This window comes from Helianthus annuus, chromosome 5, assembly GCF_002127325.2.
Source record: "Helianthus annuus cultivar XRQ/B chromosome 5, HanXRQr2.0-SUNRISE, whole genome shotgun sequence".
Taxonomy (NCBI): Eukaryota; Viridiplantae; Streptophyta; class Magnoliopsida; order Asterales; family Asteraceae; genus Helianthus; species Helianthus annuus.
This window is the reverse complement of record NC_035437.2, coordinates 138588101-138660189: the sequence shown is the minus strand read 5'-3', so window position 1 is coordinate 138660189 and position 72089 is coordinate 138588101. Positions and strand designations below refer to the sequence as shown.

Here is a 72089-nt window from a genome sequence, read left to right as displayed (position 1 = left end):
GATTAAAAGTAATTTGAATAGGAAACTCTATCGCATTCGCATCAGTCGCAATCAAAATCGAAATATCAAAAATCGTCGCACCGAACGCCCGATTCAGGCCGCTGATCGATCAGGCTACCAGCCGATCAAACAGCCAGCCGATCGGACTGCTGTCCGATCGGACAGGCTGTCCGATCGTGCTGACCAACCGATCGGCCAGCCTTTACCCCATTTGGCATCCTATAAATACCCCTGTCATTGTCAAACTTTCTACTTTTGGAAACCTCTGTCTGACCAGCACGCTCAGCTCACCTTTTCTCAGATTTCTCTCGATTCCGGTAAGATCTTGTACTTTCTTGATCTACACGCACTCCTACACCTTTCTATCTTTCAAATCTTAACTTCTAACCGTGAAATCATCAAGATTCAAGTGTTCTAGGATGATGTCATCATGAGTTCTTGAAGAACTTCATGTTTTGGCCTCAATCCACCAAGAATAACTTGGATCTAACCGATTTCCACATAAACAAACAAAGATCCTTCACGGATCTAAACATATTCATGGTAAAAAGGGATTGAAAGATGGTTTTCCAACTTTCTTTCAACTCTTTTACACTCAATGCCTTCAAACCGATAGAGACGAAGCTTGTGCCGACTTACTAATCATCCTAGTAGTTGTGCGGTTCAAGATCCGGGTTTTATCCACGAGGTTCACTGATTTCGGGTTAAACGTTAAACAACCGTCCCGAACAGTTCACTGACCGGGTTTGGGTGATTCCTGTCCGATCAGGAGAACCAAGTAAAGACGAGTTTTCTGTTGTTTGACTCGTTCTCAAAATACCTCGATAAAAGGACAAACAATCAGAACAACCAAGTGTTAGACGAATAGGCTGATCAGGTCAGGGTGTTGTCCGAATGGACAGCCAGCCGATCGGACAGTCAGCCGATCGACTGGCCAGTCGATCGGCTAGCACATGGTCCCACACTTAATCAATTTATCCTCTTGAAGTTGAGTATTGAATGAACTGCTGTTCGATCGGACTACCGTCCGATTGGATTACTCTTCGGATCATGAGATACTGTACTTCAACACTTAATCGATTTTTCAACATGTTCCACGCACTAGGAGTGCCACCCGATCGAACAGCCGTCCGACCAGGTGACACCCTGCTGAGAACTCGTTTTGATAAAATACCTAGCCGATCGGGTTGCTGTTCGATCGAACAACCGTTCGATCGACCGACCTAAACGGTAAAGATACTTCAAGGTTTTCAAATGCTACAACGAAAACTTCAAAAGTCAACCATCACACACAAACACATCCTACTCAAAGGAAGAAATAATCCACTCGAACAGCCATCCGATCGGACTCCCGTCTGACCGGACAACTGTCCAAACGGACTGTCAACCGAATGGTCAGCCGTCCGATCGGACTACCGTCCGATCGACCAGCTGTCCGATCCTTCAACACTTGTTTCCGTTTTACGCGTTGCTTATCGTTATGCTATCTGTAGGATCGTGTGATGACCCAAACGAGTCGTTCAGAGGAGTTTTAATCTGTTTCAGAGGCGGAAACTAAGAAACAGATGTAGAAACAGCTTGCAATTCTCTTTAAACAACTTTTTGATTGATATAACAACGAGTACATTCACTGACCGGCAGCACCTCGGTATCCAAATTCACAACCAACTACTTGATTTCGCTTGAACTAGCCTATTTATAGGGCTTGGGGTTCCGCTTGAAAGACACAAGAAACATTTCAAGCGGAATCATATAGATATGATTTCGCTTGAAACTGTCACAAACCATTTCAAGCGGAATCTCACAAAATAAACACCTATACCACCTATTTTCTCGTACAACGTGCCCTGATCTAACATATCTAGAACAAGACTCGATACAAGACGAAGACGACAGATGTATGCACTAACAGACTCCCCATCAGATGTTGACGAGTCTTAAGTGTCGAGTCTTTGCATCTTCAGTCTTTATCAGTCTTCGGGCTTCCAGAACTTCCTCTCTTCCAGAATCTTGACCTGGCTCTTCCTCATTCAACTCCAGCAGATTCCTCCCCTTGAATACTAATAACTTCTAGGATCTGAGTCTGGCTCTTGAGCTTTCTAATTCTCTTGATCAGATCTCTTGATTCCTTAAGTTCATCAGCATCATCTGTTTCAGAATCGTTACCTGGCTCAAACTTTATCCACAGAGTCCTCAGGTATCGGAAACCTGGCTCTTCTCAAATTTCAAATTCTATTTGATGTTGTTCCAAGATCGTGACCTGGTTCTTATCTAGCTCAGGTTATCTGCACATTCTTTACCTCAAAGTAAATTTCATAGCAATTTAATATTAAAATGTATGCACCAGCACAGACTTCTCCTTTTCAAAACAACCAGAAACTCTGTGATCACTTGCAAAGATAAAATATTCAACCATTTTTAGAATTAATAAACTCCCCCTTAAAATATGCTCATCATGTCTAGCACTAGGAATATTGAAAATCAGCTCTCCAACATCAGTTGTCGAAAATCTTTTTGATTTTTTTTTTCAAAATTTATGCTAAAACACACTGAAAATCTTTTTAGATTTTTCATATGAAATGCAGTAAAGAAATATTTACAGACACTATTTTTGTGAGTTTGTGTAAGAGGATCATATCAGTTTATGAGACAAATCACCAACACCGTTAAGCTTCATTTCACTTTAAGTTTTAAATAATTCACTTAGATTGTCAGTATACCGGTCCATTTAAATTTTCACACAAAGTTCAACTGTTTCGAGATACGATATTAATGTCTTAAGCACTTAAACTTATTCGAGTGTCCCACCACTTGAATATACTCCCGTATCCAGATCCCAATATTCAGTCTTACAGGTGAGTATACCACAGATGATATATGTAAAGGGGTTAGATGCGAAACCGTGAGAGCTTAGGTCAGAACTTCCGTTCAGCAGAGAGATGACGGTTTGACTTTTGGTGTGTCCCCTTTAGAGGATCTTTTCTTCAACAGCACATGATTAGCATTTTTCAATGTTTCATCATTTTTTATGCTGGGGGCAGTGCTATATTTCAAGCATTTGCAGAAAGTATTATATGGGGACTAGGTCAGAATTTCCATTCAGCAGAAGTCCCGGGATAATACCCCAGATATCACTGAGTATAAAGACCTAGTATCTCAGAAAGAGGGACCTTTCAAACAAGATTTCGGGGGTTACCCGTATATCCAAGAAATGTTCCCCACGATATAAGCAAGTTTGAATTTAGGTTTATATCTCGTCACAATTTACTAAATGTGCAAAAACCTACTGGCATATCATCAGTGAGATTGTTTATCACATTTAACTTTTCATTTCTTTAGCATGTTGTGACAGTCCACTGATGTACTATCATTTCCTCTTTTATACAACAAAAACCCATTTTGAATTTTATCATGTTTTTGATTTTTTTCAAATTTTCTAATGTTTTTGGATTTTCTTTTTCTGAAATTTTTACTCCCCCTAAAATGCAAACACATTTAAAAAAATTTGAAAAACAAATTATACAGAGAATTGACAACCGATATCGAATCACTTCAAATTGCCATCCTCTAGGCATAAACAATCAGAACTCCCCCTTTCAACAAACTATTTTCCCATTTAGATTTCAAAACACTTAAGTTTGTTTTAATCAAAATGGTTTTTCCGGAAAATAAGTTTTGTTTTAACCAATTGTAGGTTCGGGGTTCATCACATTGTCCTTTTATATGAGAATTACATCAAGTTCAAATTAATGACCTTGACGAATCACTTTGTCAGATCCAACCTCTTACCACTTCTAAGCAAACACATGTAAGAAAATCAAGTACAACTTAATCTCCCTGATTTGCCACTTGTAGGAATCTCACATCTACACAAAATCATTTTACCAGTAAAGATGCCGATTCCTGCTTCACACTTACCAACCTGGAAGCTCCGGCAAGTCACAACCTGTAAAAATTTAAACATTTTAAACTCTGTCACACAATCTATTTTAACATGAATGATGCCGATTCCTGATCCACGATTACAAACTTGGGATCTCCGGCAAGTTCGATTTTTACATATTAAACACAGTCATCCAAGCCTCAGCAAGCTTGGATGTTAGATTATCAAGTTCACTTTCCGTCAGGGTGTATGTTGCCTTCTTCATTTCATAAAACTCTTTTCACCCCTTTCACTTTACCATCAACCATTTTTCCAAAAATCTTTTTCACATTACCATTAAACGCTTTATCAATATCAAATTCTTTCTTTTCAGAATAGAATTGATTTGATATCTCAACATTACCAACTTTTGATTTAAAATTCTCAGCCCTCAATGGTGGAAAATTAACATCATTCATTGGAGGCACTGAGTTCTCTTCTTTTACCTCAACCTGTGGCTCCTCTGATTTTGTGGAATCAGGTTCATTGCTGACTTTCTCATCAGACCTTTTAACAACCCACATTTGGTTGTCCTTGGCTCTCTTTTTGAAAAAAAATTTCTTTGAACACTCACCAACTTCATAAGTTGAATTTTCAAAAATTTTGAATTTCTCAGTTGGTGGTTCAACATCGACAACTTTTTCTTTAAGTTTTTCAGAGACTCCCTGTTTTGTTTTTGTAGCTTGAGAGCAGTTCCATGCAATGTGACCAACTTCATTGCATTTGAAACAAGTTCTAGTCTCTTTTTCGTGAAAAACTCCAGTTCCTTTCCTCTCAGCAAGAAACTCCTGGTTTGATTGTTTCCAGAAAGGTTTCTTTTGTCCTTCTTCAGCACTTCCTCCTTAAACAAATTCTGTTTTTGTTTTAGAATTTTTCTCATTTTTATAATTTTCAGATGGAATAAAACCTAGACCTTTCTTTTTGAAATTACCATTATGGTTTGGTTTCTTTTGAAAACCAGAACCAGAATTGTAACCCTTTTTCTTGTTTAATCGCTGTTGAACTCTTGAAGTGTATTTTTTTAGGTTTTCCAGTAAGATTTAAATCTTTTATTTCAAAAATATTAATTTCTGTCATTTTGAAAACCTTTTTGATCATTTCAAATAGAGATGAGATCGGTATGATACCGGTACCGTACCGGTATCGATACCGTAAATACCGTTACCGAAATTGAGGTAATGTGGATACCGATTACCGTACCGTAATTATAGATTCGGTACCGGTACGGTACCGGTTTTTCGGTACTTTACCACATTGGTACTGTTTTGGTGTCATCCATTGTTTTACCTAAAAAGTATCATGTATGAAACCTTATTATTAGAATAAAACTTTACCTAAAAAAATCTTCAAAATAGTATAAACTGAACAAGAACAAACTGTATATTAGAATAAGACTTTGCCAAGATCACAATGGAACATGAGTATGAAAGCATATAAATATATTATGTAAATGATATTAGAGATAATAACAAAGAAGGTTACACTCCAAAGAAATAATTCAAAATTCAAATTATGTTCGTATTTTTGGATAGTATTTTAATAGGTTTATTGTAGCTTATTTGTAGTGATAGAATTCCAGATTTTTCATCTCTTATTTTTTCTATATATATTTGTTAGTATGTCAATGAATAAATCAAGTTTATATACTAGCCGTTCAAAAAAAAAATCAAGTTTATATACTAGACACAAAACTTTTAGCATGTATATAGAAAGCTAAATCTATATTAACGTGAATGCATAATGATAAATCTTGATACATAAAGTTATTTTAAATTCGGTATTAATACCAGTATTTACCGAAAAATACCGGTACCGATACCGTTATTTACTGATACCGAATTTCGAAAAATCTATTACCGATACCGGTACCGTTTATGATCGGTACGGTACGGCATCGATACGGTACTGGTATGGTACCGGTACGGTACCGGTATTTCGGTAAAAAATCTCATCCCTAATTTCAAATCTAACACTTCTTATTGGAAACTCTTTGTCAGAGTATAATTTGTCAGAATCACTCAAAGTATATGTTACTTCGAATGTTTCATCATTCAAATTTGCTTTTGATAACAAAAACTCTTTACTGTAAGCCCGTTTAACCGACGGTTTTGGACTATTGACTGACGAACTTGAACCTCCAGACTCAGACTTTGACTCAGACTCCTCATCTGTATCCAACACCTGATCGACCACCTTTTTTATTAACTCAGACTCATGATCAGTGTCAGACGATGTGAAAGTGATGTCAATGTTTTCTGGTAATTCATCAGTTATATCAGACTTCAGTTTTATGTTGACTGCCTTTTGAACTTGCTCCTCATTTGGTTTTCTGGGAGAATAACCTTCCTAGATCGAAGGCGGACACTTGTTATAGCTAACACTTGGTTTCTTACCAGTATCCTTCTTCTTTAGCTTCTCATCCTGAAATGCTTCAAAACCTGCAACAGTTGGATAAATTCGATCAATAAGATAATCAGAACTAGAATAACTTTGTAACAAACGTTTGATTCTCTCATTCTCAATTTTCTCAGTCTCCAACTCTTGTTTCAGCTTGGCACATTCCTCAATATAATGATTTATAGCTTTTTGTTTTGTCATCATCCCAGCATTCATCATGGTTAATGCCATTTCTCTTTCAGAATTCGTCTTTTGAAGACCAGTTACTGTTCTATTCAATACATCATAAGATTCCTTCACGTAATTGAGATTGAACAGTAATTGTTCCTTCATCTTCTCAAGCTCATCCAACTTCTCGTCTTTTGCTGCACATTCCTTGCAAGATTCTAGACACTTTGAGCAAGGCTTGATGACTTCCACAATCTTTTCTACTTCAATAATCTTTTCTGATTCAACAACTTTTTCAGCTTCAGTCACCTTTTCTGTTTCAACAATCTCCTCAGCAACACTTTTAACTTCTTCATTTTGAACAGTCTCATCTTTTTGAGCAACACTTTCAGACTTCATTTGCCTTTGTTCTTTTGCTGCTCGTCTCTCCTTCAGATTCTCCAAGCGATCTGCAAAATAAAAATGAAAGCTTTCAGGAGATAAATGAGTTTTTGCAACATTAATGTGTCTTTCTTCCTCATCATCACCACTGTCATCAGTTGGTGATTGATCAAAATCTATTGACTTATCAGAACTGTCGTCTGAAGAAGTAGTATCAGATGGTTTTAGATCAAAAACAGTTTCTCTTTCTAAACTTTCATCTGAACTTTGTGAGCTTTCATCTGATGAAACAGACTCTTCTTCTTCATTCTTCACACTAACACCAATAGCTTTCATCCACTAGGTAAACATATCTGGTTCTTTCACAATTTTAGCAATGAAAGCTTTGAAATCCCCTTTCTCATCCACAAACATATCCCAGCTAAAACCTTCAGGTAACCTTTCATCATCTTGATTGATTATGCATGCTTTGCTGTCGGATGAAATATATTTGTTCCAGCTAAAATTTTCTTGATTAACTAAACATGCTCTCTTTGAATCCTCTATCACTTTTCTACCATGAGCCACTTGTGGTTCTTGTTGTTGTTGTTGACCAACTTGTTGATATATGGCTTTCCGGTAGTAGTCATCTTTTCTAAATAGATTCTTTGCTTCACTCGCCTCCCTATTCTTGCATTCCCTCTTGAAATGACCTTTCTCTCTGCATCGAAAATAAGTAACTTTAGATTTATCAAAACCTAAAGTAGAAACATGTGCATCAAGAAATTCATTTCTTCCAGTAATCAATTTGAACTTTTCTGCTCTTCTTAGGACACTAGCTAGACACCATTTGATGTCCATGAGTTCCATCTCTTCAGCATCTATTTGATCGTAATCCTCTTTTGTTAGCATAGGATTCCCGATTCTCCCTGCAACCAAGCCTTCATAGGATTGTAGCACCATTGCAAGTAATGACATGTGATCTTTTGCAATTTCTTCGGAAAAGCTTTGACCATCTGGAAGATTCAATGCAATGTTGCACTGTATCAAACAACCATTTCCAGTTTTTGAGCTTTAAGAGTGAAAACTTGATGTTGAACTCTTTGGATTTACACTTGGGTATGAAGAGAAGCCATTGCTGCTATTTGGACTTTGTTCACCATTTTCAGATGAGTTTCCAGCACTAAATGCAGTTTGTATTTTTGGGCTTCTTTCAATCTCTTGAACACTACCTTTGTAGTACATTTTCACATCTTGTTGACCACTCGGATTATTCATCCTCGCAATCTTTTGCTATTCAAGATCTTGACCCTCAATCTTCTCAATGAACTGAGAAATCGTCAAACCATCATATTCTCCGGTGTTTTTCAAGATCATCAAATATGTACCCCACTCTTTTTGAGGTAAAGCGTCAGCTGGCTTGTCAACCCATTCCTCTCGATCTTTGGTTATACTCAGCATTGACATAGACCTCACTAAGTGGCAATATCTTTCTATCAATTTCTTTGTATCTTCTCCCGGTAAACTTGTGAATAGATCAAATTCTTTCTTAAGCAACGCCTTTTTACTCTTGATCATCTTTTCACTTCCTTCAAACTTAATTCTAAGAGCATCTCAAATTGATTTTGAAGTTTTGTCATGTTGAAGCAACACAAAAATGTCTTCTTTAATGGCTTGCTGAAGTAGACTAATCATCATCTTTTCAGCTTTGTACATATCCCGTTCTTGGTCACTGAATTCAGAAATCGTTTTTTCAACTTGCAAATCAGTGCGTGGTAGAACATACTTTTTCAAAATACATTCCCATGATCTTAGATGATTAGCTTGAACCCAGTTTTCAAATCGATCTTTCCATCCGTAATACTCCTTAATGCTCATTAGTTTCGGGGGTTTTTGTAATGTTCCGGTTTCGTTTTCCAAATTCATGTTCTGAGCAATGGAAGCCGAAGTAGTTGGGGATGTGGCGAATGCGTTGTAAAATTCTTCACTCATGATTCGATAACAAGTTTTTCAAAAACAACACACTTCAAGTGAAATCACCTGCAATAACCACTTCAAGCGAAATTACAACAAACAGTTTCAAGCGGAATCACTGAAATTGTTTGAAACTTTTCAAGCGAAATATCAACTGAAGCGAAATCACTGATTTCGCTTGAAAATTTTCAAGTGGAATAACAACTATCTCAAGCGGAATAACAGATTTCGCTTGAAATCTCAAGCGGAATATCAAACTCGAGCGGAATCACTGATGTTCGTTCGAGCGGAATCACAACTTTGGTAAATTTTAGTCATTTTTAGGCCTAATTTTCTGCTGAAACTCTCAAGGGTTTGTTAAAATGCAGTTTTACAGTATCTGTGAGAAAATGAGCCAATTTTAACCATAAAAACTTGTTAATTTTGAAAAGAAAAGTGTAGAAAACAGAAATTGTGAGCTGAATCGGTAAGAACTCCTCCTCCTGAGCTCTGATACCACTTGTAGGACCGTGTTATGACCCGAACGAGTCGTTCAGAGGAGTTCTAATCTGTTTCAGAGGCGAAAACTAAGAAACAGATGTAGAAACAGCTTGTAATTCTCTTTAAACAACTTTCTGATTGATATAACAACGAGTACATTCACTGGAAAAACCAGAAGCACCTCGGTATCCAAATTCACAACCAACTACTTGATTTCGCTTGAACTAGCCTATTTATAGGGCTTGGGGTTCCGCTTGAAAGACACAAGAAACATTTCAAGCGGAATCATATACCATTTCAAGCGGAATCACCACTTTCAAGCGGAATCTCACAAAATAAACACCTATACCACCTATTTTCTCGTACAACGTGCCCTGATCTAACATATCTAGAACAAGACTCGATACAAGACGAAGATGACAGATGTATGCACTAACACTATCGAACTATTCAGGCTAATCTTACTCTCAAGCGCTCCCTTCAATCCATCAACCGCTGTGAGTATACTCGATCCCTTTTTGCTTTATGCACTTTTGGGTGTTATATACGTTACATATACGAAATCACATCGAACACACTACGCAATATTTTAAAACGCTAACCGTTACCGCATGTATTACGTGACTTAATGAATGCTTGTTTGTTATGTTTACACATGGATTGTTGTCTACCTGCCTTAACGACGATAGTACTATAGTTTGGACTCAGCACCCGTTCACACGGGGGTTGTTAAGGACAATTACTTGCATGGATTACGGTGGTAATCATGTATTGCGAACTGCCTCGGGCGGTCAACCCGCAGTCATTGGTATCGATAGATCCGTGTCGATAATTAACATGCTTCGTTTTCCTCTGTGTACGTGTTGGTTATGCGTAAACTATTTCGAACTCTATATGCTATTATCAAACTTGTATGCTCACCTTTACATTTTATGTATTGACTTTATTTTAACGTATGTGATAGGTGTTTAAGATGCTTATCTGCTAGGAAAGTGAGGCTAGAATAAAGCAATAGAGCCCAACAAATAGTTGTCTGTAGTGGTCAAATTATGGGTCTCTAGAAGCAGATAAACAATTGTTGTACTTAAAATCTGAGTTGTCGGAACAGAAACATTTGCCTGGATTTTGTCTGTAATAATTTGTTTACTGTTTGAGATACGGTATGGGACGTATTATTTAAATTGAATAGTAATGATAATTGTTATAGAAACTTCTAGACAATCTGTTTCGCTCAGTGCCGCGCCCCGATGATTCCGCCATCGGTTGGGGTGTGACACCATACTTGATACATGAGGTGCTAGGAAAGGGGGCATACAAGCTGCGCACACTGGATGGATACATCATCTCGCACACATGGAACGCAACAATTGCGCAAGTGTTACATATGACTGCTCTCAGCCATGCGCCTTTATCCACTTATGTTGGCCACGCGCCTTTTTTAGTTTCCTATGTCGGCTGTACGCCCTTTGTTTTATTTCCATGATGTAAGTTGGCCTAAGCGCCTGTTTCCTAGCTAATGAAAGCATTGTTTATGCCTTATGTTTTTATCATCATGACTTCTACGTTACAAATGCATGTTAAACTTTTGATTAGCACGAAAACACTTCAGTAAATTACGAACTCTTGAGCTATTCCTCCAAGGTCCTCCACGAACATAGCGCGAGATCGGGCAGTTACGCTCATACAAGAGCCACACTTACATTTTTTCGCGCTAACTTAACCAAAGTTTCTAACAACAATGCAATAATTGTAACTTGGCAAACAGAGCAAACATAAGCATTATATTCAAAAAAGCGCGATGGCGCAATGATTACATAATAAGGTAGCAAAGCATCATCAGTTCGATTCAAAATAAGCGCGACCGCATGATGGGTTACATTTAACATCTAAAAAGAAAATTACAAGGCACAGCCTATCTACTCATAACCTCACCACCGTTGTAACAACCCGCACGTTCGTGCGTTGTTACTACTCGTTATACTCGTTACGCCTAGCACCAGAGATTCGGATCATAATGTAACTATATCGAATACATCGCTACTTCGCAGTATTTTCACATATTACGCGTACTTTATCGCTATAACACATCACATCGCACATACTAACACTCACGATGACGTTGAGTGAGGACCTATTCTACCATCCTCGATAGCGGTGATGTGTCGCAACGCAACGCATATTCGAAACGCGCAACTCGATTATCGCAACGCAGGCTTTGAAATATGGATATTCATACGACCCTTTGTGACTAATTATAATAAATATATGAATATGGGTATGTTAATACGTAACCAAACTATCGCGAAGCTTAACGAAAGAAACGAAACATCGAAACGCAACACGCCGAAGACCACCGATCGAGTGACTGATCGATCGAGTGGCCACCGGATCGGATTGCCACCCGATCGGACAGCCACCCGATCGGATTGCCACCCTATCCATGGCGCACCATCTCCTTCACTCCACTTCACCTATAAATAGCACTTGTCACATCACTTGAACAGTGATGTGACAGCTCTCGTTCGACCAGCGCCCTTTTGGCTCTATTTCTCTTGATTCTTGTAAGTTTCTACCTCAAATCTTGTATTTCTATGATCTACACGCACTTCTTCATCATTTTCTCTTTCAAATCTTAACTTTTAACCGTGAAATCACCGGATTTGAGGTGTTCTAGGATGATGTCATCACAGAGTTCTTATGAACTTCAAGTGTTGGCCTCATTCCACCAAGAACAACTTAGATCTGAACGATTTCGACATGAATAAACAAAGATTTTGCATAGATATGAACTTCAAGTGTTGGCCTCTTTCTTAGTGGTGTGTTGGTTCTTGAGATAAAGTACGATAAATGTGCAAGGGTCAAATTAATCACGGGTGCACACGGGATTACTGTGATCAGTGCACGGAGATCGCAATGAGTTTCAATGATGCCATAACGTTAAAAGCATGGTAGAGCGTGGTGGATACACCGCTGGTACTTCCTATATATAAACGTCTTGACCATGTCAACACAATGTGGCACCTATCCACGAGGCAGAGGCGTGTGGTTGAAGCATGGTGGATACGCCGCTGGTACTTCCTATATATAAGTGCTTCGCCATGCCAACCAATGATTTGCGAAGAAAGTGCCATACAAATTGAACGTTATTAGACCAAGTATACTATTAACTCTATTTTCAACACACTACACTACATCGCAAGGCGTAACAATCTCAATCGCAACTCAAAGCGTGTAATCGCTAGACTTTTCGTAAGTCAACACGCTCGCAATCGCAGTATCGCTAAAATCTACCTCGCAGTCGCTATCGCTTATTATGGGAATTTCGTAATCTCAATCGCTTATTATGTGCATCGCGCTATCGCATGTCGTGGGTATCGCTCTATCGCTTGTGTATCGCTCTATCGCTGGTGCATTGCTCCAGTCGCTCATCGGGTATCGCCTAATGTTTATCGCCATTGCTATCGCTTACCGTTATTTCTGTTATCTGTGTTATGTTAGCATACATGACCTCACTTCACGAGACGAAACTGATAGGGTTAAAACCTGGGGGATACGCCGCTGGTACTTCCTATATAAAAGTGTTTTAGCCGTATCACCAGATTTTCGTGGAAAAAGGCCATGTGGGGCTTAATGTCAGTTAAAACTTGTGGTGTCGTTTAATCTAATCAAATCGCATATTCCCATCGCTTGCAATGCATCGATCGTCGCCTATCGCTCGACGGTTGTCGCTTATCGCTCATCGCTTTTTGTTTGTCGCCGTCATCTTCGCTTGTTATGTTGTGTTGTGCTATCGAATTTTCGCGTACCGCTTATCGCACTCGCTCGTGTCACTAAACTGAGTTCGAAAACGACTTCATCACTCAGTTTGCCTTTCAAGAATTGATCCAACACTTTCTCGTTTGGACCGAGTCATCGCAAATCTGTCGGTACTATGTCGACACGAATGACACTGCCTCACGAGACGGAAGCCATATTACTAAAACATGGTGGATACGCCACTGGTACTTCCTATATATAAGTGTTTTAACCATATTGTCGAACTTTCGTGGAAAGGTGCCACGCGGGGCCGACCTTAAATTTAAATTTTTGGTATTATTAAAAGGCTTTATTTACACAAATTTTAAACTGGTCTTTTCTTACAAAACTTTTTCTAAAAATTTGATCAAAACATTTGTACAAAATGAGATTATCTTATCACGTTGGAGTGACAATCGACTCAAGTTACTGCCGCGTGACGAGAAAATTTCGTAAAACGAGTTTTAATCACTTTAAATTCTTTTAGTAACCTAACAAAACCCTTCTCATAACGCTGGCATGAACATCGCTACAATTAACGCCGCATCGTGAGAAGATTTTCATAAACAAGTTTTCCCCAATTAATCGACTTTCCAAAAATTTACAACGCTTTGTAATCGCTTTTTGTGTGTGTTATCTGATAGAGAGTGTGAAACCCGAGTGTTAACGTGCTTATTTTGTGTGATTTATTGTCGTTCATGTGATTATACGCTTTAAATGTGATAACTACAAGTGTTCATGTGTTTTACAGGTAAATCGCTTAATTCGGTTAAATTGGAATGCTTAGTGATGAAGCGGGACGTCCGAAGGTAATAAATAAGGAGTTGGTTCGGGCCAAGATATATTTTGAAAATGCAACAAGCAGAAGAGATTGGAGTCCAGGGTCATTGGGTAACTAAATGAAAGTTGTATTCAGCAAAACAAGTGTGTAGCAGCAAGAATATGTGGCCTACGGTGTATAATACGTAACCTACGGTTGGGAAATAAAAAAAAAAGAGAAACAGCAAGTAAATAACATAAGCTACGGTCTTACTCCGTAACCTACGACAATTATAATACGGCTGCGCATTGGAGGGGTGTTTGGAAAATAAAAGAACATTATATACAAATGATGACATCAAGGGAGCATTAATTGAAAATGGCATCATCACATCAACAAAAAGAATCACGTGAACTTGGCAGGGAATTCATTCAAGAAGTCAACATCTCTCATCATATACTTATTCTCAATATTACACAAATATATTCAAGCACCATGTGCACAAGAAGGTTTTGACTTTGAATGATTTCTTATCATACACACATTGACGGCAGTTTTGAGAAGAGAGACAAGTGGGCCGCATATTATGAATTGTGTGGGCCGCAATTATCATATATGTGGACTTCTTGTGGGAATATACAAAGATCAGTGGGCACCGATTGGAAACAAAGGCAAATACATCATCAATTGGGCCGCATAAGATTGAAGTCAACAAGCACATCATCACGTGGGGTATTAATTAGAACATCACATCATCCATTTATGGTTTTGACTTGGAGACTGTGGGTGAGTTAGCTTTTGACGGCAGTTGGACAAGTGTTGAGGGGATGATATTTTCAATATAACAAAAATCACTCATCACCAATATCATCACATCGTGGGCCACCATATTCCTAAGAGAACATCACGTGGGCCGGTATCTTTGACAGTGGGCCGAATAGAGGAGTGGACACTTGGGCCGAGAGATGAACATATGTTTTTGAGGGTTTGGATTTTGAAAGGGGGGATCATAACATCATCGATAGAAAAATCTTCGACGGCAGTTAGGGGGAGGCAATGAAGATCAATTTTACCAACATGAGCGGCTAGTCTTTTAATGGTTTCCTCTGGATGGAGGGTTTTTGTAAGTTGGATTGATTTTATGTGTTTGTGGCAATCGTATAACTTGGTGATCTAAGCATTCGATGCTTTTCACCTTTGATTTGATTAATCAATTGTAACCGGTTGCATTTTATTTAACTTTAATCTTTGATCATTCAGTCCCCGAGAGTTCTAGTAATTGGGATATATTTGCTATGGGATTAGGGTTTGTAAATTGTAATTGATAATCATTCGATAACCTCCCGTTATGTATTGACCGGAGTACTTAGTCGTTGGTTATCACAATTGATGAATTAGGTTTAAACACTTATGTCTATGTGAGTGTTTCGATTAAACACATAATTGAATCTAGCTATAATACCTGAAATCTGGAGGAACCATTGTGCTTTCTATTGATTTAAATCTCACATTTAGTTTGTAATTTTTAGTTAATCCACAAATCAAACAATCATCAGTTTATTTTTTATAGTTGTTAATAAATACTTAACATTACACACTTTCCACAATCCTCCTCTGGTTCGATATCCGACTTACTCTAGCTACTAGTTTATATAGGTTTTTGCATGTCCTTAACGACAGACATCAAAATGGCGCCGTTGCCGGGGAGGCGTGCGCAAAGTGTTTAGTGTTAAGTTTTTAGTAAAATAGATAAAAAAAATTTCAAAAAATCTAAAAATAGTATCTTATTCGTCACATATTCCACTGTTTGCTTTTACCTTTGGTATACTAGTTTTGTCTGTGCAGATTTATTGCAGATCTTATTATGGAAAGTGCTTACTGGTCATGCCGAGGTTGTGGTAGTCCATGTCACACACGTGACGATTGTCCTGTGTTCCGGAAAATGTGTGAGGACGAACAAAGGAGAGCAGATGAGTTGGATTTTTATTCTGATGATGATGTCCACCCATACTATTCTTATTCTGATTCGCAGCGAGTTGCATATGATTATCAATCAGATACAAATTATTGTTATGATGAGCAGACATGGTATGAGAGTAGCTATGATCCGGGGATGGTACAAAGCGTGAGTTACCAAGAGGAGTATGACCATTGTTATAATGAATACTCTCAATTTTCTTATGAAGACCATCCAGTACACTATCAGGATGCCTATCATACCCAGTATATAGTTGATCAGGGTGAGTCTGGATGTGCACCCCAGTCAGATAGTTACTATCAATCACCCGAATTTAGAAGTCTTATGGAATATAGAAGACAAAGAGAGCTGGCATACATTGAAGAGCAATTGGCGAAACCTGACTTGTCAAGAGAGGACCAGTTGGAGATGTGGATTACGAAGTATAACCTTTTGATGGTTGAAGTGAAGGACGATGGGCCAAGAATGACTCCAATGGAAAAACGCCAAGCCAGGGATAGATGGGTGTCTCTACAGATGTCTCTTTCTCAAGTAAGGGATGAGGTTGTGGAGGTTAATACCACACCGGTGATTCCCCCAATTGCTGAACAGTCAGATGTGGAGAAAATTGTAGAAGGTGATGACGTGAAAGAAGACATTCCACAAAATAAGTGTGGGGATGCACATATAGAGATGAAGAAGGTGGCGGTGAAGGACATCGGGCGGATCATCATAAAGTGGTTGTGCAACAATCCAACTTATCTGCTGATATGGAGTAAAAAGAAACGCTTGTGGAGAGTTAACTATCGAGTGTATGTTGGGAACTCGATAGGAAAGTGTGGACTGAGGCCGAACTGCAGTACTTCAGTGGACATCTTGATAAAAATTAGACCCCGCTGGATCAGTGATTTCAGGTACCGTGCATTCATGGGAAATACAAGGGGTAAATGTGCACTGAGACCACCGTAACGCATATCAGGTACGGTCTGGCTGAAGACCTTTAAACTTAGCGCTCTCGGGAGGCAGCCCGAGGATGTAGAGTTTGTATTTTGGTTTGGTTTCGTTTTGGTGTGTTTGTGTTTTGACAGGTTTCTACGTTCCATCTTCACGGATGCAATGAATCAAGTGTGGGGATGTCTGGCAACATCCCCGGTGAGATCTCAAAGAATCCATGAGGGGCGTATGTTCCGGTTAGATCACAACAGCTACACCACTACAAACACTCACTTGTTTTCTGATCAGGTGCATGTGTTTATCTATCCTTGTTTTATTTGTTTTTGTGTATTTGGTGGTGTGAAATTTTTGTCTTGGGAGTGGTTTCTTTGTGTTGAGTCGTCTAGGTATTAGCCGTTCATGGTTTGCGGGTGGTACCTCTCGAGTTTAGAGTATAAATTGCACCATACATTGGGGACAATGTATTCCAAGTGTGGGGATGCGGTAACTCGAGAGAGGGTTGGTAAGGTTGTTGATCTCAAATGCTCGAATTGGTTGCGGTAACTCGAGAGAGGGTTGGTAAGGTTGTTGATCTCAAATGCTCGAATTGGTTGAAAGTGTGAAAATTTTTGAAAATTTTGAAAATTTTTGTGTCTCAAGTATGCTTGAAATTCATGAAAACCTAAATTTTCAATTGCTAATGGGTTCCTTGCTGATATTAAACTAACTTAGATCCCTAGTCATGGTTGTTCCTTTAAGTTTCATGAGAGTATTTCTGACAATTTTTAGAAAATAGTTGAGAAGAGATGCCTAACTAGGGGTAACATGCTTTAGGAATTACACATGCTACGTGTCGGCAACCTATATCCCTTTTATTCGGTGAGAGATTTGAGCCTACCAGATTGTTAGTTGAATTTCAATAATTGTTCAATTGTTGAGTGTAGGCCATATGATGCTTTGTGTTAGAACTTGTGTGGTTTGATACGTGCCGAGACTGTGGTTTAGCGTACACACATAAATGATAAAGGCATTAGGATCACTTCATTGTTTCATATGTTAATTGTTTATCCACCCACCTTAGTTAACCAAGTTGAGCCTTTTACCCTTCGTTTGTTACACCTTGTTTGACCCGTTTGATTACCAACCATGAATGACAATTGTGTGTTAGATATTTGTTGAAAAAAGAATTGAAAAAAAAAAGAAAAAAGAAAAAAGAGAAAAGAATGAAAAAAAATATATATATATCATTGTTATGTTCGTGTTAAGTAAATGGGTGGAAAGCACCCAAAGTGTTAGTATCATTGTGAATAAGTTGTCATGATTTGGTATATTCATTTGTGTTCACCATATAAACATAAAAAGCCAAAAATATTTCCTTACCTTTACCCTAACCCAAAACCCGAAAGTCCTTTTAATATGTGCTATGTTATTTGATACAGTGGAGGTATGATTGCTATACAAGCTTATGATTACAAGGTAGCATATTTGGTTTTGAGTGAATTATATACTAGCACATTACACGCTAGTCTTGATTAAACCGAGATGAGTGATTATTGTGAGGGGCATGTGGCATGTGTGTAGTAATATAAGCATGTTAGTTTTAGTTAGACAAGTCTTAAATTGTTTTAAATGCATATCACTTATTTGTCAGATTGTCAATCTCGATTGTGTCAGTCTATGGGACGGGTATGATTTGTGATCTTAAATTGCTAATTCGGTAAGGGATTCAATGGTAATTTGTTAATAAGGTGAGTAATGTTTGTAATGGTTGCTTGAGGACAATCAATGTTAAGTGTGGGGATGTGATAGAGAGTGTGAAACCCGAGTGTTAACGTGCTTATTTTGTGTGATTTATTGCCGTTCATGTGATTATACGCTTTAAATGTGATAACTACAAGTGTTCATGTGTTTTACAGGTAAATCGCTTAATTCGGTTAAATTGGAATGCTTAGTGATGAAGCGGGACGTCCGAAGGTAATAAATAAGGAGTTGGTTCGGGCCAAGATATATTTTGAAAATGCAACAAGCAGAAGAGATTGGAGTCCAGGGTCATTGGGTAATTAAATGAAAGTTGTATTCAGCAAAACAAGTGTGTAGCAGCAAGAATATGTGGCCTACGGTGTATAATACATAACCTACGGTTGGGAAATAAAAAAAAAAAGAGAAACAGCAAGTAAATAACGTAAGCTACGGTCTTACTCCGTAACCTACGACAATTATAATACGGCTGCGCATTGGAGGGGTGTTTGGAAAATAAAAGAACATTATATACAAATGATGACATCAAGGGAGCATTAATTGAAAATGGCATCATCACATCAACAAAAAGAATCACGTGAACTTGGCAGGGAATTCATTCAAGAAGTCAACATCTCTCATCATATACTTATTCTCAATATTACACAAATATATTCAAGCACCATGTGCACAAGAAGGTTTTGACTTTGAATGATTTCTTATCATACACACATTGACGGCAGTTTTGAGAAGAGAGACAAGTGGGCCGCATATTATGAATTGTGTGGGCCGCAATTATCATATATGTGGACTTCTTGTGGGAATATACAAAGATCAGTGGGCACCGATTGGAAACAAAGGCAAATACATCATCAATTGGGTCGCATAAGATTGAAGTCAACAAGCACATCATCACGTGGGGTATTAATTAGAACATCACATCATCCATTTATGGTTTTGGCTTGGAGACTGTGGGTGAGTTAGCTTTTGACGGCAGTTGGACAAGTGTTGAGGGGATGATATTTTCAATATAACAAAAATCACTCATCACCAATATCATCACATCGTGGGCCACCATATTCCTAAGAGAACATCACGTGGGCCGGTATCTTTGACAGTGGGCCGAATAGAGGAGTGGACACTTGGGCCGAGAGATGAACATATGTTTTTGAGGGTTTGGATTTTGAAAGGGGGGATCATAACATCATCGATAGAAAAATCTTCGACGGCAGTTAGGGGGAGGCGATGAAGATCAATTTTACCAACATGAGCGGCTAGTCTTTTAATGGTTTCCTCTGGATGGAGGGTTTTTGTAAGTTGGATTGATTTTATGTGTTTGTGGCAATCGTATAACTTGGTGATCTAAGCATTCGATGCTTTTCACCTTTGATTTGATTAATCAATTGTAACCGGTTGCATTTTATTTAACTTTAATCTTTGATCATTCAGTCCCCGAGAGTTCTAGTAATTGGGATATATTTGCTATGGGATTAGGGTTTGTAAATTGTAATTGATAATCATTCGATAACCTCCCGTTATGTATTGACCGGAGTACTTAGTCGTTGGTTATCACAATTGATGAATTAGGTTTAAACACTTATGTCTATGTGAGTGTTTCGATTAAACACATAATTGAATCTAGCTATAATACCTGAAATCTGGAGGAACCATTGTGCTTTCTATTGATTTAAATCTCACATTTAGTTTGTAATTTTTAGTTAATCCACAAATCAAACAATCATCAGTTTATTTTTTATAGTTGTTAATAAATACTTAACATTACACACTTTCCACAATCCTCCTCTGGTTCGATATCCGACTTACTCTAGCTACTAGTTTATATAGGTTTTTGCATGTCCTTAACGACAGACATCATTATCACCTTTTGATATACAAATCACCCTACTTGCTGCTATCGCCGGTCATCGCAACATTCTCGCTCGTCGAATTCCAATCGATCGCTCGCTTATTTTGACGCTTTTAATCGCTACTCTCATTCGCATCACCTCTCGCGACCCTTCTTGTGGAGTAATTTCGGGACGAACTTTCCTAAAGCAGGGGAGACTGTAACAACCCGCACGTTCGTGCGTTGTTACTACTCGTTATACTTGTTACGCCTAGCACCAGAGATTCGGATCATAATGTAACTATATCGCATACATCGCTACTTCGTAGTATTTTCGCATATTACGCATACTTTATCGCTATAACACATCACATCGCACATACTAACACTCACGATGAGGTTGAGTGAGGACCTATTCTATCCTCCTTGATAGCCGTGACGTGTCGCAACGCAAAGCATATTCGGAACGCGCAACTCGATTATCGCAACGCAGGCTTTGAAATATGGATATTCACACAACCCTTTGTGACTAATTATAATAAATATATGAATATGGGTATGTTAATGTGTAACCAAACTATCGCGAAGCTTAACAAAAGAAACGAAACATCAAAACGCAACACGCCGGAGACCACCGATCGAGTGGCCACCCGATCGGATTGCCACCCTATCCAAGGTGCACCATCTCCTTCACTCCACTTCACCTATAAATAGCACTTGTCACATCACTTGAACAGTGATATGACAGCTCTCGTTCGACCAGCGCCCTTTTGGCTCTATTTCTCACGATTCCTCACGATTCTTGTAAGTTTCTACCTCAAATCTTGTACTTCTATGATCTACACGCACTTCTTCATCATTTTCTCTTTCGAATCTTAACTTTTAACCGTGAAATCACCGGATTTGAGGTGTTCTAGGATGATGTCATCATGGAGTTCTTATGAACTTCAAGTGTTGGCCTCATTCCACCAAGAACAACTTGGATCTGAACGATTTCCACATGAATAAACAAAGATTTTGCATAGATCTGAACAGATTCATGGTGAAAAGGATTAAAGACGGTTTCTAACTTTCTTTCAACTCTTTTACACTCAATACACTCAAACCAATAGAACCGGAGCTTGTTCTGACCTTCTACTCTTTCTTAGTGTTGTGTTGGTTCAAGATCTGGAATCTATCCAAGAGATTACTGATTTCGGGATGTCTCGAACAGCTGACTGGTCGGACTAGGGTGGTTCCTATTCGAACGGGTCACTTGAGTCTTGACGAGTTTCTGTTGTTTAGCACGTTATCACATTATCTCGATCAAAACCACAAACTTTCAAAACAATCAAGTGTCAAGGCGATCAAGGCAGTTGGAACGGACTGCCATCCGATCGGCTTGCACTTGGTTCCTCACTTAAGCTATTATTTCAACTTTTCTAAGTCTTGAACGTCGAACGGATTGCCGTCCGATCGGATTGCCACCCGATCGAACGACCATCCGACCATGTGATGTTTGGGACTTCGACACTTAAACAATTTTTAGCATGTTCAATACATAGTCAGTTCCAAACGGATTGCCACCCGATCGGATTGCAATCCGATCGAGTGACAAACTGCTGTGAACTTGTTCTCACTAAAGTGTCCTACCAATCGGATTGCCGCCCGATCGAACCGCCGTTCGATCGATCGACCTGAAGGTAGAGATACTTCGCTGTTTTCAAAATGCTACAACGAAAACTTCAAAAGTCAACCATCCTACACAAACACATCATTACCAAAACGAGGTGACAATCCAATCGGATTGCCATCCGACACTTGGTTCACCGCCACCGTTTAACGCACTGTTCGACGCTTACGCTATCAATCTGTAATTAGGATAATCTCAGACGCGCTTCCTTCAATCCAACCAAGTTATGTTTGCTTGCTGAGCACCGACTGTGAGTATACTCGAACCCCTTTTCATCGCATTTTGGGTGTAACATACGTTTCTATTAAATCGAAGTTATCAAAACGAATTAATCAATCAACTGTTTTTCACTTACGAATGACTGTTATGCATATCTACACGTGATGCTAGTTACATATGTGTTAGGACTTATACTCGCGAGGTCCCGCCTTAACTAGTATAGTACTATAGCACCCGATAGGGTCTAGTTAGGATGAATAGCAATCGCAATCGCAGCTCGAATGACTTAGCTGGTAGTATCAGTCTTGTATGCATGTATGTTGAAGTATCCCGTTTATGTATTTGGTAATTCGCAGCACTTTAACTATTTACGCTACACTATCAAAACTTGTATACTCGCCAATACTTTTGTATTGACGTCGTTTTAACGTATGTTGCAGGTTTAGTCGCAGTCTACATCAAATCAAGCTAGGAAGTCTAGAAAGTCACCTAAAATCTATGTTGTCGGATTTGTATTATTCGAGAGGACAAGAAATCTGTGATACCTTATGTGATTGTATTGTTTATTAGTATGGGATAATGAATGCACTAAATACTGTCGCAATATAGTTGTTATGGATTCTCTTGAGCAATCTATTCGCCTAGTGCCGCGCTCCGATGATTCCGCCATCAGTTGGGTTGTGACAACGGTCATCGTCATCATGACCATCGCCATCGCCATCACCATCACCATCGGCTGGTTCTTCTTCATCAGATAACTCCACAGTATGCGGAGGGTCTAGAATAGTCTTTAGCCGTGGAAGCCAGTCATCATGCTTTAGCGCCTCTGTGACCAAATCCATCACAAGCAGTGATACATGGTCATAGACCTTTTCAGCGCGAGCTAATGCAGCATCAGCCTGATCGGTCACTGTGCAATGACTGACATCAAACTCATGTCTTAATGCCTCTTCAACATGTTGTGTACACTCCAGATAACCTCCACGATTACCAACCGCGCGCGAGGCATCTATGAGAGCAGCAACAGCCGTATCCAGCTCTGAAGCATTCAGGATAGAGTTGGTCATCTACAATAAAGGCAATGGATAAGAAATAAGATAACAAAAATAAAGCCTAAGCTAAAAAGAGGAGAACCCTACCAGGACCACTCCTCTACCGCGCATCCATTCAGCCTCGGAGACCAGTGTATCAACGATGCCGTGGGCTTCAGAGTAATTATTCTGTGCTACGTTGAGGGCAGAGGTACTGATGTCTCGCGCCTCCTCGGCCTTCTATTTGGCCTCCTCAGCAGTAGCAGCCTTTACTCTCTCGGCCTCCGAATCAATCTCCAAGGACTCACTCTTGTCAGTTTGTTCACGCAATCTGCGCTTTAACTCTGCAATTTCCACGTCCTTGGCATGCAAGTCCTTGTCCCTGCTGGCGACTTGTACTTTCAACTCAGCCTGCGAAGAATGAAAACGAAGATTTAAGCAATATTTTCTACAAGTACAAAAACGATAAGAAAAGGTTAAGACTGACACCTCAACGCGTTCCTTGTCCGCTCCAACATCCTCGACCCTCTTCGTTAATGTAGTGATCTGGGCCTCAAGGTCGGTAATCTTATTGCGAGCGGCATACATGCGTTGGTTGTCTTTCTTACATACTTCCTTCCATTCAGCACGCTCTTTCGACAAGAGCTCTTCCGCAGCACGTAGCTTGCCCCTAAGGCCCTCGCGGCCCCATTCCTCCGATTTCTTATCAGACTCGAACTTAGCCTTCTCTTCGGCAAACGCAGCCTTGGCCTTCTCAAAGTCTTTAACTTGCCTCACTAGGCGCTCACGGTACTTTTCCCATTCAGCCCGCTCCTTAACCATCGTACGTCACTCGCGCACGATCTGATGGTTAGCGACGAGGGTGTTGGCTTCTCCAACCACATAGGCATGGTACAAGGCATCATGGGTTCGCGCCCTTTGCCGGTTAACTTACCCAGAAGGGAAGGAATTCAAGAACCAATCGCAGCAGGGAGCGAACTCCAACAAAGTATCCTTCTGCTTTAAACCCCATGGAGCTCGGTGGGGAGCATCACCGCGAGCCTACTTGGTGTAAGTTTTATAATAAATGTTGCCTACGCTGTCCTTAGGACCGATAGGAGTCTGCGGCATGGACCCTCCAGCGCCAACAGAGCTCACACCACCAGCAGCAGCGGATGTCTCTTTCTGTGCCACAACAGCTGACCCCCCAGTAGTAGAAGTCACTTGAACAGTCTGGGTGGGGGCATCAACCTGCGCAGGCTCGGTTGGCTTCACAACCTCGGGTCCTTTATCTTGAGCAGTTTCCTTATTTTTCTCATGAAGGGGCTGGTCAAGCCCCGTAATATGAATGACCTCTGAACCCTGCGCTTTTTCATGGGCAGTAGTAGCAGCGGCCCCGGTCTCCCTGGATTTATCGCCCTCAAGCTTTTTCGCAAACTTCTCTTTCTCTTTCTCTTTCTCTTTTTTCCCTATCAGCAGGCTTTTCAGCAGCCTTCTTTTTCTCTTTCTCAACCTCCAACCCAGCAGACTTAAAGGGCTTGATCACAACCGTGGTTCTCTTCTGCGCCGGTTCTTGGGGTTCTTTAAACTCAACACCTTTCTTTTCAGGGGTCTTCTTCTTGGCCTCTGCAGAAACCAAGTGTTAAAAATAGATTTCATTAAGGAAAAACATGGTCACAACTAATCTGGAGAGAATTTGTAGAGAGAGCGCAGACTGCTCTACTTGCCTATCACCGGGGCTTCCCCAGTCTTCTGCGCCACCGACGCGCTCGCAGTAGTCTCCTCTCTGCTTCTCTTCCTGCTTATTAACTTGACAGCAGGCTTTTCTTCTTCTTCTTCCTCTTCTTTCTCATCAAGCGCGATGGAAGAGGGAGTAGCACCAGCATCTGGGTTCCGGGAACCCGCGCTCCCCGAGCTTTTTGAGCCAGCGACGCCGGTCTTCTTTTTGCCTATACGCGACAAATCCTCAAGTGAGTCACTGGTGATAACATAATCCTCCAAGTTACTCTGACGAAATCGTAGAGTACCTTTATCAGAAGCACCTGTAGTCGCGCGGCTACTCCCACCCTTCTTGCTGGTCACCTCAGCATCGATGGTGATAACCTTTTTCTTCTTACTTGGTTTTTTCTTCTTCTCCTCTAGGTCAATCCCAAGGTTGTGCAACACACTTACAAAGATGTTAGACCAGGAACTTAGTTCCCCATTTGAAGACCCTAAAGACTTCTTGCTGGAAAGATAAAGAATCTCTTTCCCAGCAGAAGTCACAGCGCGCAAGGGCCTGGGGTTAGGTATATGCGCACTTTTTGTTGCAGTGGGAGGGTTGGCAAAAGATCCAGCAGGAGGATACAAGAAGTGTCCTTTGATCCGTTCATACCAGTATTGCTCGCCTGGCTCTAGCGGGCGCACACTCATGGCCCCACCAAAGGTGGGGAAAGCAGCTTGATAAAGGTGCGCTTCTGCATTCAAAATAGGCAATTAAGCGCAACTAAATTAGAAAAAGAGGAAGTAAATCAAAGAAGTAACTAACCTCTATCTTGAAACTTGAACACGGGCACCTCGGTGCTATCTTCCGGCCATTAGTCACTCATCTGCGCCGCAATCAAAACGTTTTCACCAAAAATTCGATTAGGCGTGGCAGTGAGCTTCACGTACCAGTCTTCTTTCTTGGGAATCGCCAGCTCCTCCTTCTCAATCATGTCTGGCGCGCGGAAGATCATGGCAATCGGCATAACCTTCTCTCTAATGAAGAAAAACTTCTGTTTCCAGTCATGGAAACTCTTTGGAGGATTCAAAAGGATCTTCTTGGCAGACCCCCGGTTGCCGATGGAGTAGAATCCCAAGTTCCTGATCAACTGATAGAATACCCTGAATTTATCCACTGTGAGCTCTATATCATGAGATCTGCATAGAAATTCAAAGTGTCTCACCCTCACCATACCGGGTGGACTCATCTGTGAGATATGAAACCTATAATATTGAAGAATATGGGCCATGAAATCCGTTGCGGGCAATCGGAAGTTGCCCTGTAAGAAGAAATCTTCAAAAAGGGTAATATACCCCGGCGGTGCATCAGCGGCTGTTTAGTTTTGACCGGGATATCGTGCATCCCACTCTGGTGGAAACCGGAATCCTCTCATTATTTGTTCAAACAAACCCTGATCCCACTTAAGGACAGGGAGGGGACCTTCTTCGTGTTGAGGTTCTTCTTTAGCAATAAGTATAAAGCAGACAAGAACAAGTTGAATATCTTCGAACTCCTGAGAAACTTGAAGATCTGCTAGTGTCTTTGAAAATTTGAAGGAAAATAGAGAGAATAAGAGGAACAGATGAAAGATTTGTGAATACTTCTCTCATCTCATCGACTATTTATACTCATCGCATTTAATGCGATGGGTAAACGTGCCGAATTCACTGCGTGCATAACCTATCAGAAGCCGCCACGTAAGGCGGGATTCTCGGAGTAACGGTTACTACGCGCGCATGGGCCTCACTCGCCTGACGGAAAGCCGAACCGTCAGGAACAGCATCATCATCACCGTGTCAGCGGTCAACTCAAACGTCGCCCTCAACAACATTTGCACCAACCTGTCAGAATTCAAAATTCGAGGTTTTTCCCGCCCAAAATTACTACAAACTTCATGCAGAAGTTACCCAGGCCGCGCAGCATTCACAATTATCCAATAAAGCAGCGCGCTTAAACCCAAAAGCAGAGAATCATCAGCAGCCAAATCTGGTAGTCGCACCATAATAACTGACAAACAATTACACGCACACCATCTACCAAGATCAAGCAAGCATTTCTCACAATTAGCACTTTCCTTTTTCTAAGTCCAGAGCTCCAACCATTTACTTCGCGCATGGTGCAGCACTGGACTTGGGGGGGGGACTTGAAGGGGTATGGTCCAAAAAAGCCGCGCAAACCTTTTTCAAGCCGCGCGTTGGACCATACTCCTTATTCATCAAGCTGATCAATCTTAGACTCGCGCGGGTTACTTGCACAAAGACTCACCCCGTGCGAGGTCCAAACAAGAGAGAACATCAGTTTCAGCACTTAGCATTCTGAATAAAAGCCTTCAGCAACCATAACCCTGCGCGGGCTAGTTACGTGCTCAGCAAGGGTTGCGCAGGAGTTAGAGCGCAAGGTCACTTCAGAAAGTACTCAAGGTACAAGTGGCAGAAGAAAGAGCCAATTGGCGTCCACTAGGTTGTGCTCTATCGTGCTTCACGATCGTCTGACGTGCAGGTGACAATAAGTACACAAGGACGTCGACGTGGCACCAATCAGGGGGCGGCGACACCTGCCCCACGATCTCCACTTACCTGCTGATGGCAGAGGGACAACAAGGCCGACAACAGGGACACGTGGCTCCAATCACGGTGCGCCAGCACCGGGGATCTTCTAGAAGACACTAGCGGTCGACACCAGTGGGATAAAGAGCATATCCTCTAAGTTGTCGCCTTCTGGCCCAAGGCCCATCAGCCCAACTCCTCTTACACCTCTCCAGCTATAAATAGAGACCTTCATGCACGTGTTAATTCACTCCGTTCTCTTCACTCTCACTCTTAATACACACTTATTTCCTCAAAGCAGATACTTATTCTCACGCTGGAGTCTGGTTAATAGGGAAACCCCCATATTCCCCTCTTAACAAGCTAACGGTGTTCTGTTTTGCAGGAAGATCGGACCATCAAGGAGCTCAGGAAATTTTGAGAAGATTAACCATTATGAAAGGAACATAAACCAAACTAAGTAACTCTAAAATTAGTTCCGTGTTTCTTCAGGGGTATTAGTCACTTGAGTTCAAAATCAAAATATTTAACGCCTTAAGTCCTTACAGTTACTTTTCTTAACTATTTGAGTCCAATTTTTTAACACCATCCACCAAGTCTGCTAACCATGAGGGTATTTATTCACTTAAACACAAAGTACAAATCTTATATGCACATGAGTACAAGAAACAAGTCTTTAATGCATAAAGTTGTAATATATAATATATGTAAAAATAAATTACCTATATATAATATAAACACACACCAGCATACACACATCTACCCACACTTTCTCTCTCATCTTTACACACTCTTCTCTCTCTCTAAACACCACCAAGGACCATACATCACCATCACCGCAATAATCCACCACCTCCGACCCTACCTCCATCGTCACCATCAGAGTCGCCGCCACCATCCCATTGCCGCCAACACCACCAACATTAAAACCCCAACACCACTATTCCCTCGCCGCCGCGTTCAAGAGCCACTCCATCGTGTAGATTTGAAGCTTAAACCCTCACCACGGCCGCCTTACTACTACATATCACAAATCATTTTTTAATCGATTTATGTTCCGGCAGCTTTGAGAACGAGATCTGAAAAGACGTTACGGAACTGATCAACGTTTGAATATGACGTTACAGATCTGAAAAGAAGCTGTGATGTATGTGGTGATGGTGGTGGACCTGCAGTGGTGATGGCGGTGGACCTGCAGTGGTGATGGTGGTGGTGGTGCGGTGGTGGACCTGTAGTGGTGATGGTGCGGCGATGATGGTGGTGGTGTGGTTGAGAGAGGTAAGAGAGAGAGATGATGAAGAGAGAGAGTAATCAGTGTTATGAGTGTGTGAGAGATAATATATATTAATAATAATATTGATAATATAATAGGGGTAATTTGGTCATTTGATAATAGTTAACAGAATATTCCTAACGAAGTTAAAAAGAAACGGACTCAAAGGGTTAAGAAAAGTGGTTGTAGGGGCTCTGGCATTAAACATTTTGATTTTGGACTCGAGTGGTTAATACCTCTAAAACACAGGGACTCAAAAAGTAATTTTCTCTAGTTAATTAATATTCCAATCCTATACAAATAAATAAAAATCTTTTTGGACACGTGTCACTTTCTGGTGCTTTCTCACCTTATTTCCTATTTATCTTTCACATTAAATCGTAATAATAATAATTTTAAACAAAAATATTAGATAAGAATAATATTTAGATAAGGATAAAATTTTCTAGTGTTTTCTCACCTTATTTTTCTAATTATCTCTCATATTAAATAATAATAATAATAATAATAATAATTTAAAACAAAAATATTATATAAGAATAAATATTTAGATAAGGATAAACATTTGTTTTTATTATGATTAAATAATAATAATATTTTTATACAAAAAATTAGATAAGAATATAAACGTTTATTTTTATTATGATCATATTAAATAATAATAATAATAATTTTAAATAAAAAATTAGTTAAGAATACATATTTAACAAAGTAAAATGTTATAATAAGTAAATAGTACATTAAAGTTCATTTTTAAAATATAAATCTTGACGACTGTATGTGTTAACATATGACATTATATTTTAAACACGTGCAATTTATGAGTTTTTTAAAAATATATTTTTTATTATTTATTATATAAAATTACATTTATGCAAAATAAAAAACAAAGTAAAATGTTATAATAAGTAAATAGTATATCAATGTTCATTTTTAAAAGATAAATCTTGATGACTGTTTGTATTAGGAAATTACATTTTTTTCAACACGTGTAATATACGAGTGTTTTTTTTAAAATACATCTTTTTATTATTTATTATATAAAATTATATTTATGCAACCCGTATAGTACACATGGTTTTAACATAGTAAGTTAATAAGATAACACTTCTATGGGAAGTCATAAGTGGGCCGATGTGAAAGAGAAATGAGCTAAGACACTTAACTATGAGAAAATAAACACGACATCCGTGGAATTGGCGTCTTGGAGTGAAGAATGTGAGAAGGGAAGGAGAGGATGGGAGAGTTTTCACCCGTGAGCTACTAAGAGGAGAGAATACAGCCCCGTCAGGATCTATGATGAAGATACTCAGGATCATGCAAGACCAACCAACGTCAACTTCCCTATATAATGAAAAGTGGTAGCATTGAGTTTCCAGATAATAAAATATGTTATATACTTTGTATGGGCTTTTAGTTTATAAGGTAGAAGATTTATAAAATGGTATAGTGGTAAGATATTTTTATTTTATTGATTAAGCGAGAAAGAGTTCAAATTCTATAAGGTAGAGGATATATATAAACGACTAAAATGGGTTAGTTTCCTGTTAAAATTACTATTCATTATCTTCTATTTTTAATATATATATATATATATATATATATATATATATATATATATATATATATATATATATAAGTTCTTATGAAAGAAAATGGTGTAGTGGTAAGATATTTTTATTTTATTGTTTAAGTGAAAGAGTTCAAATGCTACTAGAATGACCATTCATGAACATTTATCTAAGAAAATGCCATTCATCCCGCGACGTTTTGAGTTTTCTCTTCTCTCTCTACATTACCAGCACCCTCCCCCACCTTCTCCGATGACTGGAGAAGACCACCACCTTCATCAAATTTCCGTCACCCCCGTGCAGTTGTTCACAACGTCGGTTGGCGGTGGTTTGCAGCTGTGGGATTGACATTCCAGCCACCAGTGTCTCAATGAGGCTTTAAATCCATTTAAGCTCTTCAACGTGCATGTTTTCCTTTTGAGCAGATCAGCTTTGACGTCGGTTATTCAAAATCCTGACAGTTTTTATCCATCACGGCTCCAAACTTTGGCTCTCTCTTGGCTACAACGTTGTAATTTAGAAGATACCTGGGGACACACTCAATACTAGTGGCAATTGGCTTTTATGGAAAGAATGGCAGTATCGTAATTATATGGAAAGGGCATTATTGTAATTGGGTCGGTGATGAAACAGTGGTTAACCAAGAGAGGTTAATTCACTGGTCCCGTCAAGTAGGGTTAATCCCTTCTTTCCGAGGATCGGTGGCTGGACCGTCAGCTGGGCTGTCTCCTGCACAAGGAAAACACACGGTGACTCGTAACAAGGAGGAAGGGGTGGCGGGGTGCTCCTTGTTACCACTCTCCAGCGTGAGAATCAGTAATTTGCTTGGGAAGCAAAGTGTGTGATAGTAGTAGTAGTGAGAGAGTTGAGAAGCGATACCTCAAACCTGGTTTGGGATGGGTATTTATAGCCGAGGAGTGAAGGAGGGTAGTTGAGTGGTCAGACTGACGACGCGCCGCCCTTATGCAGGTGTGTCAGGCTTTGTCGGCTGTGGAGGTGAAGCCACGTCCTACTGCGGTGTCAGTATGTTGCTTACGTATGGGCGGACAGGCGACTGTCATTGGTGCCACTTGCTCTGTGGTGTCAGTCCCACTTGCCTCGTGGGAAGGATGCGGTGCTGCGCCGCATCGCTGCCTGCGGTAACTGCCGTTGTTTCCGCGTTCTCACTCTGGCGAAGACTGCGGGATGCGGTGCCAGGCTGCATCACCGCTTGTGGTGACTGTTGCTGTTGTCCAGATCCCTTGTCGTGACGAAAATGTTCATAGGATGCGGTGCTAGGCCGCATCGCTATGCGTACACCCATTTTCATACACAAGGTAAGTCTTCTTCTCATCACTTAACCGATTGTATTCGACCGCTGTGTTCGCGCGTGCCCGCACGGACACAGATAAGTTCTGCCGGTGGGGGTTTTTGATGAGGGTAATGGTCACTCACGGCCATGCTGGCGCGAGATCTGGGACCATACCCTTCAGTCGGTGAGGCAAAGCCGATGGGTTTCCACCGACTTTGTCCTTTAAGATAGTACAGAATAACATAAGAAAAATTATCACTTATGTGTGTTACTTAAAACTACTTGTATAAATGCGACTCAAGGCCTTTTCATATTCTTGTACTAAGAAAAAGAAAATGTTGTCAAAGAAATCAAGTCTTTTTAAAGCAAGGATAATAGACTTTTTATCAAATGAAATATTTATAATACTAAGTTACAAAAGTTCCTAATTTCGTATCTTGTTATTTTGGCATATTATTCAACCAAAACATAAACCATATCATGTTCCAAACATACAAAATATACATTCTCTTAGCGGGTAGGGACGAGTTTCAAGATCATAACCGTCACTTGGTTGATAGCTAGCATGCTAAGGTCGGTGGTCATTCGGTTCGGGAGGAGGTGGCTTGGGGATGTAAGGCACAAGGGGAGCGTCATGTTGAATTGGTCCATGCCTTACTGAAGCCTTTGAACTTGGAACCGGATCAGTTGGGCGATAATCAAGCAAATCAATGTTGCCTGCGTTGCCCTGATCGTAATGGTCAACATTCATGTTCTCCTGTGGAATTATAATAATTTGTTACATTTGCATGACTTGTATTTAGTACCTTTTAATTCCAACCATTATCACCACCAGAAAACGTATTGGTTTAGCATATCCGTGTATCCGTTAGTCTAACCGCAGTTGTGGATGGATGCATCAGTCGCTAAAAACTGTATTTCTAGTATTTTCGGCTTGATCCAGTTAACGAACAGTGAATACATGTTAGGAGAAAAATTATAAATCATTACCTTGAGTTTCCTACAATTGTGTACCTTTACTTCCATACTTGCATCTCCATAACCTGAAGCAAATAAACAGTGAGTTAATTGCTTGTTACAAAAATAGTTCTTTTTTTTTTCATTAATAATTTGTAAAGCAAATCAGATATTCTTTTCTAGTTCCGTTCTTAACATGTTGGTGCTAAGAAAAATGTGTCCCTATGTATGTGTGTGCATATGGTGCGTATATTTCAAAAACAATACTATGTTGAGAACCCAATAATTCATTGGTTCTGAAATAAAGACTAACTAGTATTAATCCCCCCGCGTTGCGGTGGGGGCGTAAAACCGTGACAAATAGCATCAAGGTCACAGCATCGCCAACGACCACCAACACTGAAGTTACAACATGTTAATGCAAGGAAATTAGACCGAAACATAAAACATAGAAAATAATAACTAAGTTGATTTACGACCCGTGCGTCACGATGAACCTATCAGATGAGAAAAAATAGACGACCATAAAAACGTTGAGCCACACATACACGTTGCGTAATGTTAACTCGCAAAATCTAGAACGAAGCGTAAAACAAAACGTAAAAACGTTGAACCACATATGAACGTTGCGTTGTGTTAAATCGCAAAATTTAGAACAAAACGTAAAACGGAATTTTTGCGAAATATGAACAGTATAGGGTACCAAAGTTGAAAGTAAAAAAGTTATGAGGTTAATTTGACAAAGATAGAAAGCTTTGGTGTTAAAAGTAAAAAACCAAAATAGTTTTAGATTAAAATTGTAATTATATCAAACTTTTTTGAAAACCTCCCTAAGCAAAGAGTACAACTACTTTATGCATATCTTAATGTTAAAACCAATGATAATATTACACAATCCATATAAAATAAACAAACAGTATATATACCAAAGGCTTGTAGCTTAGCGGTTTTAAGGTGTGAAGAAAAGGTGTTTCTCCTTAAACGTGTAGTTAAGGTATCAAGTCTTCATAAATGTGTAGATTTAGACTAGTGGGTGTGGGCGTGGCCAAGAGACGTTGTTGGCCCTTTAATGTTGGGTACGCCACCCCGGGTTGATGTTTTGGTGGGTGTTGCCCCCTTGGCGTGGCAATAGTGCTTGGCATGAGGCTGGCCTGGGGTGATGTGTCTGGCAATGGTTGGCTGGGTGTTGATGACCATTTGGCTAGCCGTGTCGAGCAATGCCCCCCAACGTCGGCCTGGCCACACCCATTCCACACTCCCCTTTTTTGGGTGTGGACTGGTGGAGCCACACCTGCCTCGTGTCGAGCAATGCTCCCAACCCAACCCCTCCACACCTCATAGTCTTAGACCGATGATTACAAGGTGTGCAAGTTAGCTGGAAAAAAGAAAAATGATAAAACAGTAAATAGAAGAGAAATTACCAGGAAATGAGGAAGAAATTAGAAACATGAAGAACAAGACCAACAATCCAAAACACTTCATGATGAAATCAAACCCTCAAAATGGAAGACGATGCGTCTTGCTTTAAATACAGAGTTAACAACTGAACCAGAACCAACCACAAAATCAGGGGAATTGTCGGCCCATGTTCAGACTAGTACAAATATAATAATATACAACCCATCAATCCAAAAATACGTATATTTGTGGTGGAGACAGCGGTGGATGATCATAATGGCGATTGGGGGTAGAAATTTGCAGAGATAAAGTCGGCAATAGAGCTCGAATTAAATGGCAATAGCACTGACTACGTGAAGAGCATCTGAACGTGTGCAGGCAGGGTATTGTGTATTGTCTGGTTGTGCCATTAAAATTCTTTTACTGGTATCACAACAAAGGTAACTTTGGGTTATTTTTAGTGAATGACCAATACAATATGTGAAAATCACAAAAAAAAAAAAAAAAAATATATACATGTTGATCCACAAAATTAATAAAATAGATAATGATTTTAGCTTGTGTCAAAATAGACATGTCCAAATGAGCCAATCGAGAGATGACAAATAGAATTTGCCGATTAAGACAGCTAGAATTCAGCTGTCACAAAATCTTGAAAAGTACGACGTGCTCAACAAAATAATCATTCAAAATAATATACTTGTAAAACGAGGACTGGATTTAGCTCACGGATGGAAAAAGGGGGATAAATTCAACTGTCTGAAAAACAATGGGGGGTAAATTCTAGACGTTGGCTAAATTAGCTCACACTTTACACATGTTTCAATCTAAATGGTTATTATGTAGACCCCTTTGTAGTTCACTGTTAGTTTTGTGATTGTCAAGTCCTAGCTACCTCAGCCGACGGATCCTATTTGTCATCTCCTGATTGGCTCGTTTTGACATGATTATTTGGCACATGCTAAAAGTGGATGTGTATCTTATTAATTTTGACGGTTTATATTTAAAAGATCGAAAATGCTTTACACGGGTAGAAAACCCCCTAACTTTTAATTAGGAACACAAATTTAACTACTACACTACTATAACCTTTAGTTTTTATTATGCATCAATTGTTTATAGGGGTCAATGTACACGTAACATATAAATTGTTAAAGTATGGGGTCATTTCACATCTATGAAACAAACATCTTCATGGTATTTTTAATTTATTTGATCACAATAACATTTAATGCGTTTTTCCATAAATTTATATAAAATTATGTCCAACCATAGTACAGTTGGATCTTGATAAAGATTTTTGCAGTGCGGGGTTGGACCTGAATGAGCATTTGGTTCAGGATAACTCAGCAGGATACGAGGGCGAATGGAGATGGAAAAGTGGTGGGCAGATTATGGACTTCACGGTTAAACAAACCAGGGCAGAATTGGAAGATACGGGGCAACAGAGTACGCAAACACCGCAGTTCAGGTGGAGTAAAATCGCGGTACCGAAGGTAAATATATTTGTGTGGACTGTGGAGGGCTGTGAATGAGAGGATCCCCACAGCAGTAGCTTTGGCAGAAAGGGGAGTTCCAGTAGAGGACATACGGTGTGGTGCATGCGGTACAACGGATGAAACGGTCAACCACCTTCTCGCTTCCTGCGTTTTTGCGCGGGCCGTTTGGTGGCAAGTGTTGGTCTGGTGCAGAATAGCCATTCCGGCGACCTTTGACTCTATAAACCAGCTGCTATCACACTGTCTCAACCTTAGCATTGATAAAAAGGAGGAAGTTCTATACGCAATCTGTCTTATGACAGTGTGGTGTATTTGGTTGTGCAGAAACAATAAACTGTTTAATGGGAAGAACACATCGATTAGCATGGTGGTGGAAGAAATCAAGACCGGCACTTTTTGGTGGAAGATTAGAAGACGCAAACTGTTGGACATCAGCATGGAGGATTGGAGTAGATTTATTGGCTTCAACTTTGGTTAATGTTGTTTCTGTGTTTTTTTCTTTTTTTTTTTTTTTTTTTTTGTTCTGTTGTTTTTTGCCTGATAGCAGCTTGCTATAGGCTTTGTTGTTGACTTTTGGTGTGGTATATAATTTCTCCTTTGGCCGGTCAAAAAAAAAAGTTGGGTTGTTTGGGGATTATATAAATATAAAAATCTAATAGGTCTTAAGTAGGGAGCTGGGTCAGGATGTTTACGTCTCGCTGTCGTTCCACAAATGATACTCATCGCCGTTAAACTGACGCCCACACCCACCCAAGAAACATGTCACGTTGAGCATCCAAATGGCAGAAACTGAGGTGGTGGTTGAAGCGCTTTTATTTGGCGGCCATGAAGCCAAGGTCACCACCACAACAGCAGTCAGTCACTCATCTCATGAACAAACAGAGATACAAATTGGATGTAAAATGCCATTCCCACAATCACATCCCTGCTTCATGCTCCTCGAACCCACATTTTTGCAATCGTCAGTCGTGGCTATGGCGTCATTTAATGGGTTGCATACACCATATCAAAATGATTATGGGTACAGTTCATCCTAATTTTAAACCGGAAAACATTGAATTAGTCGAATTTCTATGTTATAACAAAATTGATCGACATGACATCCAAGATAGAAAGAAACCAAAATCATAGCCGGCTAACAAAAATGAGGATTTCTGAACAATTTTCATTATGAAGTAATAAACAAACTTTCGGGTTTTTAATCTCAACAATATTTGCTATTACAGATTATAAATGAGAGAAAAGACATTCGTTATTAGAGATATAACAGCTAAATTTTGAATTTGTAATGATCATTATATTTGTTAGAAACTTCAATTTGTTAATTAGAAACATTTTATCAAACAACTGAGTGTACATCCACATTTCAAAGAAAGCCTTTAGGATATGTATAATGGATGATAACTTGTTTCTTTCCAAAACATGAAAGAAGAAGAAAAGTGCATACAGTCACATACGACACAATCTTATATATTATTGCAACCAGGAGTCATTCATTACCAAACATCTTAAACATAAGCCGGAAAGAGAAAGAGAAGTTAAATAAAAACACGAAAATATTATAAACATATTCCACAAACCATTTGTTTAAAGAAGACGCATGTCACATAGTCGTCTCCGATCACTTCTTGAGATGAGGGAAGCAAGTGTAGACATCAGCTTTAGGGTGTTTTGCTTCAGCATGTTCCCTGCATTTCACCTCTGATGTTGTGCATATGAAGGTTTGCATGCATACCTTGCACTAATATCAATTAAATCACACTATCAGATTCATGCCCCAAAATTTATTTAAACTTACTGTTTTTAAGACAAGTTAGCATTTTCAATTAAAATGGAGTAACAAAAACCTTCATATGTACGGCGGTAACTAAAGAATAGCTGGGTTGGGTCATGCATAAAAAGACATGCGGAAAACTATAAAAATAAATAGAGAAAAATTAACACACACACACATAATTGTACGGCGGTAACTTCGTAAATGAAGAAAAACCTAAATGCAGACGCTTTACCCAGGTTTAATCTATCTTCTTCTTCTTCAAGACTTCTACTTTATAATCTACAGTTCCATTCTATATTCTTCTTTTCTCCATGTGTGGCGCATTGCACAGATCTTATGTTGGATAATATCAGGAAACAAATACCAAAAGTGAACTTGTTTAAAGAATGCAATGTTCACAAATATATAAATATCCAACAATGTTGGTCTAGTGAACTTGATGAAGATGTTCACAAATCAAAGGAGCTTGCATAGGGGCGTTGTTACAAGATTTGCTACATCCATTCTTCTCTGATTTCACAAGCATACAAACAGTTTGAGAAAAAAAGATTGTTTCTCAAGAATGGATAGATAGCAAGTGGTCGAAGGATCCAAAGGGCAAAAAAAGTGAAGCCTACCCCTTTACACGATTTTCTAGGAAAACACTATATGCTCTCAAGTTAACGATCCTCGTGTTAGTATATCCTTAGTTTGGTTGACTGTGAAAGAAAGCCCGTTATGGGTTACATCTACAAGGCCATGCAGAGGGCTAAAGAGACTTAGAGGATCTTTTTTTTCTTTTTAAGAAAAGGAATTCTATGATAAATCTTCTGATATCGTAGAGAATGGATGGAAATGTCAACTTCACAAAAATGTTGAATTCCTCAGAACATTACTTGAACCCGTCTACCGCCAATTACACACACACACACAGAGATATATGTATATCCTTAATTAAATGTTTTTCTTTTCAAATAATAAAAAAGCCCTAGTAGAAGAGGTTTAAATTAATGCACAATTAATAAACAAAAAGTGCGTAAGGTTATAACGAACCCTAAAATACGAAAAGTCTGTCTATAAGGTCAAGACCGCTAAGCTAGCTATATTATTACCTAAGTTTGTCTTTGACGATATGTGAGAAGGGTGACGGTACAAAGAGTTTAAATTTCTAAAATTTTCAGGGCCTCAAATTGAAGAATAATATCAATATGGCAAAAAAAATAATTACCCTCCAAAATTCTACAATTGCTAGACTTACACTCATGGTTGCAAAAGTCGCTAGGCGCTCCCTAGTCGGTCGAGCAGGGAGTTGAGAGTATTCGGCCTAGGTGGAGACTAGAGAGTACTCAGGGAGTACTCGGACATGTTAAATTATAAAGAAATTAGTTTTTTTCGGAAATGAAACATATGTCAAATATCATAAATTTACTTAATGTTTATAACAAAATACGTGAAAATGATATTCATTTTCTAATATGGTAGGCATGGAAATTATGTTTTATTTTTTTTTAAGTCAAACTCGACCTGAGTTGACCTACTAGATCCGACTCTGGCCGAGGTTGATCGATTCTGAGTAATTAGGCGAAATTGAAGAAAGTCGCATCGGCGGCCTACTTGGAGCGATTACTCGGAGAGTTCTCAGACTTGGAAACTACACTAGTGTGGGGCCTCTAAGTGAATGCTTATAACAGAAAAATGAAAGTAGAGCCTTCAAGTGAAAGAAGGATGACATAAAAGTTATATGGTATGTGGCTCTAAGCAAGTGCTTATAAAAGAAAGAGCAATATAAGCCCTCACTCACTTAAAGACATATTTAAAAAGAAAAATTGCAATAGAACACAAACAACTAGATAAAAAAAAATATTTCAAAGCAAGTGCTGCTTAGTAGGGCTGTCCAAACTGCTCGACGATCGCTCGAAAAATGCTCGTTCGATTCCCGCTCAGTTTGTAAATGAGCCGCTCGGATCGGTTCGATCCAAATTCAATCCAAGCATGAGCAAAGGTCCGCTCGCTCGTCGATCGCTCGGTTTAGCTCGAATTATTTTTTATTAATAATTAATATATATATATATATATATATATATATATATATATATATATATATATATATATTATAGATTTTAATGATTAAAAGCCCAAAAAATATACTAGCCCAAAAAAATTAAAAGCCCAAAATATATACTAGCCCACCTTAATAGTTAATATCAAAATCTAACCCTAAATCCCTAATTCCTAAAACAATACTCATAAACTAATTGTTCGAACTTCGAACATTTTTAGAATCATGATTTTAGTTATGTATTACTTTTGTTAGTAAAGTGTTGGACATGTTTTAATTAAGTTAGGATTTGTTTTTGTTGTAATTCAATCGAGGGAAACTGAGCGAAAACGATCCGCTCGATTTTAGTTAGGATTTCATAAAAACCGAGCGAAAACGATCCGATCGATTCAAATTCAATCCGAGCATGAGCATCACTTTTGTGCTCGGTTTTGCAAATTCGATCCGATCGGATCGGCTGTAATTCAATCCGAGCATGAGCAGACCCTCGATCGGATCGGATCATGAACACCCCTAGTGCTTACAAAAGATAAATGTACGGTGATTGGGATTCCTTTTAACTTATGACTTATAACTTCTAAGAAGTCATAAGTGAGAAGTAAGAATTTCTTACTTCTCAATTTCTCCTTTTTCAAGCCATTTTAAGCCATAAAAGTCCTTCTCAGAGAGTGTTTGTGATTTCTTTTAGCCATAAAAATCCTTCTCAAAGGGTGTTTGGGATTCCTTTTAACTTCTCAGAAGTCAATAAGTTAAAAATTGGTGCAAAATAAGGAACCCCAAACACCCAAACAAGTATGAATGATGAATCTATGACCCCGAGACCTCCCCTTTCATATGTATCCACCACCATTAAAATGGATGTCCAAGATGTATTGAATCGAATAACTAGAAACTTTTCTTTAAGACGACATGATATCCTAGAGAGTTTGTAGAAGCTTCAAGGCTATAATCAGGAAGAAGCGTGAACATCCTTCCATCTTATTATTGAGACATGTTAAGTTTATCTTATAAAGATCTTGCACTGATTAATACATGTTCAAACTAATTTTATTTTGTCAAAAACAATATCCACTGCCCTGTTGTTGTTAATATCTAAGTTAGTAAAAATTACAAAATCAAGTGCTAAAACATAAAAAGAATTAAAAAGTTGTGGATGAAATGAAAAGAAAGAGAGAAAGAAACCTGGATGTTCATAGCTTTCTTGTTGGCTTCAAGTTGACTGCCTGTAGATGAAGAAGCGAATGAGATTGTGATGGAGGAATTAAGAAGAATTGGGGGTAATGGTAGAGGTAGGTGGTACCTTTGGAAGCAGCTTTAGCTTTCTCCAGATTTCTTTCACGGGCCGTCTTCGACTTCTGCGCATTTCCGCCACCCATCTCTCTCTCTCTCTCGCCGGAACCCTAAATCGATTTTGCAATCCAAACCAACACGAAACGCGTCTTATTATTTTATGGGCATATTAAAGGTGCTTTTTCTATTTATATTATTATTTTTGGTTTTAAATTTACAGCATACCTAACATTTACTAGACTGAACATTGTTTTAATGGACAAGGTTTCATGGTAGCATTTTTCTTTTTTAATTTTAGAGTAAACTGCAATTTTACCCTTTGAGGTTAGGGGTCATTGGCACCTTTACCCCCTTTAAGGAAATAATAATTGCAATTTTACCCCTCATTGTCAACTGTTATGTCGCAATTCTACCCCCCGGCTTCAATTTTCTTGACTGGTCTATTGACTTGGGGGTGAAATGACTATTTTACCCTTTTATTTTACCCCCCAACGTTTGCTGTTATGTCGCATGTTTACTCCCTGGAATCAAATATGTTGGTTGATGTGTTGACTTGGGTAAATTACTAAAAAACCCTTTCTTATAACCCCCTATAATTTATGTTTAGAAGCAAAATTACCCCCTGCAATTTCCAAAACCTTTCCCGCCACCATCCATATTCGATTCCACCACCATATAAACAGGCTTGTAACAGAATTCAAGCCACTCAGCCACCGTTGACCACCCTTCGCTACTGTCCAATCTCCATGAACCTGGCTGAAGCCCATACACATCCAGAAACAGGTTCACATGTCCATTGTGTGTATGGCATCAAGTGTTGTAACAGAATTCAAAAACCATGAAGAAGTCAAACAGGTTCACTGTCAATTCAAAAACCATTAAGAACCTTCAGCATTTGACAGGTTCACTGTCAAGTCAAACAGAATTCAACCAAGTTTGTAATGTCGAAATTTAGAAATGACAATTCTTGGTGTTGAGCCATAAGCATTTGTACAAGCATATTTGACTTTCATAAGTCAAATTGCACATACACCTATGACTTTCAACATACACCTATTGACCTATATGCATTGTACAAGCCTGTTGCATTTGTAGAAGCCTGCATATCCATATTATTGCCTAAAAACAACACATATATCTATAACTATGGGTTAAGCATAACAAGTGTTTCTAGTTTGGTGAATATAAAGTTCTGAAGCATTCATGAGACTCAAGATCACGAACACCCTCTTTCACTTATGCAAGGGACTGAAAGTGATGGTGATTGCACCAAGTGCAAATGCAAATGCATCAGCACCTCTGCATCAGTCAATGTGTTCTGATGTGTTCTATGACCAACATTAACAGCAATGCTTCTAAGTTAACAGCAGAGCAACTTAAGATTAACAGCAGAGCAACTTAACATTAACAGCAGCAACTTAACATTAACAGCAGAGCAACCAAATATACAGTCAATGCTTCTGATATGCAACTTAAGAGCAGAGCAAGTTAACAACAACATAACAGTCAACTACACTACACATGTGTTCTATGATCAACCATAAGATCCTACACATAAACTCAAATTAACAGCAGAGTAATAACAGCAGCAACTTAACAATGGTCAAATTAACAGCAGAGCTCATCCCTGTTCAATGTGTTCTATGATCAAACATAAGATCCTACACATTAACCCAAAAGATCCTAGAAGATTAGAGTTTAACTATCCTACACTACATATTAACCCAAAAGAACCTAGAAGATTATAGTTTAAGTATCCTACACAACCATTTCCTGCTGAGGTTGAAACTGGAAATGCAGGAACGGGCGGCCTCGCATCTTGAGCACCAATGAGACCACAATCGATCGTAGTGAAACATGAATCCTCATGTCCACTGCAAATACACAAACATCCATTACTAGTTGTTTGATTTTACCCCACAATCAAAATAGTTGTTTGATTATACCTGAAAATTGCGAGAAAAGGGAGGATCTCTGGACCACAGCTAGATCGATGGTGGCCGGCCCTGGCTCAGCCGGTGGAGCTGGATGCATAATGGCATTTTGTTCAGTCATCCTGTACTCGTGTGGTGAAGAAGAAGGAGTGGTGAAGAAGATGGAATTTCGCCGGAAGAGGATCTCTGGACCACAGCTCGGAGGGAAGTAATTTCGCCGGAAAAGATGTTTCACCGGAAGAGATGAAGAGTGGGGGGAAACTTAGGGGATAAGGTTGTGATGTATGGTTGAGTTTAGGGGTTATTTTAATATATATAGTACAATTTTTGGTGAAATTACTTTTATACCCTTTGACCCTCCCATGTTTATGTTGACCGGTCAAGAAAATTGAAGCCGGGGGGTAGAATTGCGACATAACAGTTAACAGTGGGGGGTAAAATTGCAATTATTTCCTTAGGGGGGGTAAGGGTGCCAATGACCTCTAACCTCAGGGGTAAAATTGCAGTTTACTCTTTATTTTATTATTTTGGCTCCCCCTCATTTAAAAAATTAGTATCCCTCTCATATGTGGGATACGTTTAGTCACTTGACACGCGAAATTGCAATGGGGAATGTCCTTCGGAAGGCGCATCAGGCGAGATCCTCGCGTGAAGGAGGAGATATTCCCTCGAGTTACTGAACCTTTATCCTCGCCTTCCTTCCCACTTTCTCATACACCTTTTCCCCTCTGCTTCTACATTTCCACCCTTTCTGGCCTTCACCTCGATTGTCACAAAATGCCGACGTGGATGGTCTTTCGCGATGGGTGAATATTATTATGTTCAAATATAAGGGATTTATAAAATAAATCTCTTATATTACTAATAAATATTACGAAATAGACCGGGTTAATTCGTCTAATTTGTTTTTTTTTATTTATAGATAGCATAAAAATGCTTTTTGTTAGTTTTTCAGTAAATTTATGTATAGAGAGAAAAGTGTGTGTATATATATCTTGAATATTACATTAAAATCCTGTGATTTAGTTGTCTAGTGATATGGTTATAAATCTTGTGATTAATTAGTCTAGTGATATGGTTATAATAATGTAATAAAGCAGAGTCTATAACACTTAGGGGGGTTTGTTTTTCTTGAAAAGCTCTTCTTTTTCTTTTATGTCTGCGTCACACAGATCACGCGCATACGTTTGAGTCTACAGAGTATTTGTCTTCTCGAAGACATATCATTTAAAAAGGTATGTCTAATATCTTTTTGGTGCAGACATGGATTACCCTCTTATAACCTCTTTTACATCTTTTCCTAATATCACAAGAAACACCTCTTCAAGAAACCCCGAACCCCTCCTCCACACCTCTCCTCCACCACCTTTCTTCTTCCCTGCTGCCGCCACCACCTCTCCTCCCACACCACCGCCGCCACTACCTCTCCTCCCACACCCCTGTCGCGCTACCGCCGTTCATCTCCTCCCCCAGACCGCCGCTGCCGCTGTTCATCTCCTTTCCCCCTTCACATGTCCGTTTTTTTATTTTTTTTTTATTTTTTAAATTTCAGAAGATTGTTAGGGTTGAGTATTCAAAATTAAAGATCTAACTTATGTCACTCTGATCTTTTAGTATAGATTTGATGATTAAATACTGTCATTGATAGGACAATCTGTGATTTGTTTTTGAATCTGAATTGTTCGATGGTTGTTTGTGTAAGCAGAAAATCTGAATTGTTCTATGTTTGTTTGTGTAAGCAAAAAACCTGTTACTTGTTAGAGATACTTTGGATTACGATGGTTTATTTGTGGTCAGTTCATCTGTTATGGTTTTCTGATTTTTAAGAATATATATCAGATGTGAATTGTTTATGCTTTTGTTTATGTGAAGATTATGTATTATATGTTCATATATTGTTGGTTCTTGATTTCGGTTTATTCAAATTTCAGTTTATTTATGCAGTTTGCAGAAGATAAAAAACAGTCTCCTTCTTGGAGACTACAGAGGTTTGCTCCACCTCTTCTCCTACAGATATTTGCAGATGTGGTCCGCAGACTGCAGACATTTTTACCTCTGAAAAAACAAAAAACACCTTAATAAATATAAAATATGTACTAAAACATCTTATTTACTAGAGTAAACTTCCGTTTTGCTCCACGTGGTTTGGTCACTTTAACGGTTTTGCCCCAAACCTTTCAAAATAGCCATTTACTCCCTGATCTATGAAGCTTATCTCTATTTCACTCCCCGCCCCTAACGCCATCCAATTCAACCGTTAAATCCTGGTCACATGCCCCTCACATGAGGGGCATTCTAGTCTTTTCCCATATTTTAGATATTTTGTTATTATATATAATATAATACATATATAAAACAAATATACACTATCTTCTTTCTCTGCTCCGTAAATCAGTCTCACCATCAACAACCTACCTATCATGGCCCTAGCTCCGGTTTGACCCGGTCAAGAACCGCGGGACAGGAACCCCGTGGTATTTAGGCGACAGCGGAAGTCTTTAATACAGGATCTTTTAATACTAAAAATGCTCGTTTACTTTATTACATAATTTAGGGATAAAACCCTGTAATTTACAATAAAGTGATTTCACTGGGAAATCCTTATTTCACAGAACATGTTTCTTTATATTGAGCCACTTCCTTAAGCTTGTAGTGCTTCACGACACTTTTCTTGGATCATAACAGATCACCTGAAACATGTTTGAAAAAGGTTTTGTCAGCGGGAAATACTGAGTGAATCATTCTTTTGTTAAAACGACATTTTGTTATAATTTTACAGTATTAAGAGCGATTACAATGTTTCTGTTTATCAACCATATACCCACAATATTTGTCACTCGACCATCCATTGGTAACCTCGGAGTCCAATGGTGTCTGTGACTATGGTTATATCACCCCTTGGCTAACTCGTTGTCCAATGGTGACGGTTATCAAGTAATGTATACAAAACCCCACATACCGGCTGTAATTTGGTGACTACAAAGACTTAATCCCTGTAATTATAACTTTGAAAATAACTTGGAGTTTTGTAAAACAGTTGATAAAATGAGAATGACTCACCTTGCAGATTTATACGGGTGGAGTTTAATCTACTGATTAGCCTGTTTAACCTAATTTAAATAACAATGCACACGAACTGGGTTAATAACTAATACATCATTTACGACAATTCACGAGATTAAACCCTCACAACAAATGACAAAGTGCGATACTTAAACATCCATCGAATTAACGACGAATGACAAAGTATAAACCCAAATTTGAGCAGCACTTAAACATTCGTTGGATAGTTTCAATTGATCGGACATTGAATCGTAATAGCGATCGAGTTAATGCCCGGTATCGTAGCAGCACCTCAATATGAAATTATAATTTTGGACAGTATATCTTCGTTTTTGGAAAGTTTTGTCGACACAGAATGAAAGCCCCTGAGCTAGGCTATTTATAGCCTGAATTTAGGTTTTACGCGGCCCGCGTAAACCTAAGGATATCACTTATGCGGCCCGCGAGGCCGCCTAGTCTAGGCGTAGGGTTGATGGGTCATGGGCTTAGGTTGGACAGATGGGTTATACGTGGCCCGGATGCTTATCCGGATGAATTTCAAGTTGACGCGGCCCGCGTAAACATCCTTTAAGTTTTACGCCGCCCGCCTAGAACCCTAAAACTTATCCGGTTTGATCATTAAGTTGTAGCGGCCCGCGTAAGGTTAAGCTATCCCTTACGCGGCCCGCCTAAAACCCAATTTTCTTGTTTTTCTTGGTTTTTCATGTACAGTAGGGTTTTAGGGGTCCGGGTTTACATCTATAGGTTGGTTAGGGACATTTTTGAAGGTCCTTACACTACCTACCAACAACCACCATCTTGCACTACCACCATCATCTACCGACCACCGCTAACCGCCACCTGCCGACACCACCAACCACCCCACTAACCACTACATGCCGACACCACCCACTAACCACTATCTGTCGAAACCAACACTACCCACCATCCCACTAACTACCACCTGCTGACACCACCCACAACCACCATCACCTGCCGACCACCATCACGACCGTCTCCGTTCGGTATTGTGTCACACCACCATTGCAGATCTAATCCCCACACCACCACCATCAACCTTCACTTCCAACACCCCCCACACAACCTCGACCTCTGTACGACTCTTATCTCTCTTCTCTCTAATAACCACCTCACAAGTTTGTTATCAGAACCGACCACCTCACCAAAACCTAAATCCCCATTGTCATCATCAACGTGGTTCGCGTGGAAACCCTAGCCGCCGCCCCTTACCCCTTTTCAGATCTGAACCGATTTATGTTCCAGTTTGAAGATTGAAGATGAAGTTTACCTAGTTTGGTGATATTAGCGGCAGATGGCGATGGTCCAATAGCCAGTTTTTGAACCGGAGACAAGATTAGTCGGAGTTTACGGTGGCAGCGGGTGGATACCACCAACATTTCTTCGATCTGTTCTGTCATCGTCAATTTCAGTAGGCTGGTGGGATGGGCGGTGGTGGTGTCTCATTGCGGTGGTGGTGGACATTACAGAATTTAGAGAGAGAGAGAGAGACAACGACAATTGTGATTAATTGGGTTGAAATGTTGAATGCTTTTCTAGTTTATATAAATATATACATATAAACTAATAAATAATTAATTACAGGAAAAGACTAAAATGCGCCTCACATGTGACCAGGATTTAACGGTTGAATTGGATGACGTTAGGGACGGGGAGTGAAATAGAGATAAGCTTTATAAGGAGTAAAATGACTATTCTAAAAGGTCTGGGGCAAAACCATTAAAGTGATCAAACTACAGAAAGCAAAACAGAAGTTTACTATATTTATTTAGGAAAAAATTACTATGTTGAAATGCATTTAAGAAAGAATTAAAAGATATGCATTTAGGAAAAAAATTAAAAGATTATACCTAACTATTTTGAAACAATACCAAATAAATGATGAGAAAAGTAATAAATTTTGGTGAACATTTATTAGTGGACAGAATGAATTCGATACAGCTGGAGAGCTCAACAAGAAACCGATCGAAATTAGTGATTCAACTTCTACTTTTCCTACTCCACTCCCCATCTCGTGGTCCCACCATAGAACATTAGATATCGTAAAAAAATTATGTTAATTTAATGGATATAAAACATATAGTTTACACAAAATAAATTTCTTATCATGCTTTGTTATTCATTAAGAAACTTCCGTGTGTCTCTCACAAACAAAGTACCCATCAAATATTTATCTTCTCTCTTCTCTCTCCTACATCACACTCACATACATTTCTTCCCTCTATTTTTTTCTCATATACACCACTACACTATCTCTCCTTCACCTCACACCCTCTCTCCTTAAAAACACCAAAATATGTCTCTATTATGGACGCTCTAAGGCTCTAGGGTATGGGGTTCGTCCCCACCCCCGTCGAGGAACGGCGACGCCGTCACACCATCCCCCCCCCCCCGGTCCCCGTCCTCTACGTCCTGCTGAAGACGTTGGCGACGATCCAAATCTGGTGGGCCCCCATTGATTTGTGTTTGTAATTGAATATGAATATGTTGTACCATGTGCATTGTGACTTGTTCGACTAAACCATCACCATACCCTCTAGTTTTGTGGGATGGACCATCCTTGGGAGGACTATGATGTGGCGTCTACGTGGCGTATCATCCTCCAAGGGAGGACCATCACCATACCCTCTAGCTTAAGACTATGGGGTATGAGGCGGGGGTTGGGGCGTGAGTTGGAGAGAAACGCCCAAGTCACCATCCCGGGTGGGCTTGGGTTTGGGCGTGGCCCCTTGGGGCGGGAGTTTAAGGCCGGGCGTGGGGCGGGGCTACCACATGACATGGCGGAACCTCATTGGCCAAGAGCACTAGCCCTTTGAAATTGGTTTTTTTCCACGCCACCCAACCCACGCTCCACCATACCACTTTGAAATTGGCTTTTGGTCTTGGGTGTCCCATAGTCCACGTGTCGCACCATGCCCCCAACCCACACCCCACCTTACCCCACGTTCTAGTGGATATTATCATCTATATATTTCTAACAGGTACGGTATTTAAAATCTAATAGAATTTTAAGAGCAAATTCAATGGATAAAAATAAGTCACATGACGTTTAAGTGATATCTCCCTGTATACATCTTCATTGGAGTAACCATCCGGAAATGGACGCTTGTGAGGGTGTCTGGATTACTAAACACATTCAGATGATTTTTTTTAAAGTAATGTTTGAAAGTGGACGTAGCATTGAAGAGAAAATGGGTATGTTTAAATTGAAAATTTTGGTAAATGACATGACGTAGCGTTTGAAAGTGGATGCATTAGAGATGCTCTAAATCGAAGTAAATCCTCGGTTTGAAGTTAATTGTATGATTGAGTTTATAGTTTATGGTTTATAAAACCTGGTTTAGTGGCTTAGTTTTTGGTTTGAAACTTAGAACTCGTTGTTTATTATTATTATTATTGTTGTTGTTGTTGCTGCTACTGTTATTAGTATTATTATTATTATTATTATTATTACTATTATTATTATTATTATTATTATTATTATTATTTTTTTAGAATGTATAGTTATGCATATCATATGTATACCATTCAGGAATCATCTTTAGGGGACACGGGCTGGTCCCGTGATAGCATAACGGAACAAAAAATAACGCGTGGAAGTTGATAAAATCCCACCGCCGGTCCATACTTCAACGCGTTATATCATAACGAAATCCATTTTCCGTTATTTCCTTCACGCGTTATGATTTTGGTTTGTGAGGGTATTTGTTGGTTGGGGGGAAATTGTTGGGTGTGGTGGTGAGTGATGACCACCCCTAGTAAAAATGGTTGTGAGTGATGGAAAAATGGTCAATGACATGGCAAAACTTGATTGGTGCTTGTGAGTGATAAATTCTATCACTAGTGAACCACCCCTAGTCCCCTTATAAAGAAGGTTTTATGCATACGTAAAACTAGAACATAAATACTTATTGTGAAAATAGCTTTTAAACTAAAAGAGGCAGGGAATGTTTTAGTGTTAAAAGACATGTTTTAAAAAACATATTTCAACACTATATGAAGAAACGGTTAATGTGTAGAAGTATGAAAAAACCCATATAAAATCATATTTAATCAAAAGAGGGTGTTTTACTAGTGTTTTTTTTTTTTTTCCTTTTATGAAGTATGACTTGTGACCATTAATTGGTACCAAAAGATAAGACTCCTTTTTGCAACTTGGTGAGTGGAACTTTACAGTTTCAACTTTCATCTGTACATATGTAGGCATTTAGGTTTGTAAAACATAAGGTCATATTAAGCAAAAAGAAAATTTCACAATTTGATGTGATTATGACCAAATTAGAGAGATTATAATTTGGGTTGCATTATTCTTTAAATGAAGGTTAAAAACCATATATGAAAATATTTTCTTGTCGATTCATCAATGGGATACCTCATTTTGTTTTAAATAATTCACTTTCTAAAGTTTAGGCGAAATAAAAGATATATAATTAACAAATATCATGTTAGGGTTTTACAACTTTAATAATATTGTTAATTATCATGGTGTATAAGTATTTTGTATTGTTTTTTATATAACCATAAAGGTGTACATCATAATAAAGCATTGAGTTGCATATGAGAAAATGAATAGGGATTTGGTGTTCACAATTTCCTGTTGGTACACCATGATACTTGTATATTTTTTTCTTGGAAATCTATGGGAAGAATAAGAATGTGAAAAGGGTTCAAGCTTAGTCATTATATGAAAGTACTTGGAGAGACATAATCCTCAAGCGAAGAAAGTATGATAACATGAATGTTTATCAACACTATATGAGACTACGATTGCCTGCAATGTTATATGTGATACTTATTGATGATGTGGGTACACGGAAGCTCCCGCTCAGCGAAGCTAGAGCGACAAGCAGGTAGCATGAGCTAGGAACCTAGATGTTGGGGCTTGAAGCTTAACAACACATGGCTATAGTAACATAACAAATACAAAGACTGGAAACATTAAAGAGATGTAACCTTAAACCAAAAACTCATAAAGTAAACCTGGAACTTACAAGACCTGGTACTTACACAAAAAGGGCAAGGCCGCCTACACAAGTAAACACGATGAGGATATGTTTTACCGAATATAGAAGTTGAGTTGTATGAAGGATGTTCCTTGGGCAGGAAGTATCGCCTATATAAGGACACTTCATGCTGCCAAAAAAGGTATTTGCTCTCTCACTAGAACTTACTAAATACTTATTCTCTCTATAGTATATTAACTCTTGAAAACCCCACACTTACTCTCACGTTGGAGTCCAAAAGCAAGAGGCCCCCTCATGCGTTAAGGCTAATGATGCTTCTATTGTTCGTAGATACCTAGGAAGCTTTGAGCTAAAAAGGATCTAGGACCTTAAACTAACCATGCCCTTGTTGTTTTAACACTTATTGTACTATAAAACCACAACGCACTCACAAGAGACCTTGTTTTTTATCAATTTATGAAATTGTTGTAAGAAGGAAATCCTTTACAATGTCACATTGACTTGAAGATGGTAACTAATTATACCAAGTTTTTGAGTAGTGTGTGTTTTAAACATGTGATAGGAAAAAGTGAAATATTAATGAACATCAAAGATGGAGAATATTGAAGCATCACATTCCATGTAGAAGATAAATACAAGGTGGTTTGAGTTTTAGCTCACAATCAGTCAATTGTGTGATTAAGATACAAATATAAAGCTATAAAAAGGATCTTGATAGGTGATATCACTCTAGTCATCTACATCTTTAATATATTTTATGATGTGAATTAGTATTGGTGCATGTATACTCAAATATTTTGAAATGAAAAATATTATTATGATAAGAGATAGAGAGGATGTGATATAAATCATAAGAGCATTCTCATCCAAACCACTAAAATCTGTGTGAGGGGGTTTTTAAAATATAAAAAGTATAAAAAGTGGTTGTGAGTGGAGGAGAGAGAAAATGTTACTGTTCATCTGTATATTTGGGGGGACACTGTTCACCCCCTATATTTTTTTAATATATATTGAAAGCGGTTGTGAGTGAAGGAGAGAGAAAATGTAATATATATTGAAAAGGAAAGAGAAAAAGTATTTGTTTTTAGTGGAAATATATTGATATGGGAGTTGTTTTTTAGTGGAATGTATGTATATTTTTAGTGGATTGGATGTGAATGCTCTAACAATGGTGATGGAAGATGAAAGACAATCTGGAAGCATTATGGGCAAAGGTGATTGTAACTTTCAAAAGCAAAAAGGTCCGTACAAACCCTTCCGGTAAAAAAACCAAATGCGCTAGTGTATGGAAGGATATATGGGGATAGACAAAGAACTTAGCACAAATCTTTCGCCAAAATGCAACATAATAGGCAAAGTCGAGTCGGGAGACAAGGTAAAATTTTGGATTGATGTATGGTTAGTTGATACCCCTCCCAAAGATGGCAAAAATAATAATAAATAAATAAATAAACAAGCTTTGGTGTCACAATGTATGCATAAAGAAAATAATGTAGTCTAGTGGACATGGCCTTGGAACATGAACGGCTCCAATCAAACGAAAATAGAAGAATACAATAAATTGATGGCTGAATTACAGGGCTTGTCTATGGGTAGCGGGCCTGATTCGTGGGCCCGGAAGATGGATGATGAAGGCAGGTTTTTGGTGTCAAGTTTAAGGGAGCACATAGCGAAATCCAACAATAATCTGGATGGGGGATGAATGGAAGTATAGGTGTCATTGCGTACCAGCTAAAATGGCTTGTTTTGTGTGGAGAGCATGCTTGAATCGGATTCCATCAAGAGAAGCATTACGATTAAGGGGCATCCATATGACAGGGGTGACATGTGATATTGTTGCTTAGAAGAAGAGTCGACAGAAGATGTGTTAACGCCATGTTTATGGGCAAGAGCGATTTGGTGGCAGATTTTTGTTTGGCTAAAACTACCCATTCTGAGTGTCGAGTTGTCACACATTCAGATCCTACAATGGACGGAAGCAATGGTTGGATCAAATACTTGGAAGAAGGTAGTGAATGAGGTATCACTATCTACGTTTTGGCACATCTAGAAGGCACGCAATGAGAAGACCTCAACAACACGTTTATTACAACTAGAAAGACGGTGGAAGACATAAAGATGAACTCGCATTAATGGTTAACATGTAGATCGAAATTGAGCAGTGTAGTTTGAGAAAGATGGTGTGATTTCAATGTACCTGACATAATCATGTAATCGTCTTTTGTGTATGGGTTTTATAGCTACTTGTTGACCCGTTGCTATATAATATATAGTTTCCACCGTTAAAAAAATGAATTCATATCATAGTTTGATCATGAACAATAATGATCAACAGAGGAATAAACTAAAGCAAATAAGTGAAGAAATAATGGATTGGGAAAAAGAACATTATATTGAGGCAAATAAAAAAAAAATATTTAATTGGATCTCCGTAGCCGATTCACTATTGTCGAGATGGGTATCCACACCAAAGGTGCCAAGAAGTGAACTAATTTGAAAAGCCAAAAAATAGAAAAATCACAACTGATGGGGGCAATACGACAAGTCCATCAACGGTCTTTCAACCATAGTTCAATCTTAGTGTTTCTAAAGTATTTACAATTTAATTCTTTTACACCTAAATACCATATAATCTTACACATGCAAATATTTGAAACCACGCCACTTTTGTAAAAGAAAAAAAATCATACCACTAGATCACTAAATAACTAGCACATACATTATTAGCTATTTAATTATCTTAAAGTTGTACCTTGTGTTAGTTAATAAAAAACAATTAGTCACCATCTATATCTTCCAATGCACTCTTTATTTATTATTTTTGTATTAGTTAAATTGTCATTAGATAAAATGCTCTTTAGGGGAATAAATCGATCAAAACCTGACATATTAATATTAGATAAAATGCTCTTTAGTGAATTTTTAATATTCGTTATGAATCACAACATAATAAATCAAACAACACACAACGATTTGCTAAGGTCTCTCATGTCTCAAGTCTAAGATACAAAACAAAAACAAAATCAAGATTAAAACAAAACAAAATCAAGATTAAAAAATAAACATGTACCCTTGTAACACTCTTTGTTACTAAATCTATCTCCTTATATACTTACACCATTATTAAACTAAATGTGTGTATCTTTACATGTATTGTATATTTGTTTGTTGCTAGTTAATTAACGAACTTTATTGGAGCAAAATCAAGGTCTATATTTCATTAGTTTCATCTTCGATTTGATCATCAATGCAGTCATCAATGGCAAAGTCTGTTCGTGCCATATCATCTAGCGTTTTTACTTGGACATGAATAGTACCAAACTGTCCAAACCCTAGTTCATTTTGTTCCAAATGCAATCCAAGTTCCTTGTAGATCATCAACTCTTCTCCAATCCAATTAGCACCAAGATATACATCATTCAAATCATAACCAATAGGTCTAAACATTTGTTGCTTCGTTGGTCGCTTGATGGCGCCTAATTTAACAAGCTTGTTGTTAATGACAGTGGCTATTTGATCATGAACCGCAAAATGAACCTTTTTCTTGCTCTTGCTCTTGCTCGTCCTCTTACTCTTGCTTTGGGTACGTTTATATTTGGTTCTCTTTGACTTTCTTTCTTCCCCGTTAATGCTAACACAGGCAAGCTTCTCAACTAGTATCGAGAAGACGAAAGCCACAAAAGCTACCATGAACAACTGTTGTATCATCTCCATATTTGTTTAGTATTTTCTGATGATTAGAATGAGGAGATCGTTTAAGAAGTTAAAGAGTATATATAGCAAGAAGAAAAGAGTGAAAATGGGCATTTTTAGTTATAAACAAGGCATATTCCATGTGAGGTTAGAACATTTGAGATTTATGTAGCGTTTTTTAGTATTCATCGGATGATATATGTACAAATATAAGTACCAAATTGGACCATTAGATTATTATCAATTATAGACAAACAAAATAAATTATGGAAAACGAAATGCACTGCTATAACATTGATTAACAATATATAATAGATAATTATGTACATTTTGATAAAATCAAGGGTTAAATATATATATTCTTTGGTTTTTACGTAAGGTACTTAATGTATAAAAGATAGATAAGAGATTGGAACTAATAAACATAGCATCTAAGACAAACGCATAATTAATATAATCTCATGGAGTTTACTATGGTTTTTTGTTATTGGATATTCTAATGTGCGCATCTTAAGACATGCCCATTTTCATCATTATTTTTTTTTTAATAGAAATTCAAATCTTACTGTTAAATCTACACCATTACCATTGTTTACTATGGGACTCGAACGCTTGCTGATGTGTAAAATTATATTATTAAATATCACTGGATCATTTTTAACAAAAGATAAATTGTTGCAAATATAAAAATTGGGAGTATGTATCCATTTTTATAATTCTATGTGGTTAAATGAATAAGCTCGTTATAACGATTAAACTACATCCGTGTTTATATATAGGTGTGAGTTCAAACGGTCACCTTTAAATAACCAAAAAGTAGCGGAACCAATTTTTAGCATTTGACCACACAACGAACAAAAGGAGGAAACAATGACAACTCAAGGAGTGAAAAAAAGAGTTAACTGTCATTTTCGTCCATGTGGTTTGTCTACTTTTGCCATTTCAGACCAATTTTAAAAAATGCATCAGTTTCCTTCGTGCCACTTCAATTGACAATAATACCCTTCATTTAACCTGTCTGACTTAATTGGGATTTAATTTTTGGACTGAAGTGGCACGTTTCCAATATGTCAGGGAGGAAACTGGTGCGTTTTTGAAAATTGGCCTGAAATGACAAAAGTGAACAAACCACAGAGACGAAAATGACAGTTAACTCGAAAAAAAACATAAGATATGGGTATCTCAATAGATGATACGCATATGTAAGCTTATTATTATTTCAACTTACACACGATCCTTATGAATTGTGTTTAAAGTTATAAAACTTCACCTTGAACTCTAAACTCGTTAGAGACCTGGATTATATGGTAATATTTGATGAGAATTGATTGACAAAACAAATTTTGTTAATTATAAGGATTTACAAAATATGTGTTAGAGCAAGTACAATGCAAGTCTCTCATATATATAATTTGTTTCGACATAGCTGAGCAGACGCGCCACTATATTCATAGAAGACCGACACCCTAATTTCATTTCTTTCTCTAGCTTAGTTTCAAACAATCTGTACATATGGTATTAGAAACAAAAATCATTAAGGACTTAGAAAAGTTAAAGCATTTTAGTAATATGAGGCACTATTTTGTAGTGCATTTGTTTTTATGGACATATATGTTTGTTTTGTGACACTGACCATTTTCCTTCCGAGTACAATGGCATCCGAATCATGGGCCTTAATAATGGTATGTGTAATGTAACAAGCTCATACTGCTGTATTCATAAGGCCCATTCAAAAACTATGTTTAAGATGTAAGCCCATACTGTTGTATTCACAAGGCCCATTCAAACACTATGTTTTCCAATAGTTAATCCATTCACTGAAATTGGGCTCGATCACGTTTTCTTTTCATGCAACATCTTTCAGGGCTAATGGAAAATAATGAACAAGGAAGATTTAGAAGCTTATAAGCCCTTAATGTATAAATTATTTTAATAAATCTTTTTTTATTCATTTATAGTGTAATATTTAATATTTGCAGAATTGTGTTTATTATTTACGTATGTAATAGTGGCACGTTAGCTCATTCGACTTGACATGTTACAAATGAAATAATATTGGTACGACTAAAGTCAACATGTTCCTGTAGTGCATACATTTTCTAGAGGTAATGGAGTGTGGCAAAGGATATTAAAGTCTTGTATTCAACTTCAAGAGGAAAATATGGTTCCCCTTAATTCGGTTCACAGATGCATAGGTTATGGTAATGATACACGATTTTGGCTCGATAGTTGGGTGGGCACGACTTCTCTGGCAATTTCATTTCCTAGATTATTTGCCCTTGAAGAGATTAAGGATTGTTGGGTTTCAGATCGTTTGCCTAGGTCATGGAGATGGCGAAGGAACATCAGAGGCGGGGTTGAGGAATGCCAATTCTTGGCTTTGATGTCCCTTTTACAACAGGTTTTGTCACACCCCCAAAATACCACATGCGGAAACCACCGCGAGCCGTGTCACGTACTAGGATCTAGCCACTAATCACATTGAACTAACAGTAATATAATGAATTCGAAATCTCATTCAATGTGAAAAGTGTAATTCAAACATCTGATTTAAAACAATATACGTTCAGCCGAAGCATTTGAAATTGTTCTAAGTATTTGAAAACAACTTATTCGCAAAACATAGCATAACATCAGATATATTAATAACGGCATGACCCATGATATCCACAGCTCCTCCTAATGAAGTCACTTAACGACCTGCAAGCATGCAGAAAAAGTGTATCAGCATAAAGCTGGCGAGTTCACAGTTTTGTTTAACGAAAATCTTGTTTAAATGTTTTAGTTTAAAGACATGTCACGAATAATAAACTCTGTACCGATTGACTGTTCGTTTTTTGTGCCCTCATCAATGTCTATCATCATTGATCAAAGTGTTTAAGGTCATTAGTTCACGCTCGTCCTCCCCGGTACGGTGGCGGAACTAGCCCGTTAAATCAGAGGTATCCTAATTTTTTTTTACCGTGCAATCATACAATATTAATAAAAACAACAATAACGAAGGTCGAAGAATGCAGCGTCTGAGTCTGAGCGAGAGGCCAGAGCGACGTTTGGTTTTCTTCCAGGTTGCCGCCATATGTAGTTGTTTTTTTTTTTGGGCTAACCTAATAAATTGGGTCAGTGTTTCAATCGAGCTCCCTTAATTTATAAGTTTAAGTTGGTTAGACCAAACGGTGTGGAAGGGCTTGAAGATGGGGCATTATGCGACACGTAGACCACGCGTCAGAACGGGACGTGTTAAAACGGACGGTGTGGCCTGGGACGTGTAAACGTGGCTTTTTTCGACACGTATCACACACCTTTTGTATTATTTTATAATTAAAATTATATAAAATGTATTAAAAACTTATAAAAATATTACTAGTAAGTAAATAAATACATAACACTAAAAAACTTTACATAAATTTTAAAAACATTACATAAAATAAAAATACGAAACTAAAAAACAGATAATTTAAATAAAAAATCTAATGATTTCCCACGTCAAGCGGAGCTTGAATTCACGGTGGTGCACGTGCCTAAAGCTGATGAGAGCCACTTGGATGATGTTGTCCTCCCAGAGATCACCACCCTCGAGCTCCACAGTGGTGTGGATCATCTCGAATCTTTCGCAATCGAGACGGATTGTCCTAAAACGATACGAGAGCGAGTCAATTGTTTGGTTGTTCTCACCCGTATAGGCTTGAAAATGTTATCGGGTTGTCCACCAAAAAGGACCGCTCGAGCGCCTATCCGGCGTGTGGTGGCTCAACGCTTCGACCCACGACTCGCAAAGTGCAATCTTCTTCGGTCCACGCAACGGCTCTCATCCTCGTTTTTTTTTGGTGAAGTGGAACGGCGTTGAGAGTTGGTATAAATTTAGGTTAAGTGGTGGAGTTTGTAATTTAAAAATGAAGAAGTGGGTTGTATTTATAGTGTAAGATTAGGATTTTTAAAAAATGAAAGCTTTTTTAAAATTTTAAAAGTTAGCTGTTGGGTTAAACGACTAACATCCACGTCCATTAACCACGTGCCACGTCGATGCCAAAAACTCTTCCACGCCGGTGGAGATTCCCCGGCCTAATCAACAATGCCGTGGATGGGACAGTGTGAATGGCGTTTAGCAGCAACAACGCCTTTTTTGAACGTCCACACCGTGTGGTCTTAGGGGTATCCTTGTATTAATTTAGGGGTATCCTTTGTATAAACAAAAAAAAATGCACTACGAATATGGACTTGAGCTGTACCCCGTGCTACAGCTAAATTTATATTTGTTCCGCCCCTGCTCACGGCGATGTTGAGGTAGTTTGGCTCACATCCACAATGCGCTTATTGGGTATATCAAATAAAGTATCAAGAGAATGATCAAAGACACCTTGTACTAGGATGAGCATTTGGTACCGGGTATATTCGGTACCGGTACCCAATTTCCCTGTTTTCTGGTACCGGTATTTACCGGTGTTTTGGTATTTACGGGTAAAACACCGGTAAATACCGGTACCGAACCGGTATATTCGGTACCGGTACCCACTTTTCCCGTTTTTCGGTACCTGTACTTTCGGTACCGTGCTCATCCAAACTTGGTACATGAGTCTTGAGAAGTTCTGACCATTTTAACTGGTTTGGAATCCTTTGTTAATGTAACAAAGGTACATTAATGCATCCGACTATCCAAGTGTTTATTTATCCTTATAACATTGTGACAAAGTTCATTTCTGATGATGTAAACATGAAATAAAATATTGGGGTATTTGTTCGTCTAAAAATAGTGAATCTAAGCGGCAAGCCACACATGCCAACGTTGAAGTAAGACTTTCACTACTGGTCGGCTTAGGAACTGAGGTTTGATCCAAAAACCATAATGTGGTAGTGTAAAACGATTAAATCATTGTGAGTTTTAAAGATATTTGAAGACACGGTGACTATAGTATACACATAGAAATGTTGAAGATAGTAGCATGTACATCTATATGTAAATTATTAAATCAATAGATTTATAAGAAGTATTTCTTTTATACAACTTGTGTAACATATGAGAACTTAAACTAGTCCCTATAATATTGTAAATAGTTTTATGTAGAATTATAGAGTGTAGGAAGATTATAGAATGAGATTCCTTTGCTTTTTTGAACGGAAATAATACTCCTACTTTACTTTACACCATTTTTTTAAACTAATTTATTTGCTAAGATTTGAACCTGAAACTCCACTTTAAGAGGCACATGTCTCTACCAAGTGAGCTAGCCGCCTAGCTCCACATTGGCATAAGGACATGAGATTCCTTTGCAGAGACGTCTCCGTATTACATTCGGTAGGATTATTATTCTTCTCCCTAAAACACTTGGTAGCAATTACCAATAATTTTTCTCTAAGACTCTTGGTAGAGATCATCAATAACTTTATAAACGAGTATTTAGATATTTGATGCCTTGTTATCTTAGATATTGAATCTTTAATATGTATTGTAAATGTGTTTAGATGTTGGGATCACGTAACAATGTTTATGTAATATAGAAGTTTAAGTTTGCAAGAGAAAAAGATATAGGTATTGACTCTTGTCCATACACATAGACAAACCCATTTCTTCATTAAAACATGTGAAAAGTAATTGGGGAAAATGAGTTTTGACCATTACAAGTATGTTTGAGTTCAAAGGTAATCGGGAAAGTTAGCAAGTCAAGAGCGAAAGCCAGTAAGATGCTTTCTTAATTTATCAAGTTTTAACCAATTTAATCCAAGTGTTTGCATCAAGAAGAGATTATGTTGGCATTACTCCATATATGGAAGATTCTTTCCAACTCATGATCAAGTAGTTTTCTATAAAGTGGTGACTTGTATAAAAGTTTGGATGTGTTTACAAAAGATGTGTTGGTGGTTTATACAATCTAAAAAGTAAGTTCATTCCAATCAAAAGTCCTAATGCAACTCGTTTACCCTACTTTAAATGCCCGGATTGTCCATGTGGTTTCGTAAAATAACACCTACAATCCAAAACTTTTGGAAATTACACCGTGCTCCTTGCGGTTTGATAGTTTGTTACTCGGATAGTCCCTAGAGTGGATGTCCATTAGTTTCTCTGTTAAGTCCACCTGAAATTACTTGTTTACCCATCCCTTTAAAAAAAACAAATATGGATTATTAAAAGTGTGGGGCCTACCTTATTTACCCCTCCCTTGTATACTACCGGCCACCATCACCATAGCCACCTCCACCTCCACTTCCATCGCCACCCACCCCCACTATCACCATAGCCACCTACCTCCACCAACACAATCAACAACAACCATCATAGAAATCCAACCCTGTAAAACCCTTAAATCGAAACAATTTTTAAAATGAAGTTATTTATAAGTTATCACCAATTGCTATCGAAAACCCTTGGGGCAATGGCTAATGCAGTTCTCAAAATCCCAGTTTTGTCAAGCATTATCTCTTCAAGCGCTATGAAATGTTCAACATCATCCTTCAATTCTTCACCACTTCATGGGTATGGCCGCCATATCTGTAACTGTTCGTCAGCTGCAGTTGTTTCTCAATGACAACCCCAAATCAGGAGTCCCCAACTCGTCGCATTGGAGTATGCTGATCTTACCATTCCCCATATCGTCATATCGTCAGGGGTTCAGGGAGGAGGTGATGCAGCTGTGGTGCGGCTGTCGGGGTTTAGGGAGGAGGTGGTGCAGTGGTGGTGGGTTTAGGGTGGAGGTGGTGCGACGGTCGGGGGTTCATGGAGGAGGTGGTGTAGTGGTGGTGGGTTTAGAGTGGAGGTGGTGTGGTGGTCGGGGGTTTAAGGAGGAGGTTGGTGGTTTAGGGTTTGCAGATTGGGGCTTTTTAGGTGGTGGGGTAATGATGGCATGGGTGACGGTGGCGTTGTGATTGTGATTGTGGTTCTTACAGTGGTTGCTTGGTGGTGTTTGGGTAGATGTGTTGTGGTATGGTGGTGGTGACCGGTGGTTTAGTGGTGGCATGGTGGTGGTAGTGGTGGTTTTGAAGAGAGATTAATTAGTTTAATAATTAATAATTAATTTAGTGCGGCCCAATTGATATTTTAAATGATTAATTAGTTTTTTCTTATATTTAAATAAAAGCAAGGGGTAATTTTGGCATTTTACATGGATTTAACGGGGAAAACTAACGGACATCCACTCAAGGGACTATCCGAGTAACAAACCGTCAAACCACAAGGAGCACCGGTGTAATTTCCAAAAGTTGGGGACTATAGGTGTTATTTTACAAAACCACAGGACTATCCAGACATTTTACTCTTAAATGCATCTTGAATTAGCGAGGACCATGCTTAAAGTTCATTTTAAAAGTGAAAGTTGACTTGATCGGTTTAGTCCAACCTCTACTCGGTTCATATATTGGTCGAACCGTCTACTAACGTTGGTTTTGGCGTGCACCAACTTTGCCTTTTCCAAAGTTTGAACTATTAGTATCTTCTGATGTTGATATTGGCTTGTTTATGTATAAATAATGAGTGTATGGATATTTATTACCACATTATAAATAAGCAACATGTTGTTCCTTTGTATGGTTGTAAATTATGCATAGGGTGCTTTTCAAAAAAATTTTGAATTTTATTATTTTAAATCTAAAAGTCTTTTACCTTTTACATTTTAACCTTATTGATTTTTTTACTTTTACCCAAAGCTTTTTAATCTTTTGCAATTTAACACAAACAATTTTTTTATGTTCAACTTTAGTCCCTTATACTTTTATCTTTCGCAAGTTTTTCGTTTATGTTTCATTCTAAATTTGCGAGTCAATACGCCGCAATGTGCGTGTGGGGTTCAATGTTTTTTGTCTATTTTTTCCCGTTTTACAGGCCCATCGCAATGCGTCTATTTTTCTCCGTTTGAGAAGTTCATCGCAACGTGCGGGTCCTAGATCGACTTAGTTATTCTTTTCTACGTTTTACGTTACGGTCTAATTTCTCGCATTAACATGACGCAATGGGCGTCCGTGGTTCAACAATTTTACGTCTGCTTTTTCATTTGGTGTTATTTATTCCTTTTATTTATTTTATTTTTACGAGCTTTCCTGATATTGGTGGTCGTTGGCAGTGGTGTGGCATTGGTGTTACTTGGCACGATTTTACGAACGTATTTAACTTATTAAGTTTTTTACTAATGATTTGTTTCGAGTTTACCCCTATACCTCATTTACTTTAAAAGAACTATTTTTACGTGTATATTTTTATGTATTTGTCGTCATGAATTCGATTTGCTATATGTTTCGAAGTAAACTTTTTCTAAAAACGAGATAGGTCAAATATAATATGTGTTCGTATAAAAAACCATTTTTATGTACGTTTCAGTATACATTCAAGTTGATGTATGTTTCGACGTAAACTAATTTGGGAAACGAGTCAGGTCAATATAATATGTTTTCGTGCTTACTTTATGAATGTTTGGTAAAATTTGTTTTGAATCGAGTGGAGTCAAATCCGGGTTTCTTTTTTCCTTTTTTCACAAGGTTCTAATTAATCTCTTTTAATTATACGTGTCAACTTTCCCGTTACATGTGTTACGTTTTCTATGTATGAGTCATGTCACATATAATACATATGTATGAGTCGGGTTACATATAATACATTATGATTGTATGATATAAATTTGATTTACTTTATGTTTTGATCCAATCGCAATGCTTATATAGGTTACATTGAGTTCAATCGGGAAACGTCTAAACACGCGTTTTCATATGATTAACACATCACATAATATTTGACTAACCCATTAGATGTTTGTTACGTACCCGCGCTGCAACGCGCGCGGGTGTTATTGCTAGTTTAATTATAATTATCAAGTGTGTCACATTCTCAATTCTATTCAGGGAGCATCTTAGTTAGGGTCTGCCCTCTAGTTTTTTCCCTTCATATATAACTTTTACTGAATACCCCCCCCCCTCCTCTCCATTTTTTTCTGCCTATTTAAAAGTTTAACATCCGCCAAAATTCTAAGGGTGTACCTATTGGCACACCCAAATGTTTATATGCACACTAAAAAGGGCTTTTTTGTCCTATGTGCACGCCCTGCAGTGTCGAGCTGTGGTCAAACCGCGGCGTTTTGGTCTGGTCAACCAGACAAAAGACTGGCGGGTGTCTGACGGGTCTGTTGACCGGATCAAAACGCCGAGCTTTGGCCGCGTTTTGGTCCAGTCAACCAGACAAAAGACTGACCGGGTGTCTGGTTGACAGGACCAAAACGCGGCCAAAGCTCGGCGTTTTGGTCCGGTCAACAGACCCATCAGACACCCGTCAGTCTTTGTCTGGTTAACCGGACCAAAATGCCACGGTTTGACCACAGCTCGACACCGCAGGGTGTGCATATAGGACAAAAAAAGCCCTTTTTGGGCTGACTATCTACACACCAAGGGTGCAAATAGTCTCCCCCAAATTCTATTATTACGAAAGATTACTTTAAAGGTGTACTTCAAATATACACCAACAATGCTATCTTACCAAATGTCTTTAGAAACTCAAAATGGTATATGAGGACAAGATGTAAGCTGTATTCATGATTACTTGTAACCATTGCACTAGAAACAATTCTCAAAAGAAACCTTATACTTTGGTCAAAAGGTTTCTAGTACAATGATTACATATTCATATTTTTGCAAGTAAACAATCTTTTGAACATTATCCTACCATGATGTCATTTCATAACTTTGTAGTACAATGGTTACATATGCATAATTTGACCTACAAGATTGAACCAAAAGGAGTGTATACAGCAGCAACATTATTATTCCATCTGTCTTTTGAAAGTAAACTTTAACACATCAAGTGACAACACATTCACTACAAACACAAGATATATAATATGGGACACACATTGATGACAACATCTAACCTGAGGTATTCACAACTTCTTCTTGGTCTAGATTGCTAGGATCCTCCTCTTTTCAAACCATGACAATATCTTTTTACCATAAAGATTTGTTCTCATAGATGACATGTTGTCTGAGATGAGCTCCAGCAGATAATTGTACACGTGTCCCTATTTCGCCATAATCAATACACAAAATCAGATAAACCATATCACATACATTTGACTAAAAGTCAAGGTGTTTGTTTGAGTGTTTGACAACCGATTACCCGGGCAAGGGCGTAGCTTTGTGGGGGCGGCCGACCCCCTGAACTTTTAGCTCGTTAGTGGAGAGTATGTAGTTTTCGTATAGAAATTTTTGGGTATATACGTTTTTGACCCCCCGGTTTTATAGAAATTTTGGTATATACGATTTCGACCCCCCGTCGGAAATCTCAAGCTTCGCCACTGTACCCGGGGGTGTTTGGGATTGCTTATTGGTTTTTTAAACACTTTCAGAGTGTGGATGAAGAAAATGGGTATGCTAATCAAGTTGTTTTCAATAAGCAGTTTGAGATTGCTTATCTCAGATTAATGGTTTCAAATATATACATTACATGTATAAACTTTGGGTGAAATAAATTCTTTTTTTAATTAGCTGATTGTTTACAAGCATAAGTTGTTTCAATAAGCAGTCTCAAATGCCCCCTGTGTGTAATGAACCAATGATCATCATCATCATACTCAGTAAATCCCACCAATAGCAAAGTTAAGGTAGGGTCTGAGGAGGGTAAGATGTAGACGGCCTTACCTCTACCCCGTAGGAATAAAGAGGCTGTTTCCAATGAGACCCCCGGCTCGATAGTAGTTTTGCATCAAGCCGTGGACATAAGGCACATAACACTCAACAATTAAGACAAACGCCGATTAGTGCATGTACTCCCTTGTCTTTCGGCTATCAACACCACCACATGATGCATGATTAACCATCCCCCTCTTTTAACGTTATTTAACTTATTTTCACGAAATTAGTAAAATAACGTTAAAATTCGTGCACATTCACTTTTGCCCCCCGAGCGCCCACACATATATACATTATATGCGCATACAGCAAGTGGGGCGTGTAATGAACCAATGACATATTGAATTGTTTGAGGATTTAGTTATTATTAATAACTAAGTAACCAAAAACAAAATGGCATTCTTTTATATTACTAATGTATTTTTTTTTTAAACATGACAATTTATCCCCTATTAAGAATTAGAATGTATTATATAAAATATTTTTGTTGAAAAATTTAAAAACAATATCATCTAAAACTTCAACACTTATCTTTTTTGTTACTTTTAACAACAGGAAATGTAGATGAGGGCAAAGAATTATCAGTTATGTTGTTGCAATGATCAAAATCAGAATCATTTTTATTTAAACACTTAAAAAACTGATTGTTGATAATTTAACCGCTTTGCTCAAAACAAGACAAGTGAAGGAATCCTAGAAAACGATACGAGGAAGTGAAGAAACTACTAACCGTCGAAACTGTCAATGCAGACTGTATAACAAAGTTTGCATAGGGGTCGATTAGAAGCAATGCAGGATTTGAGCATGTGATCAACTCCATAACAATTTGTCTAGAAATATCTTCGCTCGATTCATTCAAACACTTCTCGACGACGTTACTAGCATACTTGTTGCAGGAAAGGGATGCAAAGTTCCCTTGAAGCTGCCTCACAAGCCGCGCAGTGAACTCTGGTACTTTCAACCCCACCATGTGTTGAAGTACATAGTTTCTATTCAACGTTACGACATACTTTTAGTCTTAGATAAAGAACAAGACGTATTTTATTTTTATATATATATAAGGATTTAGGGACACAAACCCGTAAGGATCTTCTGCTAGAACTACTGCATTGCCCAAAATCTCAGCAACCAAACGATTTCTCACTTTTCCATGAGAGTGCTCCATACACGCCTGCAGCACGCAGCAGCCACTTCTATCCGTTGCAACTTCATAACATTTATCTGCTATCTCATTCAGAATAGGCTGCCAAAGTGAACATTACAATATAAGTTGGCCGATCTTAGTTCAAAGAATATTACGTTTTATGCCAAATAGACATCAAAGTGGCTTAAGCTCTTTAGGGGCCCAAAGCAGATAATAAAAATGAGGCTGTTGTAGTAAAAAAATAAATAAAAAAAATAAAAAAGTGCTTTCGTTCTTACGATGCCTATATCTTCTGTGTAAATGTATAATTATCGACCATAAACCCCGCAACCAACAATCCCGAAGTCCAAATAACAACATATTATTTATTTATTTTTTAAATTTGGGTGCCTAAAGCCCTTGCTTTATTTCACTTCCTATGAGCCCTGATAGACTTATAGAACACATTCAAGATACCCGTTGGAAAATTGTAAGATCAAGGTGTACTATCAATGAACCAAATCTACATTATGAAAATGATACCTCAATAACATCACTAGGAAAATGAATCAAGCAATACTGAATAACATGGTGACCATTCGGATCACTAGCCAATCTAGCTGCACCAGGGCGCAGAGCCGCCATAGCCAACGCAATATGATACGGGTCCGTCAAATTCTCCAATAACTTCTGCATCGCTCTAGTCCTACACAATCAACAACAACATCATCATCATCATGGGCGCAGGATAGAAGGGGCCCGGGGGCGCCCGACCCCCCGAACTTTTCGCTCAGTAGTGTCTGGTATGTAGTTTTCGTATAGAATTTTTTAGGTATATACGTTTTCGACCCCCCCCGGTTTTATAATTTTTTTAGGTATTTACGTTTTCGACCCCTCTGTTGGAAATCTCAAGCTTACCCACTGCTCATACTCAGTAAATCCCACCAATAGCAAAGCTAAGGTAGGGTCTGAGGAGGGTAAGATGTAGACAGCCTTACCTCTACCCCGTAAGAATAGAGAGGCTGCTTCAGGTGAGACCCCGGCTCGATGATCATCAAAACAACAATAACAATAAAAAGTAAAATAACAAAACATACCCATGTGGGTTCATACAAACAAGAACCATTTCAACAGGAACATCAGTCAAAGACAGAAGCATCCTCAACTTATGATCATCATTACACACAGTAATCAGCTTCTGTATCAAATAATTCCCAAACTGATCCTTCATCAACTCACTAATGTACTCCAAAACCTCATACAACACAAACTCAACCTCTTCATCACTAGGATTCTCAAACTTTGCTTGCAACAATCTACAACCATTCTGATCCTTAGCCAGTGCATAAACCTTGCCCCTCAATTCTTTCAAACACAAAACACTAACATTAACAGATCTTGAAACATTATGTGGATTGTAAATATGTTCCTTGGGGAGCAAGTCAAACGACTGGTCAAAGTCAAACATCTGGTCAAACCCAACAGAACAACCCACCTCTCTATTCCTCCACAGAGGATAATAATTCCGCTGCGGGTCCACCGTAAGGGCGCTGGTCTGTCCACCAAGGGTATAATAACTGCTTCGAATTCCGGTCCGAAACGGGTGACGACCGGAACCCTCACCGGCGCCGATCGGGGATCCGGTACCGGCGCCGGTGACTCCACCGTCGTAACCCACCGGAGGAATAATATTCCGGCAATGAAAATTGCTGGGAGATGAAATATTTAGTGAAGAAAACAAATTAGACACGCTTTCATCCACATCGGGTATCTGATTCCGATCATAGGCCGTCCAAACACCGTCATGAACCACCAGCGGCGCCGACATTGACTGAAACCTAGCTTCGGGTCCCACCGCGTATAAATTTTGTAGCATCTGAGAGTTTCTTTGAGGCTCCATTGCATCAGAAACAGCAGATTTAGAGAGAGAAACAATAATAAGGGTTTAAACTTTGAATAAAAATTTTGAAGAAGAATTTGTTTGATGAATAATATTATAAATATATAAAATAAAGGGGTGATTTGATGATTTTGGAGTGTGTTGATGAACTGGAATAGGAGTGTGGATTGATGATGAAGGGGAATGAAATGGGAGAGGGTTTATTTTTAGAGAGAGAAAGTTGGGGTTTTAGAGAGAGAAAGGTGTATGCATGCAAAATAGGGAAATATTTGTTCATGAGTGAAGGGGAAGATTAACCCAATGACCGTCGACTGTCACCTTAAACCGGCAACCTGCCGTTACCGTTAACTGTGGGGGGTTACGGATACGTTTGTGGGACCATTTTGTTTCAGAGCAAATATTTTCCAATTTTGTCCCTAGCTCAAATCACCCTTTAATTTATAAACGAGTGATTAAATAGAATTTAAAAGTTATAAATAAAGATTTCAATTTAATCAATTTAAAAGTTATAAATAAGGATATCAATTTAATCAATTTAAAAGTTATAAATAAAGATATGTAAATTACTTTGTCAAATGTAAAATAAGCTAGAGGTTAATACCCGTGTGCTGAGACAGAAGCGGGGCTATTTCTAACCAAATTTTGATGTAAACGTAGACATAATGTTAGGGATGAGCACGGTATCAGTTCGGTTCAGTACCGGTACTGAAATACAGGAAAAATTGATACTGATACCGAATATACCGATGTTTTATCTGTAAATACTGGTATCGAAAAACGGAGAAAATGGGAACCGATACCGGTACCAAATGCTCATCCCTACACAATGGTACCCAAAAGTAACATATTAAAAAAGTTGCCTAAATTAAATATTAAAGAAAAAACATAATGGAAACCTAGAAATAGGGGTTGAACCGGAGTGGCGAGGGGTGAGCTAGAACGTCATCACGAGAAACCACACACCCTTACCACATGATTGGGCGCCCCTTTTGTGTTTATATTCCATATCGGTTTGTTTTTAACGTATACTTGTAATATTCCATATCGGTTTGTTTTTAACGTATACTTGTAATGATGTAAAGAAAAAGAATTAAAAAAGGTAAAAACCACTTGGCAGCGTATGAATGGCCCTCACATTACCGTTCATGAATAGTATATCTATCTACTCACATAAATGATGGCTATATGATATATGAGGCTGTTTGTTTAGCTCTTAATGAACATTTTAATAGTTCAGACATCTTATTGGTTCAACACTTAATGGTTCAGACTGTTTGTTTCGCGAACAAATGTCTGAATAGTTCAGACATTTGCCTCTGAATGGTTAAGCATTATACTGAGTCTGAATGGTTAAGACCTCTGATTATAATTGGCCAGACATTTGCCTTTGAACGGTTAAACATTATACTGACTTTTAATGGTTCAGACTTCTTACTTATTCAGCACTTAACCATTCAAAAGTTGCCAAACAGCCCCTAAATATTAATTAAACAGCCCCTAAATATTAGTTAAACTTCACTTGGAGATTAATGTTCGGGATTGTGCATTATTTTTCTTCGTAAACCTTTTATTTTATGAGGAAACTCCCACACACACATCGAGAGCATGAGTAACTCATAGTCTGTAACTTCACAAATGCCAACATGAAAAGAGAGATGACGAGAGATAAGGTCCGCAATACATGTAATAAGAAATGTTGGCTATGTGATGAGAGAGAAAGAAAGGTTACAAAGTCTGTGGAGAAGGGAGAGCGCCATGGTCCGTAGGGTAGAAGTCGAGCAGGCCTGACATTGTCTCATCTAGGAATGGACATTTTTTCCCAAATGCCCGTACTCTTACCTGTACACGTACCGCTTTTAGGTACTCAGTACATGTATTGGTACCTAGTTTTATTGATTTTGGTATTCGGTACTTTTGGTATTGGTACGGGTACGGGTAAAAAAGGTACTGGTAGCGATTTTTTATAGAACTTTAAAAGTTTATTTATATTTTGTTTTATTTAGTAAATTGCCAAAATCGTACCTGAGGTTTAGGCATGTTTGCCGGTTTCATCCAAAATGACTTTTTTGTGCCAAATTGCCCTTCACTTTTGGCATTTTTTGCCATTTTCATCCAAACCACTAACCAGATTACTTTTTCTATTAAGTTGAAGGATATTTGGATGAAGCTGACAAATATAAAAAAACTTCAGGGACGATTTCGACAATTTGCTTAACCTCTTTTTAATTTCTTTTATTTAATTTATTTTGTCACACATATATATAAAACAGAATATACATGCAGTATTATAAAAAAATAATAATAGTTTTGTCACATAATTTTTATAAATTTTCATCTAAACCACTAACTCATTTTTTTTTTATTTTTTTTTTGTTAAGGTGAAGGATGTTTTAAATTTTATAAATTAAGACAGAAATTAATTTCCAGTTTCTTTTATATAGTTCCTAATGACCTACTGAAGTTTTTGTAAATGATCAAATGACCTTTATACTGGTTTATGTTTTGGAAGTTTAAATGTTCAATACAGTATGAAGTTTTTAAATGACCAAAGCACCCCTATAGAGGTTTATAACTTGAAACTTTAAAACAAAGGAACTTATGTTAGTACCATGAGTCCATGACAACCACAATTTGTATTTTTAAAGATATTTTTTATTTCTAAGTATATATAACATTACATTTACTTAACCGATGTAATATACGAGGATTCTAACCTTGTAAAAATTTATTGATGGGATCGGTATGTAAAATCGTTTGTTACCGATTCTGTGGGAAAAAATAATTTGTCATTTGAGAGAATTATGATAATATATTGATGTTTCTTTAAAAAAATCTTATGTTTTACAAGGGTACTCGGGGTGGACTGTGATGGAGGGTGAGCGATGAGTGATAGTTCGTGACACGCCACTGCAAGCAGTGTATCACGAGTGATGGGGAGATTGTGGGTGATGAGTGTCACCCTGTGATGGTGTGTGTTGTGTGTATGGGTTTGACTTTGGTGTTGAGGTCTTAAGTTGTGATATGGTGTGATAAGTATAATGACTATTGTAAATGTGATAGAGTAAAATGTGATGTTAAATAGTGATAAGTGATAACCACCCACGTACCCTAAGTGGATACAACTAGGGTTGTTCACGAGCCGAACCGAACCGAGCGTTTTTTCAACTGACCCAAACTCGAACGAGCATCTTTCGATCTGAACATCTTCCGACTGAGCATCTAGCGAGTATCGAGCGTCACATAACAAAATAGGAAAATGAAAATAGGGGTGTTACTTTTTAGAGTAAGGTGAAGTTTTCGTCCATAAGGTTTCGTCTAATTAGAACACAAGTATAAATATTTAACAAATAACAAGGAATAAATAAAAATAATCTGGTTCTATCGAGGTTAACTGAATGGGAAGATGAATCGTCGACTGACTGAAGCAAAACCCTAGTGAGTTGGTGTCTTGACGAGAGGCAATTGAGAAATCGAATAATGATAGCTGATAGAAGGGGCTTTGATTAGGATTTTGTACATCTGAATAGAATGGCGGGTTAAGACTTGAGTATCGATTGACGCTTCAAATGTCGGTAATTGACATTTCGACTCCATTACTCAAATGGACATTGGAGTATCGGAAAATTGACTATTGGTACTAGACTTCAATTCTAATTACTAAATTGGGCTCTATTTGGATCTTGAATCAAACATTATTAATGTGGACCTCTACTTATTCTAATAAAGATTTTCTATGTATGTATGTGTGTGTGTATGTATGTATGTATGTATGTATGTATGTATGTATGTATGTATGTATGTATGTATGTATGTATGTATGTATGTATGTATGTATGTATGTATGTATGTATGTATGTATGTATGTATGTTAAAAAGATAAATCGAGCCAACCGATCCGAATCGAACTGAACAGATCTTTGCTCGTGCTTGGTTCATTTACAAACCAAACCGATCTGAACAGAGCGCCTTTTCAATCGAGCTAAATCAAACGAGCAAATTCCGAGCATTTTTCGAACGGGCATCGAACGAGTCTCGAGCGTCGAGCAATATGACCAGCCCAAGATACAACCATACACCTCTTAAATTGCCTATTCATATCTGTTAATTACAAATAATCTTTTTATTCTTTTATTTTTCTTGTAGATGGAGGGTGTGGTACAGGTGGAGTTGTTTTCTTATCTTATTAA

The 72089-nt window shown here is 38.3% G+C and overlaps 3 protein-coding genes across 4 annotated transcripts; all 3 read right to left on the bottom strand.

Moving 5' to 3' along the window:
* Positions 1-32023: 32023 nt before the first annotated feature.
* LOC110881958 lies at positions 32024-36756 on the bottom strand. Of its 2 annotated transcripts, none has more exons than XM_022130086.2 (3): positions 36202-36756; positions 32646-32698; positions 32024-32412 (listed from the first exon to the last, which is right to left on the bottom strand). In XM_022130086.2, exons 1-3 carry the CDS (start codon positions 36230-36232, stop codon positions 32224-32226), a joined length of 273 nt encoding a protein of 90 aa, XP_021985778.1. In that variant the 5' UTR covers positions 36233-36756; the 3' UTR covers positions 32024-32223. The 2 variants fall into 2 exon arrangements, with proteins under 2 accessions (XP_021985778.1, XP_021985774.1); XM_022130082.2 differs by lacking the exon at positions 36202-36756 and adding an exon at positions 34034-34474.
* A 193-nt stretch (positions 36757-36949) lies between these two features.
* On the bottom strand, positions 36950-40846 carry LOC110881967 (uncharacterized protein At2g23090). The gene is made up of 3 exons (XM_022130088.2): positions 40625-40846; positions 40507-40547; positions 36950-37250 (listed from the first exon to the last, which is right to left on the bottom strand). Exons 1-3 carry the CDS (start codon positions 40698-40700, stop codon positions 37131-37133), a joined length of 237 nt encoding a protein of 78 aa, XP_021985780.1. The 5' UTR covers positions 40701-40846; the 3' UTR covers positions 36950-37130.
* A 23053-nt stretch (positions 40847-63899) lies between these two features.
* On the bottom strand, positions 63900-68190 carry LOC110881972 (pumilio homolog 12). Its single transcript, XM_022130093.2, has 5 exons — positions 67100-68190; positions 66546-66708; positions 65959-66122; positions 65610-65868; positions 63900-64269 (listed from the first exon to the last, which is right to left on the bottom strand). Exons 1-5 carry the CDS (start codon positions 67900-67902, stop codon positions 64150-64152), a joined length of 1509 nt encoding a protein of 502 aa, XP_021985785.1. The 5' UTR covers positions 67903-68190; the 3' UTR covers positions 63900-64149.
* Between the last annotated feature and the right edge of the window lie 3899 nt (positions 68191-72089).

Bases quoted from the DNA above. Each gene is read 5' to 3' on its own strand.
- LOC110881958 (XM_022130082.2), bottom strand. From the start codon at position 34,094: ATGAAGTGTTTTGGATTGTTGGTCTTGTTCTTCATGTTTCTAATTTCT. The intron at 32,699-34,033 runs GTAATTTCTCTT...TATTTGCTTCAG, and splicing joins AATTTCTTCCTCATTTCCTG to GTTATGGAGATGCAAGTATG. The intron at 32,413-32,645 runs GTAATGATTTAT...ATAATTCCACAG, and splicing joins ACAATTGTAGGAAACTCAAG to GAGAACATGAATGTTGACCA.
- LOC110881967 (XM_022130088.2), bottom strand. From the start codon at position 40,700: ATGGGTGGCGGAAATGCGCAGAAGTCGAAGACGGCCCGTGAAAGAAAT. The intron at 40,548-40,624 runs GTACCACCTACC...CTTCATCTACAG, and splicing joins AGCTAAAGCTGCTTCCAAAG to GCAGTCAACTTGAAGCCAAC. The intron at 37,251-40,506 runs GTTTCTTTCTCT...AATTGATATTAG, and splicing joins AGAAAGCTATGAACATCCAG to TGCAAGGTATGCATGCAAAC.
- LOC110881972 (XM_022130093.2), bottom strand. From the start codon at position 67,902: ATGGAGCCTCAAAGAAACTCTCAGATGCTACAAAATTTATACGCGGTG. The intron at 65,869-65,958 runs GTTTGTGTCCCT...AACGTTGAATAG, and splicing joins CTAGCAGAAGATCCTTACGG to AAACTATGTACTTCAACACA. The intron at 64,270-65,609 runs GTTAGTAGTTTC...ATGGCGAAATAG, and splicing joins CTGCATTGACAGTTTCGACG to GGACACGTGTACAATTATCT.